This window comes from Hordeum vulgare, chromosome 4H (assembly GCF_904849725.1).
Source record: "Hordeum vulgare subsp. vulgare chromosome 4H, MorexV3_pseudomolecules_assembly, whole genome shotgun sequence".
NCBI lineage: Eukaryota > Viridiplantae > Streptophyta > Magnoliopsida > Poales > Poaceae > Hordeum > Hordeum vulgare.
The window spans coordinates 4,847,048-4,919,136 of NC_058521.1; the positions used below are offsets into that span (position 1 = coordinate 4,847,048).

Sequence of the window (72,089 nt, forward strand, 5' to 3'; positions counted from 1 at the left end):
TATACCAAGTATGTTGTAACTTTTTCCAAGAAAATTATCATGTGAAATTATACACCTGCACTCACCTTTGAGCTGCCAAGGCCGTGGAATTAGTTGTAATATAAGCTTGGGCATCAGCAGACAACAGCTACACATCGTTCTCACCATGTTCTAACTACTGGGTGTGATATACCTTGGATGAAATCTACAGGAGTATATGTACATGAATGTCAATCTGCAGGAGCTCCAGTAAACAAATTAAAATCTACAGGAGCTCAAGTTCACATATATCAAATCTGTAAAAGGATGAATTGTGCCTCCCAGTCTCATGTTTTTGTATGTCATAGATATTACAAAATCAAATAAAATTAGTTACTGCAAATTCAAATCAGCAAGAGGATTTTTTTTTTGCCCGGTCCATCTTCTCCCCGAGCGCTAAAAATCATGTTGGATGGTGGAAAACATTGCCAGGAGAAGTATTAAAACTCAGAGACGTTTTTTAGCTCCATGAAGCTACTGTTCAACTCCTAAATGACACCCACTTTCAGAAGTAGTGTTATTGCAATACTTTGCAGTGCTTTTTCCTGGCCTGGCTCGTAACTCAAGGTGGAAATGGACAGTATATATGGCTGGAGTAGCAGCTCCATGGTTCTACCAAAGATTCATGATCAAATTTTATTCTTACCAACAACTATTTAAATTAACATCCTATCTTACATAGGAGGAAAAGCATGATTTTGAAAGCAAAAGAGAACATAACCAGAAACTCACCACATGAAGAAGACTCGTAATCATCTTCTTTCTTCAGAAATCTTTCATGTGCTTCCTCTGCTTTGCCAGATGCCTCACTCAACGCAGCAGTGAGATCCTCCACTGCCCTTCTCTCTTTCTCCTCTCTGTCCCTGGTATCATTCAACTCATTAATGAGCTTGATTTTCTCCTCGGTCAGGATTACAATGTTTGCATTAGCAGTCTTCTCATTGTTTAAAGCCTCCGAGGCCACTTCTTCGGCAGCTTCAAGCTTGTTTTTCAGAACATCTATTGTTGTCTGCAGCCCAAACAACTCTTGCTGAGAGGCGTCCAGGTGGTCGCTGGATTCGTTGATTTCTGTTGAAAGCCTTGCCACCTCAATTTCCAATGTTGTTGTCTTTCCTTTCAGCACTTCCATCTCAGATTCTCTGTCCTGTAAAATAGACAGGGTCTTGTCCAGTTCTTCTTCCATGGAGATAAGAGTGTCGCTTTTAGCCTTCTCAGAGAGAGTAGCCTCCTCCAATTCCATTTCAAGTGACCCAGCTTTGTTCTTCCATTCCTCAAACTGCTGATGGACTTCTGACTCGGCCTTCTTTGCATCAGCCAACTGTGCTTTAAGCTCCTCGGTCAGTTTTTCCATGTCGGCCAACCTCTCCTCAAGAACCTTTGCCTCCTCTAGTTTGCCTTTGAGAACTGAAATCTCGGATTCCAAATTCTTAACAAACGCCTCGGTTTCACGGTTTTTACTCTCCTCAGCCTCAGCGCTGGAATCAAGCAATCCTTTCAAGCGGATGACCTCGCCGGAGAGGATCTCCACCTTGTCCGCATTGACCTCCGCGATCTTCATGGCATCGTCTGCGTGGCCAAGCGCAGCCTTCTTGGCCTCGTTGGCCATCGAAAGCTCACGCCTGAACCTCTCGAGCTCCTCGGTGGTGGTGACCAGCGTCTCCAAATCCGCGGCGTGATGGCTTCGCACGCTCTCGACCTCCCTCTGCCACTCCTCGTCCCTCTTCTGGGACTCGTCGATGCCGGCCTGCTGGAGCTCGTCGGCGCGGAACTTCTCGATCTCGGTGGCCTCCCCGGCCCACCTTTTGGCCATGAGCGCGTCCTGGAGCTTCTCGTGTATCTCGTCGACGACCCGCTTGGCCTCGTTGAGCTCGCCGACGAGGCGGTCCTTCTCGCCGACGACGAAGGAGAGCTGGTCCTTGGCCTTCTTGAGGTCCTCGTGCGCGGACTCGAGCCGCAACTGCAGCTCGATCTCCCACCGCAGCTGCTTCTGCTGCAGACAATTCGATTCGCACATCAAATTTTTTTCAAGGGAACGCGGGTCGCTTTCACGGCTTCACCCTCTGCCGACAAGCGTAAAGTTTGTGCTGGAGTGAGACTCACGTCGGGGGGAGGCGTGCCGATCTTGGGCACTCGGCGCTCGGCGACGGGCTTGGCGTCGGCGGATCTCGGGGAGGCGCGATCGAAGGAGCGGCGCGGCCGGGCCGCCGCCGCGCCCGGCGGTGAGTTGGGCTCGGACCTGAATGGCCCGCCCGTGTTGCGCGAGCGCGGAGTGGACGGCATGCCCCGCCAGTGCCGGCGCCGGCGGTGGTTGTGCCCCTCCTGGTGCCGCCGGGGGTGGAGGGGCGGTGGCCGGAGGAGGGCGTGGAGGGGCGGTGGCCGGAGGAGGGCGTGCTGGGCCTGGTCCGGCTGCTGACGGGCGACTCATTCGGCCCAGATCTGCAAACAAGAGCACATCGCCATCGGTTAAAACGCCGAGCTTTGCTCCGTGTCGAACCGCGAAATGCAGGAGCGAATCCGAGCGCGTAAAGAAACCACAAGCAAGATCAATCACGGTTGTCGAGGCGCCATTGGCAGAGGAAAGTTGGAAGCTGTGAGAAGGAGAGGCGAAATTAAAGTGGATCAAGAAGCAGTTCCGCATGAGCCGACGGGAATTGTCGGTTGCCCTCGCCCGCGCCGCCGCGGCGAAACGGCGGAGGCCAGCGCGGAGGGGGCGAAGTGGAGGGAGATCTGCTGCCGCGACACAGGGGCTCGGCGACCGGGACGGGGGACGCGACGGGAACGGGATCCTCGCTGCGGAGCATCCTCCTGCGCCCGCACACCGCCCTCGTCGTCGCCGGCGACAAGGCCCCGCCCCGAGCTCCATCTCCTCCTCTCCCGTCAGCCCTGCGGTTGAGGACGGGAATGGATAAGCCTTGGGGGCGCTACGTAAAAACGAAACGTTTTTTAACTTACTCAGGGACTGCGGGTTGAATGCTCGAAAACGGAGGGACTTTTTCGCAAAAAAACCATGACGGACGACAGAAGCGGTACACGCTTTATTAGTAGGGATAGATATAAAAATACTAGCAAAAGGGCTCGTGCGTTGCAACGCGAGGAAAAACCACCATCTTCAATGACGATGACCACATTATGTTCTTATCTCATCGCAAGAAAATATTTCTTTTTTTAATTTTATTCACAATTCACAAGTTGAAACAATGTTCATATTTTTTTAAAAATATCATGGTTGTCAAAAAACTTGGTAACTCAAAGAATTATTATGAATTTCAAGAAACATTTTCTAAAGCATAGCAAAGGGACCCGTGCGTTGCAAGGGGAGAAAAAAACCATCATCTTCAATCGCGATGACCACATTATGTTCATATCTCATCACATGATTTCAAAAATTTGTTCACAAATGCAAGAAAATATTTCTTGTTTTAATATTATTCACAATTCACAAGTTGAAACGACATTCATATTTTTTTTTAAATATCATGGTTGTCAAAAAACTTGATAATTCAAACAATTATCCTGAATTTTAAGAAATATTTTTAAGATATACTATAATATTCTGATCCAGCCTGGCAATTAATTCAAAATTCACTCACGTATATAATCTGAAAGACTTATAAGCATTACTGTTTAAATGCATATATTCGGTCATTCGTGAACATTTTTACAAATTTGGGAACATTTTTAAAATCAAGAACATTTTTTACTATTTATAAACTTTTTAAAAAAATTCCAAACAATATTTTATATTAAGAACTGTTTTCAAGTATTTTCTTGTGAATTGGCGAATAATTCATTTTTTGAATTACCAAAAAAAATATTACATTAAAGAAATTTCGCAAAAATGATGGACTTTTTTGATTCACGAATGTTTTCTCCAAAATTACGATTTTTTTAAATATGTAAACATTTTTACAAAAAACCCGAACAATTTTTGAATTTGCAAACATTTTATGTTTTATCAAATATTTATGTAAATATAATTTTTTAAATTTCGAAAGTTTATTTTTGATTTATTTGAATTATAAAAAATAAAAAGGTACAGATAAATAATAGTAACTAAAAACTAAGAAAATAGGCCCCCTCCCATGGGCTGGCCCAAATGCGCGTGCTATGTATTTTCCAGCGAGGCAAGCGTAGTATAGCTGGTCCCTATGATTGGGCCGGTCCATGCGAGGATTCCCTGCAAAACGTTTTTTATAACTTATAGGTGGCATTGGTGGGTAATATTGGAGAATTTTGAAGATAATTTTAATGACGTACCACAGAAGCAATAGGTGTTTTATTAGTAGGGATAGATATATTAGGGGAGATAAATCCCAAGCAGCTTCCAAACTTGCACTGCAAATCAGGGGTGGACCTACGTTGATGGTTATGGGGGCACTTGCCCCCACTTGATTTTTACGTTCACTAATACCTGATCCGAAGTACAGGTTGTGTGCCCCCACTTGTTATCGTACATTGCCCCCACTAGGCCCAGCTTCACCTTCACGTGTATTTTAAAAGCCCATGTATTCTAGCTAGCAGCCAACAAAATAAAAGAATCGTTGGCTTGCTCTCCCTGCCCGCTTTTGTAACTTTGCTTTAGGCCGTGAAGCCGTGTTACTTCTTAAGGGGTGTTTGTTTCCAGGGACTTTTTGATGTAGGACTAAAAAAAGTCTCAAAAAATCTCATGTGAAACAAACGGGAGGGACTTTTAGGGACTAAAAGAGGGTATTTTGGACTATTTGGAGAAGTCCCTATGGGAGGGTTTTTTTTGGGACTTTTTAACACCTTTTCCAACAATGTCCCTACTTTTAGCATGTCATTTAATAACTAGTACTACATTACTAAGGATAATATGGTCTTTTTACATGTCATTTAATGATCTCTAGTCCCTATTTAGTCCCTGGAAACAAGCGGACAGGGACTAGGGACTTTTAAGTTGGGACTGAAAAAAGTCTCAGAACTTATGAAACAAATAGGACCTTAGCCTGCCTAGTGGGACGGTTCAGGGTCCATCTACGAGTACACTATACTAGACGGATCGAAAATTCCTGATCTTCCTGCTTGCACGGAGCCGCCGCAGACTCTCTCTCACCTCGCTGCTGGAAATCGCCTCTCTGCCGTTGTCTTCCCTAATCCTTCTAGCAATTGTACAATGACGCTGCAGTATAGCTTCATCACCAGACTTAATTCTACAATTCCCTCATTCTAATTGACTTCAAGGTAAGCAAGCAGGCGGTGTTAATCTAGGTTTTGTTTTTCAGATTTCTTTTTGTCCGTCTGGAATTCCTAAGTTAGAAGCCGGAGTATTCCCAATGTTTCATCAAGTTATGTATATAGTTTACCTATTTGAATTATTGGGCCAGTTCCAATACTTTTTTGGGACATAAAAGTTTTAATATCCAACTTCCAATTTGTTACTCCTTTCGCTTCATAATAAGTGTCGTAGTTTTAGTTTAATTAAGGAAAAATGGCTAGTCGGATTGAGACACTCCAATCCAATTTTGATAATCACGTCTCATCTTGATGATATGTGATAATATGACAATTCATTTAAGGTTTCAGTTTTGGGCACTTAAATTGCAGGGCAGGTAATGCAAATATTTTATAAAAATTTAATAACTTCCAAGATGCGTGAACTGGTAGATTTGGACAAGCTTCCTAAGGATCAATCTATAAGGAAGAGGATTGTAGATTACAAGCCAAATCAGCATGACGATATACAGAGAAAATACTTGATGCGGGTCTTCATTGGGCTCGCCCAAAAAATATTGGCGATCTGGCTGAACTAATGGTGCGTACAAAGAAGCATATTTCGTATTCCTTGGTCTATCGCCTTATCAAGCTAGCACTAACTCTGTCCGCTGCCTCTGCAACCCCGTTGAGAGGTGATTCTCACCTATAAAGAGTATGACGAATGCTTTACCCAAGAATTTTATGAACATATATTTATTTACTTTGTAGAAAAAGGATTGCAGAACAAAATTCCTAATGAAGCAATAGTTAAACAGTTTCACGTGGAGCAAGACCGTCGTGGGATGAAACGTAAGGTAATGTGCTAAAGCTCTTATTCTTGATTAATATTGACCTTTCTTAGTCTTTTCATTCTCTGTTAATTTAGTAACACCTTTTTTCCTTCAAGGTCGTATCTTAGATTGATAGAACAATTTACCAATGATCTAATTTCGCAAATTGGGAATAAGATATTGTCATATTGATTTAATTCATTTTGTCTCAAAGGTTAGTTTTCTTTCATTTTTTTGTCAACTTGCTTATCATGTGAAAAAATATGTGATTATGCCCGTGTTTTAGTTCAGGTGGATGCCTTTGCCTTGTTGCTTAGTAAATATGGCCATAATTAATTGCCCCCTCTTAAAAAAAATCTGGGTCCGCCCCTGCTGCAAATCAATTAGAGGGCAAACGACTTTTACCCAGGTGTAATCTATGAATTATTCGACCCAATCCTCTCCACAATCAAAGGGCTCAGGGGCGAAATTGGGCCTAGGGCATCTGGGGCTATAGCCCTAGGCGTGGCCAAACTAGTGCCATTATATCGAGTAAGAAACTTTTAGATTTTCACATTAATGAGGCCCAACCCCAGGCGTGAATACCCAGCCCAAGGCCTCTTCGGCAACCCAACTAACTACCTTAGCACAAAATCACACCCACGTTTGGCGAAATCACTAGTTAACGAATACATCTTCCATCGATTACTCCCACATTCACAGCTTGTGATAAGTGATGTACTGCATGCGTGTCACTTCTCGCAACCTGGGAGTTTTTTCTTTTTTCGTAGATCCGTATTTTCAATACATTTTATCTCATAAACCGTGCGTTCAAATCTCGAACCGTTTTCACCGTTGGCTTTCTCGCGTCGAGATCTTCAAAACTAGATCCAGGGTTGATAGGTTTTGATGAACCTTTTTTTCATGAAAAAACCGGAAGAAAAAAACGAACAAAAAAAACGTGCCTTACGCGATAGAAAAAAAAACAGAAAACACGGTTTTTTTTCCTTTCCAAGAGGCACGGGTCGTGCCTCTCGCAAAGGCAAAAACTGCCTCTCGCGGAAGCAAAACCGTATCTCTCACGGAAAAAAGAGAGTAGAAAATGTGTTTTTTTTTCTTTTCGGGAGAGGCACGTGCCTCTCGTAAAGGCAAAACCATGCCTTTTGCGAAAACAAAATCGTGCCTCTCGCAAAAAAAAAACAGAAAACGTGTTTTTCCCTTTCGGGGTCGTGCCTCTTGCGAAGGCAAAACCGTGACTCTTGTAAAAAAACAGAAAACGTATTTTTTTCCTTTCTGAAAGGCACGGATATGCCTCTCGTAGAGGCAAAACCGTGCCTTTCGTGAAAGCAAAATCGTGCCTCTCGCAAACAAATGAAAACTCGTTTTTTTTTTCTTTCCGAGATTTCTTTCCGAGAGGCACGGTCGTGCTTCTCGCGAAGGCAAAACCGTGCCTCTTTGCTGAAGCTAAACCGTGCCTCTCGAAAGAAAAACAGAAAACGAGTTTTTTCGCGTAAAAAAAAAAGAAAACGCGTTTTTTCACAAAAAAAATGACCAAAAGTTACGAAAGACCGGTGAAACACCATAACACCAAAAAAATTCAGAAAAAAACCACTCAGAAAAGATGAAAACGCGTGCGAAAATATAAAAAAAACAAAATCCGAAGGGAATGCTCAGAGCGCGACATGTGGCGGCGGCTGGAAATGCGCCAAGTGGCGGCGCGCGGGAGCGATCGCTGAAGGCTCACAAGGGAGCGCTCGCTAAATAGTTGCTCCCCACGTTTGGCCGTTGCCTTCAAAAAAGAACCCTTTGTCGTTGGTCGGTTGTGATTCCAAAGGTATCGATCACGAGACGTTTCGATCGACCATCGAAAAATCCATTTATCATATGCATGTCGATCAATAGATCCCTCGTTGACTCGTTGGCTCGTTTCATGCGCTGCCCCACGCCCGATCCACACATGTGCTTGGCCTCATCGCCTCGTGGCAAAATTTCGTGTTTTGACCTTTTTACGTAAATTCAGTCGAATCTGACCCTGGCTGGACTTTTATTTTGGATCTTACCCTTTTTCTACCACCGGAGCTCCTGGCGGTAGGTATAACAACCTACCGCCAAGGCCTCTCGCGGTAGGGTTGCACGCCTATCGTAAAAAGATTTCTAAGTTGCAGATCTAGTACGCGTGAGTGCCTATCGTCGGACCCCTTAACGGTAGGTTCACATGCGCTACCGCCAGCCTCTCCGGTGGTAGTCTATTTTCCTACCGTCATGGGCCTTGGCGGTAGGTTGTTATACCCTACCGCCATAACAACCTACCGCCAAGGTCTCCTACAGTAGCAAAAGGGTTAGATCCGGATTTTTTTTTCAACCGGAGTCAAACCCGGCTCAACTTACGTAAAAAGGTCAAAACAGTGAAATTTGCCTTCCCTCGTCACAGCAAGCCCCATCTCCAATTCCGGCAACCACTTGGTCCGCTCCGTCTCCACAACCGGCTAGAGGTATTTAAAGTTTGTTGTATCATCTTTTTTTTCTATTGGCGATTTGATCTAGGGTTCTAAATCTAGATGTTAAATTGTATTATTACTTTAGTCAATTTTATTTCAACTATTTGTTTAGAGGAAAAATGATAGAAATCCTAGATAAGGAGGACACACACACATTGAATTTCTATTGAAGCAACTTTCGGCTAGCCTACAATTAGCAGGAGCCGGAGCTAGTGATGCAAAAAAAAAAAACCTTGTATGAAGCTTAATTCAGATGTCATTAATCCTCACCCCGGTCTCAGAAACCCAAATGAGGAAACGCAAGGGCTATTACCTTGTGCACTTGGTGGTAATGGTATATTAAGTTTCTGTTTTTTTGGTAAAATTTATAAAAACAATTGACTTGGTCTATGTCCATTCTCTTGATTTTAAATACACAATTTTGTGTTTGCAACTCCGTGTCCTTCTACTATTGCTAGTGAAGAGAAGATGGCCTCAAAATAAGCATTTTTTTCATTAATTTGGTACCAATGTTTGCAATTATGCACTTTGTTAAACTATTTGTTTTATTTAATTTCCTCTCATGGTAACAATGAATTCATCTTTCATTTTTAATGTTAATTTGTGTCATATTTCTAACACACACTCGTATGTTCGTTACTTCACGTTATTTGTAGTCACTTAGTTTTAGCTCGAGGTGTTGAGAAATCCTGGCTCCGTCTCTGGAGGCGCTTCAGAGCTTGCTCCCCCGACATTACTGCTTAATCCACATGGGGATGTGGATCTGGCGGAAGGCACGACGGCGGCGGAGTCAACACGATGGCAGCGCAGCGGCGCGGTGCTGTAGCTGTAGTGGCTCGAGCTCATAGTTCAGACAAGTCGATCTGACATGTCTCAGTGCGGCCCTACACGTCACAACGGTCAAAGGAGGACCTATTACGACGCGGCCCCACTAGTCAGAGTTAACGGTCAAAGCATTGACCCGACGGCATCCTTCGTTGTGACCATTTTTTAAGATTTCAGACAAGAGAGTGGGGAAAAGTGAGTAAACGTTAAGAGCGTGGGAATGAATGAGTACTACTAAGGAACCAGGGGCGCAAATGTAAAAACCCTAAAAAAATCATCATTGTTTGAATATATGCTCAGCATTTTTTATATACCCATTTAACATTTTTCAAAGGCTTGATTAACATTTTTCAAATGCTTGTTCAACATTTTTTCAAATGCTTGATTAAATTTTTTAATATACAAGATTGAGTTTTTTGTATCATTTTTTCATAAATGTCAAAAATTTATATATACACATTTAAGATTTTTTTAATGTTTGATTAACATTTTTCAAATACTTGTTCAAAATAATTTAACATGCTTGATAAACATTTTTATATACATGTTAAAAAAAATTAATGCATGGTTAACATTTTCTAAAATGCTTGATTTTAAATTTTAAAATAATTTCTTAAAAAAATCAAAAAATTGATTAACATTTTTCAAGGAGAATTTTAATATTTTTCTAGTACATGGTCAATATTTTTCCTATACAAATTTGATATTTTTCAAATATACGTTGTGTCATTTTTTGAATACATAGTCACCATATCTTTGATACATATTTAACATTTTCTAAATACAAGTTTAACATTTTTCGAACACTTGTTCAATATTGTTTCTAAATTCATGGATTAACATCTTATAAATACATCAATCCCATATCCGGTCCATTGAAGATTATCTTAAAATGCACGTAGATTCAAGGCTCTTAGTTATCCGTGTAGTAGTGAACTGTTTTTCTTTCTAGTTAGGGTTATGTTTATCAGCCATCAAGGGTTTACCTTCTCTCCCCCGACCGGTCCAATGTTTTTCAAATATACTAAATAAAACCTACAAGGAACAGTGCACACATAGATGTTCGTGGTCTACCATAGAACTTTTCTTTTAGGTTGCGTTTTCTAGGGCAAGCATCAAGCTTTATTACGAAACAGTCTGGGCTAAATCACACATTACAGATTCAGCTACACAAGCTGGAAAATAATTATTGTCTAACACAAGAACTTCTCCACCAGGGAGCGATAAACCTAGTTGAGCTAGGCAATTAATGGATCGATCAGCTAGCAAACCATCACCTTAAAAACATCAACGTGGAATTGGACGAACCTGCTGTATCTACTATGCTATGAGTCTCCCAGGTCCCTCTGTATTTTCGACGACGGGGTACTAGGCGTCAATATATACAGGTCGCAACACACATATACAACCCCAGCCAGGAAACATGCCTATGGTCCCCGCGACCGACGCAACCAAGCCGAGCTTGGCCTCAGGATAGTAGATCCCGTATAGCAAGAGGCCGGATGAGATGACGAGTAACGCGATACCAACGGAGAGCAGCATGCACATGCACGCGAACCCGATGCCCTCGCCCGGCTCCGGCGCTACGTCGTCGTCGACCTTGCTGCGACCAGGATTCTCGACGTCGGCCATCGACCTCCTCCTTTTCTTTTGCTAGGCTGACTCTCGAATTCTCGATCGATCTAGTCGGCAGCAGAGGCGTAGACGATGAGGTGCGATCGTCGAAAATGAGAAGACCAGGACCTCGTCCTAGGGTTCCTTATATACTCGCATGCATGCGAAGGGTAGATATATATCCCTAACCGATTTAAAACCGATACTGTTGGGATTACTTGGGAACACGCAACTGGGAACGTTAACGTGGAAGAAAAGGCGGGAGCCGTTACGGAAATCACGCGAGATCGCCGCTTGCCTGCTCTTCTACGTGCTACTCCCGTCCCGCAAAGCTCTTTTAACCGATGTTTTTTTTCAAAAGTACGACGAATTCTGTAGCAAATTCGAATACCGTATGTCAAAATCAAAAAAAATCAAAAATAACACCCCGTTGGCCTCTGGTGAGCCGAAGGCCGAAGAGCCCCTGGATAAGGACGACCCCCCGGGACCTTCTTCCGATTTGTACTTATCCGCCGACGGCGACGACGATGACCGAGGTGCAAGCACCTATGATTTCTTGGAGACAGTTCTTGTGACTCCACCACCACCATCGACACAGGAGACACTGACACTGATGGACGAGGTGGTCTATGGTCGTGGTCATCGTGAGACTCGTCCAGCGCCTCAGCGCTTATCGCCTTCCGGTCCTCGTTCGAGGAAGCCCAAGATTCGTCGCCGTCGCCAGGAGTGATATAGTTATCTATGTATGAGACATGACTATCTAATTATGTATGAGACATATGTCTATTTTATGTATGGGACATATTCATATTCTATTTCGGTGGTAAATTGGTTTAGAGGGATAACACTTGTACTACAAACTAAATGCATCCAACTGAATTAAACAGTACAACTGAATTAAACGTTACAACTTAATTAAACAGGCTAAAGAAAGTGGCGGCAGTGTATGGAGGGAAAGAAAATGGCAGGATAGTAGGACGGAAAAATAACATGGGGGATAGTAGGGCGAGTCAGTATGATCACTATGGCAGATGGCTGAAAACAACAGCTAGCTCATGTTCACACTCTTTGAAGGTTATGAACACCAAATTGTTGACTTCAATAGAAGATGCCAGAAGAAAATTACTGAAACCTTCCTTCTTCAACATCATTCTACCACCCGAGCCAATAAAGTAGGAACAAGGAATGCTTACGGATATATCATCATCTTCAGAATCCAAAGTAATTTCAAGAGTTAAAGAACCAGTCCTAGGAATTGACACAAATTCCTTCAAACTTCTCACAACCATGCTAGGAATAACCTAACAAAAAACATCAAAGGTATACGATATTCAGCTTACAAATTTAAAATTGTATGCTAGAACAAAGAACAAATAAATAAAAAATACCCGAAACCAAAGCTCACCATATGTTGAGAAATAACATTCATGGAATCCATCCTATGAACAAAAGGAGTACACAATATGTAGTTGTCATCAAAGAGTTGTCGTGACATGACATACATTTGATGATAATTCAGAGTGACACCACGACTATAAAAACAAATGTCAACAAGCTCCCTCTGAGTTTCACTCAGATCCTCAAGAGCTACAAAAAATAATTTCACAAACTGAGCAGAACAACAAAACGTATAAGCTGAAACAAAACTGAAAATCAGTCCAACAAATAACTTACCAACACAGGGTAAAGGGAACAACATAACACCATCCCGATGAAAATCGACACCAATCATAGTTCCATAGTGCTCAAGCCTAATAGTCATCATGTTATGATGACGGAGGCCATAACCATTCACAAGTTCTCCCACGAAGAACCATGGAATTTACTACTCATTCGACCATCTCTAAACAAAACATGGTATAAGTTACCCTCACTCTTGTGAAGAGCAAGATCAATATCTATGTCAACCCTCTGAATAGCTAAATCTCTGCACTCCTCAATGTACCGAGTAAGATGTGATCTAGCACTGCATGGAACATACTACAACAAGAATGGAAGCAAACATCATAATCATATAAACAAAGGTATTTGAATACATTCAAAAACCAAAACAACATCAACCATGTGCCACAGTCAGATAAACAAGATATAGAATCTTACAACACGCCTTGAACATCGACGATTCAGCACAACAGTAATACAGACACACCGAAATCAAAGGAAAGGGACACCTGGAGCTCGACAAAATGGGCAAACCATTTACCTGCAAACTAACAGTGACCAATAAGAACCGAATCGAGAACCGAGTTGAAAGTTGACATTTGATTGAGTTGGAAGCAAAAAAAACGCCTATGAAGAGAGCCCTGGTCTATTGTTTACGCGGGTTGGATACGAAAATGGGTGGACGAGCGAAGAGATCGGCGCGGGGGTGGAAGCACCAGAGAGCAACGGGAGTGGGAGGTGGAGCTGGGGAGCCTGTAGGACGGGGAGGGCGAAAATAGTTGTCAGAGGAGAAAGGAAGGAGGGGGGCCTTATCCAGGTGCCCATCGGCCGCCTGGAGGCCGACCAGGCTTCTTTGGCCACGCAGAGGCCCACAGGCCACCATTCGGCCTGCCAGAGCCCGACGTGCCTCTCTTCGGCCCGCGGGTGGCCGACGGGGTGTTATTTTTGTTTTTTTCAATTTGTACATACAGTTTTCGAATTTGGTATAAAATGTGTGAGTCTTTTGAAAAAAAATCCATTTTACCGGTTCCCATAGCTACCGGAACCAGCTAGCCAATGAGCACATGACACCACATCAAGCATTCATATACGAAGGTGTGTTCCACTTCTTTCTACTAGTAAGTTGCACGTGCAATGCACGTTTCAATCAAACTGTGTCAAACTCATGCAGGTACAAAATTTTGAATTCATACTCTTGGATGACCCCTTCTCTATAAGCAGAAGAAGTGGAAACCCTGATGCCATGTGAAGTTCAAGCGGACCATAAAGAAACTATATACTAGATGAACAAATTCTTCATTTGCAAAAAGAAAAGAAGAATGAACAACTTTTCCACAGATAATATTGGGTGTACCGTATGTAGTCTACTTAACAGTAAAAATGGAATCAAATATCCGATAAAGATGACAGAATGTTTATTTTCTTGGGGGAACATCAAAGGAAAATACAAACATTTCCAAATGAACATGGTGCCAATCAGTCCTCGGTACTACACTACTATTATCTCCCTTGTGTGATCCAACAGTTTAGAAGAAAGTTGATTGGCATTTTGTCCCGTCAGAGTTAGCTCACACGTAACAAAATGTTGTGTGCAATAGCACATTCGGTGAAAATATAATACTTGCACAGAGCTCCAGTTTTATATTCAGTGGAAAAAAATTGCCCTACAGAAAATTACCAAAGCAAAAGGTGTGGCTTCCACTATTACTCTAGTATATTTCCAACCTAAATCTTAAGGGAAGGAGTCTGACGTTCAGTAGAATATGGCCGGTAAAAAACACTCCACATACAACTACGTAAAATTTATCCAATTAAGCTGCTTTTCGAACATGCCACTGAACAAAAACAAAGCTAGGTGTCGATATATTTTGGTTCTTGTCCTGATGCATCTGTCCTTGTTCAAATTGCAACACAAATTTCTACAAGGAGCATAATAATATGAACAAGGGACATCACCAACAATTATTTCACAAAGGAGATGTGCAGAAAGATTGTCAAGGAAGTGGTCAGTGCTCGTACAGCTATCTTAGCATGATCAAGTTACATGCATAGGTTTATCATAAGATGATTTAAGTCCACTAATAATTTGGAAATGGGTCCTTACAATAAAGAACCAAACAACATCCACTTTAGTTTAGATGCTGAGATTGTTTACGAATTCCAAAGAAACGATAGACCCATGGAAGTAGAGAAAGCTTTAGAGCAATGGTAGTAGAAGTAAATTGTATCCTTCAATGAAAAAAAATTAATAAAACAGATTAACACATATTAGGACTACTACAATACAAGTGGCTCCTCATGTAGACTGATACATCTCAAACGTATTTATAATTTTGATGGTTTCACGCTGTTATCTTGTCAACTTTGGATGTTTTGTTTACCTTTTATATCTTTTTTGGTACTAACTTATTAAATCAGTGCCAAGCGCCAGTTCCTGTTTTTCTGTGTTTTTGACTCTTTTCAGATCTGATTTTGGAACGGAGTCCAAACGGAATAATTCTTTCGCCATGATTTTTATGGAAGATATCAAAAATACCGGAAGAAAAAGATACCGGAGGGGGGTCACGAGGGCGCCACAAGCCCTGTCGCCCCCCCCCCAGGTCGCGCCAATCAAGCTTGTGGGCCCCTCGGGGGCCCACTTGATGCAACTCCACCGCCATTACGGTCCTATAAATTCAGAAACCTCCACAAAGAAACAAAGATCGGGAGTTCCGCCGCCGCAAGTTCCTGTTTCCGCGAGATCTCATCTGGAGACCCTTACCGGTGCCCTGTCGGAGGGGACTTTGGAGTTGAAGGCCTCTTCATCAACATCATCGCTCCTCCAATGACTCGTGAGTAGTTCACTTCAGACCTACGGGTCCGTAGTTAGTAGCTAGATGGCTTCTTCTCTCTCTTGGATCTTCAATACAAAGTTCTCCATGATCTTCATGGAGATCTATCCGATGTAATCCTCTTTGGCGGTGTGTTTATCGAGATCCAATGAATTGTGGATTTCTGATCAGATTATCTATGATATATATTTCAGTCTTTGCTGATTTCTAATTTGCATGATTTGATATCCTTGTAAGTCTTTTCGAGTCTTGGGTTTTGTTTGGCCAACTAGATCTATGATTCTTGCAATGGAAGAAGTGCTTGGTTTTGAGTTCTTACCGTGTGGTGACCTTTCCCAATGACAGTACGGGCAGCAAGGCACACATCGTGTAGTTGCCATCAAGGATAATAAGGTGGGCTTTGTCGTAGATATGAGATTGTCCATCTACATCATGTCATTTTTCTTAAGGCGTTACTCTGTTCTTTTGGCCTTAATACACTAGATGCATGGTGGATAGCGATCGACGTGTGGAGTAATAGTAGTAGATGCAGAAAATATCGGTCTACTTGTTTTGGACGTGATGCATATAGATATAATCATTGTCATAGATATCGTCACGACTTTGCGCGGTTCTATCAATTGCTCGACAGTAATTAGTTCACCCACCATCTACTTGCTTTCATGAGAGAAGCCATTAGTAAACACTACGGCTTCCGGGTCTATTCACGCCCATCGTTAATGTAATACTGCAGATTTTTCAGGTTTATACGATATAGAGTCACACGTCGTGCTCGAGGCCCACTGGTAGAAAAAGAGGCTTCCGTCCAGCCCCATAAGTCGCGAAACTGTAGGAACCGCGACTAATGAATTCTTTAGTCGCGGTTCGGAAGACGAACCGCGACCAAAGGCCTGGGCCCAGGGCGCTCGGTGGCCAGCTGGTGCACGTGAGGGGCTTTAGTCGCGGTTGGCCAGGCCAACCGCGACTAAAGCTCATCCCCTATATATACCAGTTCAGCACACTCACTTAGCCATTTGGTGCCACTTCTCTTCACAAGCTTCACAAGGGGGTGTAGGTTTGCTTTTGGTTCCTCTTATGCACACAAGGTGTTTGATGAAATGCCCCAAGAGCGTGAAACAAACATGATATGAAGTGTTGGAGCCACACTTGAGGTTCCTCATTTATTTTTTCCTCCTCGATCGCGGTTAGCAACTTGAACCTTTCATGCATGTGTGTCATTGATAAAATATGCATGTGTGTTGTTCATTGTTTAATTTCTACTGTTTATAGCTAGTTAGTTTAACAAATGCATGATGGTTAATTATATATTTTATATTATAATAATGCAGATGAATCGGCAATGGATGTACGGTAACCGACTCTCCCGCGAGTTCACTACGGGTTTGAAAGATTTCCTCGTAGTGGCTAATGCGAACAAGGAGAAGGGTTTTGTTATCTGTCCATGTGTTGACTGTAAGAATCAGAAGGGTTACTCTTCCTCAAGAGAAGTTCACCTGCACCTGCTTCGGCACGGTTTCATGCCAAGCTATAATTGTTGGACCAAGCATGGAGAAAGAGGGGTTATAATGGAAGAAGATGAAGAAGGGGATGATTTCAGCGATGAAAGCTATCTTGCTCATTTCGGTGATACTTTCATGGAGGATGCTGAAGGTGAAGGGGAAGGTGAAGGTGAAGAAGAGGCACGTGATGAGACCGTTGATGATCTTGGTCGGACCATTGCTGATGCACGGAGACGCTGCGAAACTGAAAAGGAGAGGGAGAATTTGGATCGCATGTTAGAGGATCACCGAAAGTCGTTGTACCCCGGATGCGATGATGGTCTGAAAAAGCTGGGCTGCACACTGGATTTGCTGAAATGGAAGGCACAGGCAGGTGTAGCTGACTCGGCATTTGAAAACTTGCTGAAAATGTTGAAGAATATGTTTCCAAAGAATAACGAGTTGCCCGCCAGTACGTACGAAGCAAAGAAGGTTGTCTGCCCTCTAGGTTTACAGGTTCTGAAGATACATGCATGCATCAACGACTGCATCCTCTACCGCGGTGAATACGAGAATTTGAATGAATGCCCGGTATGCACTGCATTGCGTTATAAGATCAGAGGCGATGACCCTGGTGACGATGTTGAGGGCGAGAAACCCAGGAAGAGGGTTCCCGCCAAGGTGATGTGGTATGCTCCTATAATACCACGGTTGAAACGTCTGTTCAGGAACAAAGAGCATGCCAAGTTGTTGCGATGGCACAAAGAGGACCGTAAGTCGGACGGGGAGTTGAGACACACCGCAGATGGAACGCAATGGAGAAAGATCGACAGAGAGTTCAAAGATTTTGCAGCTGACGCAAGGAACATAAGATTTGGTCTAAGTACAGATGGCATGAATCCTTTTGGCGAGCAGAGCTCCAGCCATAGCACCTGGCCCGTGACTCTATGCATCTACAACCTTCCTCCTTGGTTGTGCATGAAGCGGAAGTTCATTATGATGCCAGTGCTCATCCAAGGTCCGAAGCAACCCGGCAACGACATCGATGTGTACCTAAGGCCATTAGTTGATGAACTTTTACAGCTGTGGGGCAGACCTGGTGTCCGTGTGTGGGATGAGCACAAAGAAGAGGAATTTGACCTACGAGCGTTGCTTTTCGTAACCATCAACGATTGGCCTGCTCTTAGTAACCTTTCGGGACTGTCAAATAAGGGATACAATGCATGCACGCACTGCTTACATGAGACTGAAAGTGTACATTTGCCAAATTGTAAGAAGAACGTGTACCTTGGGCATCGTCGATTTCTTCCGAAAATTCATCCAGTAAGAAAGAAAGGCAAGCATTACAACGACAAGGCAGATCACCGGCCGAAGCCTGCGGAACGCACTGGTGCTGAGGTATTTGATATGGTCAAGGATTTGAAAGTCATCTTTGGAAAGGGTCCTGGCGGACAATCAGTTCCGAAGGGAGCTGACGGGCACGCAGCCATGTGGAAGAAGAAATCTATATTCTGGGAGCTAGAATATTGGAAAGTCCTAGAAGTCCGCTCTGCAATCGACGTGATGCACGTTATGAAGAATATTTGCGTGAACCTCCTAAGCTTCTTGGGCGTGTATGGGAAGACAAATGATACAAAGGAAGCACGGCAGGACCAGCAACGTTTGAAAGACCCTGATGACCGGCATCCGGAATGGTTTCAAGGTCGTGCCAGCTACGCTCTGACCAAAGAAGAGAAGGTCATCTTTTTTGAATGCCTGAGCAGTATGAAGGTCCTGTCTGGATTCTCGTCCAATATAAAGGGAATAATAAACATGGCGGAGAAAAAGTTTCAAAACCTGAAGTCTCACGACTGCCACGTGATTATGACGCAATTGCTTCCGATTGCTTTGAGGGGGCTCCTGCCGGAAAATGTTCGAGTAGCCATTGTGAAGCTATGTGCATTCCTCAATGCAATCTCTCAGAAGGTAATCAATCCAGAAGTTCTACCACAGTTACAGAACGATGTGATCCAATGTCTTGTCAGTTTCGAGTTGGTGTTCCCGCCATCCTTCTTCAATATTATGACGCACCTCTTGGTTCACCTAGTCGAAGAGATTTTCATTCTCGGTCCTGTATTTCTACACAATATGTTCCCCTTCGAGAGGTTCATGGGAGTATTAAAGAAATATGTTCGTAACCGTGCTAGGCCAGAAGGAAGCATCGCCAAGGGCTATGGAAATGAGGAGGTAATTGAGTTTTGTGTTGACTTTGTTCCTGACCTTAAGCCGATTGGTCTTCCTCGATCGCGGCACGAGGGGAGACTAAGTGGAAAAGGCACGATCGGAAGGAAATCAACGATATGTATGGACGACCATTCTCTGACTGAAGCACACCATACTGTACTGACCAATTCCAGCTTGGTGGCTCCGTACTTTGAGAAACACAAGAATATTTTACGCTCGGACAACCCGGGGAAGCCTGAATCCTGGATTAGGAAGGCCCATATGGAGACTTTCGGCAGTTGGTTGAGAAAACATTTAATGAATGACAATGATGTTGTAGATCAGCTGTACATGTTGGCCAAGACACCATCTTCGACTATAACGACTTTCCAAGGGTACGAGATAAATGGGAATACATTTTACACGATCGCCCAAGATAAAAAGAGCACCAACCAAAACAGTGGTGTCCGCTTTGATGCAGCAACCGAGAATGGGCAAAAGGTCACATATTATGGTTACATAGAGGAGATATGGGAACTTGACTATGGACCCTCCTTTAAGGTCCCTTTGTTCCGGTGCAAATGGTTCAAGCTAACAGGAGGTGGGGTAAAGGTGGACCAGCAATACGGAATGACAATGGTGGATTTCAACAATCTTGGTTACCTTGACGAACCATTCGTCCTAGCGAAAGATGTCGCTCAGGTTTTCTATGTGAAGGACATGAGTAGCAAACCGAGGAAACGGAAAGATAAGAAAACGATCAGTACATCATGCGATGATCCAAAGCGCCACATTGTTCTTTCAGGGAAAAGAAACATCGTGGGAGTGGAGGACAAGACAGACATGTCAGAAGATTATAATATGTTTGCTGAAATTCCGCCCTTCAAAGTGAACACCGACCCAAGCATTAAGTTAAATGATGAGGATGCTCCATGGATACGGCACAATCGTAAGCAAGCACGGACACAAGGGAAGAAATGATGTGTAATAATTTATTGTACCAAACTTTGTTGAATGGATCATGTGAATTATATTACCCGTGATGTGTTTGGTGTCCATTTTCGAATGATTCGAGATACCACTGATGATACATGAAATTTGGAGTGATTTAGTCATACTCCTGCCTAGGCGTATAATATGCATACTCGTAGTCTTCATAGCCGCCGCCGTTGTACTGTCGTCGCCTTCTAAGTTGCCGTCGTCGTCGTCGCTGCTGTCGTCGCTGTCGTCGGGCGGCGCTCGTGGCTCGAACTGAGTGTAGCGCAGGCGGGGGATATCGCCGGCCGTGATGTAGTCCATGACGCTCTGCAGAGTCCGGCCGTACCACCATAGCCGACGGCCGGCCTCGTGGAAGTTCCCAGGAGGCAGACCGTCCTCCTCATACCTGGCGAGCGCCCTCTCACGCCGATTGATGAAGAAGGCGTCCCAAGTATGCTGGTTATCGGGATGCCAGCGGGGATTCATCCGCTGCTCCGGCGTGAGGTCGAGGTAGTAGTGGTTCGTGATGGCCGCCCGGCGCGCAGTACCCTGAGGGACGGGAGGGACCGGCACGCCGCCGGCGCTTAGGTTCCAGCCGGTGGGGACGCGGTAGCCCGGTGGACAAGGGTAGTTCGAGGCGCAAAGCTCCTCCACCTGCTGGTAGGTTAGAGTGGGTGCGGTGGAAGCCATGAGAGAGTGATGAGAGATTGTAGAGATGTGATAATGCTGGCCAAGCCGGGCTACATATATGTAGTGAGAAATGGCGGGAAAAATGGGAGCGGGAAGACAGGAGGCGGGAAGAAAGTGGCGGGAAGAAAGAGGCGGGAAGACAGGGAAGAAATGGCGGGAAGAAGAGGAATCCAGAGCTGGTCATCTAACCTTTAGTCCCGGCTGGTTGGTGCAACCGGGACTAAATGTGGTTTTTGTGTCATCTAAGAAAACTGTCGGTGGGATAAGGACGTTTGGGTAAGCTTTAGTCCCGGCTCGAGGGTGCAACCGTGATTAAAGCTGTCGGCAGGATAAGGACGCGTGGGTAGCGCACGACGCCCTTGTCGGAGGAACAAGACAAAGCAGAAGCGGCGCCGTGCCTATAAATTATATTAAATTGAATTAGTTTTATTTTTTTTAATTTTTTGATATATTATTTGTATTTTTAAGATTTTGAATTGAATTAGTTTTATTTTTCTGAATTTTTTGATATATTATTTGTATTTTTAACATTTTGAATTGAATTAGTTTTATTTTTCTTAATTTTTTGATATATTATTTGTATTTTTAGAATTTTGAATTGAATTAGTTTTATTTTTCTGAATTTTTTGATATATTTTTTGTGTTTTTAACATATTGAATTGAATTAGTTTTATTTTTCTGAATTTTTTGATATATTATTTGTATTTTTAATATTTTGAAAAAGAAAAGTATTTTGAAAAATACCTTTAGTCGCGGTTGGCCTCGTTGCGCGCGGGAACGCAAAAACCCGCCAAAAAACCCTTTAGTCGCGGTTGGTCTGGCCAACCGCGACTAAAGGTTACCCTTTAGTCGCGGGTCGCCTCCCCAACCGCGACTAAAGGGGGGGCTATAAATACAAGGGCCCGAACCGTCGCCTCCATTTCTCGTCTTCTCCGATCTCTGCCGCGCCGAAGGCCTGCCGCCGTCGCCCTCGCCCTCGACGCCGCCCGCCGTCGCCCTCGCCCTCGACGCCGCCACCTCTCGCCCACGTACGGCGCCGCCGGCCGCTATCACCGGCCTCCCTCGCCCACCGCGCGCGCGCCGCCTCGCTCGCCCGCCCTCAACGCCGCCGGCCGGCCGGTACTGCCGCGCGCGCACGCGCGCGCCTCTCTCAGTTCTTAGAATTTGTAAAAACTACGGAAAAAAGTTTGTAAAAACTACTTGTAAAGGTTTTGCATTTTTTGTAGCTTTCAAATGGTATATTATTTGCCCCATTGTGATAAAATTTGTAAAAACTACGGAAAAAAATTCTTATACATTTTAAAACTGACTTAAAACCGTACGGAATTAAAAAAACAAACAACATATAAAATTTTCGTATTTTTTCAACCTTTCCAATGCTATATCATTTGCTCCATTACAACAAACCATTGAGAAATTAACATCTATATTATTTGCGTCGATCTGGCTAGCCATTTTCAAATAAGCTTTCCAACCTTTTAAACCGTTCACAGTTGGAAGAAACTTTTTGTATGAAAAACTGTGCATTTCCATAACGCCTCCCTCTCCGTGACGCCGTCGTCTGCCGCCCCGTCTCGCGCTCTACCGCGACACCCTCTCCCACCCCTTCCTCGCCCCCTCCTTTTGCCACCGCCCTTTCGCCACCGCCACCGCCACCGCCCCCCTTCTTCACTTAATTAATTTGTTTTTACTACATGTTTTCAGGACTGACATAATGGCGGACGATAGAGCTGACACGATTATGGACAACTATGATCCGGACGGTGAAGCACATATGTTCGGCATCATAAACGGCGATATTCTATATGTGCCGACCGGACAAGAAGAAGATGATATCTCTTCTTATCTGAACCTTGACGGTGAAGATGAAGGGCGCCGTCAGCAAGATGATGCCGAACAAACGTCGATAAACGACGATCTTCAAATGGAAGTAGCAACCACCTCCGGCGCCGAGGTATATATATACATTGAGCCTCTGGTGATACAAACTAACTAATTTGAATAAATATGTGTGTACTAACGCGCGCGACTCTCTTTCTTATTTTAGCCCTCGGCCGGATCGTCGAAACAATCGAGTACGTCGTCAAAGCGTGGCGCAACCAAGACGATGAAACAAGGAGAAACATGCACCATCGAGGTTGTCGACAGTGCAACCGGCAGGCCGCTGGAGCCCCGCAAGAACGCCACCAAGTTTGTCAGCCAATGCGGAGCCGTTGTTAGAGACAACGTCTCGATCACCGTCCAGGAGTGGAATAAGCCAAAGAAGGCACGAATTGTTGGTTTCACTTTTGTCGATAAGAGAACAAAAAAAGATTGCTTCAAGAAGCTTATGGAACATTTCGTTCTACCTCCGGAATACAACAAATTCGATGAGGAGGGTAACAAGATTGAGGAAAACAAGGAGAGGAGGAGGCTAGTCAAACAATTCGCTCTTCATAAGATGGCCGACGCATTCCGGAAATTCAAGCAAAATCTAGCCCATGACTTTGTCAAGCAGAACAAGACTCCGGATTTCAAAGGACAATATGAGAAACTGAAACATGATTGGCCAGAATTTGTGAAGCAAAAGAAATCGGAGCAGTTCATTCAAATATCGAAAAAAAATAAGGAAAATGCGGCTAAGAAGGAGTACAATCATATTATGGGGCCAGGAGGGTATCGCATTTGGGTGCCTAGGTTGGAGAAGATGGAGAACGAGCTGAGGGCGCGAGGAATCCGTCCAGGTACGGAGGGATGGGACCCAAGGGCCAAAAGCTGGTGGTACAGGCATGGGGGAACGCTGAACCCGGAGACAGGGGAGTGTGTTTACCGGGGCAAATTAATTAAACCCACCCAAGCCCTTATTGACGCAATGAGGGATGCTCAAGAGGGGAAGATCAAGTTCAACAGAGAGAACGACGCGCTGACAAAAGCCCTCGGGAATCCTGAACACGGAGGACGTGTACGAGGCATGGGGCACATTCCGTGGAAAATAGGGTTCCCCCAGAACGATGACCCGTACGGTTACAGAAGCCGTAAGAGAAAGATGGATCGGGAAGCAGATGTTGTGGCGCGGTTGGCATCGGAAATGGATGTGATGAAGAAAACCGTGAGTGTACTATTAGTCGAAAGAGATGTAGCTCGGGCGCAGCATGAAGATCATCCAACGGATCTCGGAAGCCAGCAGCGGAGAAGCAGCGTGGCTTCCACGGAGGCCCCACCGGCTGGTGCAGATGCACCGACAATCGAAATTGCTGCACCGGAGCCTCTGGTGGTCGAAATTACTGCACCGGAGCCTCTGGTGGTCGAAATTACTGCACCGGAGCCTCCTCGCTACCCCGTGGACGATATAAAGGAGATGAAAGAATGTCATCTGTATTATCCTATCGGGAACATGTCCATGAAGGTAGCCATCGGCAGTGCTTTACCATGTTTACCTGGAGCACTCCACCACAACAACCCCATTCAAGATGGCCATGCTCGTGTCACGGTGGAGGACATAGTCCAAGGGTTTGAGGACCTGGAGATTGACATTGCTACACCTGAAGGGGAGAAAAGACTTGGAGATGTCAAGCGCCATTTCATTCTATGGCAAAAGAAGTTTATCAAGTTTCCAGGCGAGGCGCCAAGGACAACAAGTCCACCCCCCTACGGTGGTGGTGGTGGCGGTGGCGGTGGTGGTGGTGGTGGTGGTGGTGGTGGCGGTTCACCTACACCTCCGTCACGTCAGCCGACGCCCCCCAGTCCACAACGTCCGGCGGGTGATCAGACGCCGCCCCCCAGTCCTCGTCCGGCGGGTGATCAGACGCCGCCCCCCAATCCACCTCCGGCAAAGAAGCAGAAGCAGTCCTGGATTATTAACCCGGACCCTTATGTACCTAAGACCACAAAGGTACCGGAGCCATCACTGAAGCCTCTCCCCACAAGGCCTTGGGAACGTAGTGCCAAGGAAACTGCCGCGGTCGCGGCTGCTGATCATGAGAAATGGAAGGCGGACTGCAAGAAGAAAAGAGAGCCCGAGCCCAAGCCAGTATTTTCTGATGAGCAAAAGAAGTGGGCTAAGTCATTTTTGAGCACACCGTCCCAAGCCGCGAAGAATCTGCCTGACGACTATGCACGTGAACTTCGTAGGCAGGCACTCATGTTGAAGGAGAAGAAAGAGCGGGCGGAGAACCAGGAGAACAAAGCCTTGGAGGAGGCCGAGAAACGGAATTAGAAAGTAAAAAAAGCGGGAAACGAGTTGCCCAGCTCGGGGAACAAAGTAAACAATCGATTGCCCCGCTTATAGTGAAAGTCGCCGGTCCGGATGACCCCGATATCATAGCAGCTGCGGCAGCACATGGATTGACTGTAACGAGTGCCAGAGAACAAGCGGCCAACTTAGGTATTACTCTTCGTGAACTGTTAGGCCTTGATGAGGCGCCAGTGAAGCAGGTAGTAATTACATATGTGAAGAATGGGCCTCTCATCGAGCCTGCGCAGGAAGAGGATCTACCTCCACAAATGAAAGGTCTGCTGAAATGGTACAAGGGTTACATAAAAAATAAAAACGCCAAAGAATATATTTATGCGGAAGTTAGATATGAGCATCACTTCAAACATTACTATGTACAAATTCATCTGAGTGAATTGTTCCAGCTTTTCAATCTGCGCGAGCTCGACAAATCTATCATCAGTTGCTACGTTCTGTAAGTGATTTATTTCTACCCCATCTCGTTCATATTGCCTGCACTATATATATGTCCTAACTATATTGTTGTGTCCGTTATTATACATGCAGAATGAAGATTAAGGAATGCAGAGTAAGGAACATCCATGATGTTGGGTTCATTGACCCACACATCGTTAATGGATATGTGTTGGAGCATCACCCCGCCGACATGGAGGCAGACCTGTGGCAGTTTCTTACAAAGCAGGAACTCAAAAGTGATATTCTATTTCCTTACCATTTTGGGTGAGTGTTTCTGTCTTGAGCACATTCTCTTTTGTTTACTCCATGCATGGTATGTGGCCGGCTAATCGATGAGTTATGCATGACGTACTGTGCATGTATCGTGTCCGCAGGTTCCACTGGATTCTGCTAGTAATTAAAGTTGACATCTCAGAATGTCTCGTCCACGACTCTCTGAATATGGATCCAAAGCTTTGGGGCGGCATGAGAAGAATGATGCAGAAGTAATTATTTTCATTCATTTGCGCTCTATATCGATCGGCCTATTTCGTTCATTTCCTAATATCAAGTAACTAATAACTCTCTTGTTCATTTAATTTTCTTTGCCTCGTAGGGTTTGGAGACGGTTCGTAGATACAAAGGTCGGTGAATTCAAAAAAGAGCTAGAATTCAAAAGGTCAAAGGCTAAGAATGGTGGGGATATTCAGCCAGCGGGGACCAATCTATGTGGATACTATGTCTGTGAGATGATCCGGAGATACACCTCTGAGCGGGTTCCGAGTGATACCAATGCTCAGAGGAATAACCTCCGGATGATGCTTAGTCCAGAAGCTCGCTTCCGACCACTTCAAGAGGAACTAGCTGGATGGTTCAGGAGGGAAGTCCTCCATCCTAAAGGAGAACACCATTACGAGGACGTAGAACTTTATATGCATTAAATTATGTATGGAAACTTGTTCAAAATTGTATATGGTCATCCGATGATATTGAATATATATTGTATATTCCTCTTGAATTCTTTTTGGTTCTAATTTCAAATTTGTTTGAAATTGTACGTTCATATGCATGTATGTAGTACCGTAGAATATGTGAAACTCCTTCAAAATTAAAATAAAGCACAAAAGAAATAAAACAATACAAATTAAACAGAAAACAGGTTTAGGGGGGCTACCTAAACCTGCGGCGGCCTTTAGTCGCGGTTGGCCAGAAGAACCGCGACTAAAGGTCCTCCGCCCCGACGGCCGCCTGGCGCCCACGTGGACGGGCCTTTAGTTGCGGTTCTTAAACAACCGCGACTAAGGGGGGGCCTTTAGTCGCGCCTATTTGGTCGCGGTTGCGCAACCGCGACTAATGGCAGTTGCGAACCGCGACCAAAGGCCCTTTTTTCACCAGTGGACGTACTAAAATCAAATGGGCCACTCATTTCATGATTAAAGGATTGTGTGGAGAAGAACAGAAAACGAATTAAGATTCATGCGAAGAACTTTGATGCCTACCCAGGACACTGACTACAAACGAACTGATGGTGGCACATTGTTTTGCTTGGTTTGCGATCCCAATCAATCACCTCGATTACCCTGGAGTCCCTGTCATTTTTCCATCCGTGATGAAAATGGAGAGCCTTGCAAAAACACTCCATTGGAGGCGCCGCTCGCCATCACATACATTCGGTCCTGGGTCCTAACGAAAGCACATGTGTAAAATTTCTTAATTTCCACTATGCTGGTACATGCTTAACTCAGGTTAAATCGGTTGTGTGCTAGTGTATACCTACCTTCTACTTTCGTAGCTTGAGCTTCATTTGGCATTTCTCAATCACTCCGATAGTGATACACACGCACACACAAGTAATTACATCTACAAAAGGTTACTTCGAATTTTTACAAACAGGCTCATGTATGGTATGATAATAATTAATAAGGGATGAAGGGGTCCATCCCAGTCGAATCCGAGGGGGCAGAAAATTATAATTTGAAAGGTTTCTAAATATAAGCTTCTTTATAAGAGTTCTTTTCGAACTACATATTGTCTAACCTACCTATCATCCCTTTCCATTAATTTTTTAACGAAAATGTCTGCGATACAAGTTCAAGTAGCCAATAACTGAAAAGAAAAGGAGGAAGAAAGGGGAAGCGAGCTGGGGCATCAGCGGGAAACCCGCCGTAGATGCTCACCCCAGAGGCATCTACCACGGGACAAAACCCCACCAAGACCACGTTCATCACGGTACATGAGGCATAAAGTCCATAAGGTTACCTGTAAAATGCAGTTCCATTCATTTTACTCCATATGTGGTTCGCACTAATAAAATCTGTAAGCAAAGGCTTGTATTTAAGACGGAGACAGTAAGGGCATGTTTGGTTTCAATAAGTCAGGTGACTTAAAACCAGTGACTTACAAGTCACGCCTGTTTGATTGTCATCTGACTTTGAAGTCACCTGTCGCGCTTGACACCACCACCACCACCGCAACGAGCCCCTCACCTCCCTGGACGAGGAGGCATGCGGGCGCTGGATGAGGTTCCTCGGCCACCTGCACCTCGGCCCGCACCTCGACCGCGTCCAGTCGTGGCCACCACATGCTTGCCGCTGCGTCGACGGGGAGGGGCCTCCTGGGACTGCAGAACGTGTTGGTACTCCGCCAGGGCAGGAAACGGTGGGGACTAGTTGCCGACCTGGGAGCCGTCACCAAAGAAGACGTCTTCCTTGTCAGCGCCTTGGGAATCTTCGAAAAGGTTGAGCTGCAACCTCGAGTTCCTACCGGACATGATGGAGACCGGGCGGCGAGCGAAGGAGGCGAGCGGATCCGGGAGGCGGCGTACTGGATCTCGAAGGCGGCGTGCTGGATCGGAAGGATTGCGGCCGGGGCGAGCTCGTGATGGAGGGCGGCGGCGGCGAGGGTTGGGGTGCGCGGTGGGACCGAGCTCGGGATGAGTCACGGGTGGGCGTCCAGTGTGGACGTGAAGCCGAAAAGGTGGTGGGACCCACGCAAAAGTGGGTGACTTATAAGTTTTAAGTTGGGGTGAAGCAACTTATGACTTATAAGTTGGGATGACTTATAAGTTGGGTCTGTTTGAAAAAATAAGTCACTTTTCAACTTATAAGTTGGTGACTTATTTGAAACGAGGCCATAAGACTTTTGTAATTCTTTGTAGGTATAGCCTAACTGGACGCACACAGTGCATTGCCTTTGAAAATGATTATTTTTTCCACCTCGGGAAAGAAACTCCAATGATCAAATGGAAGGGGGGGGGGGAGGAAAGCATGCAAGTCAAAAAAAAAAATCAAATCAAATGCCCCAAGAAGAGTTGAGGGTGCTGGTGTGAGGCCAAAGAAGAGCAGTTTGTGTGCGCAGTGGACCGTGACGCCGGGCGGCTGCATGCGGCGGTGGGCCCCTGGGCCGATCCGGACCGAACCGAACCAACCGGCGACGCGCGGCCCCGGCCGGAAGGAAGGAACCGAAAGCCAACGGAGCGGCCGTTTCCCCGCGCGTGACGACGACCGGTCGACACGCCACCATACCAGAGCCCCCCAAAAGAGCCGCTCCGGGATGAATGCAAGGCGCAAACAAACCGAGCCCACGCCGACCCGACGCGTGCGACGGCACGTCGCCGTCGCCCCCATCGCCCACCTCCTCTCCGCTACTGGATGAGCTCCTGGAGTGGTCTGGTGCGGCCCGACTCCCAATCCCAAGGCTCGGCCGACTAAGCCATGACCGGCGGCACGGCAGGAGACGGAGACGCGGGCCGACGGATGGATAGGCAGGGGACCTGACTAGTGGCGGACGTCGGCGCTACATGGCTGGCACGGCTCCTCTCCTCCTCCAGGTTTAGGTTTGGATCATGATCATCGGTTGGTGCCAAACATCAGATCCGCCACAAGTGCAGCCAGCAGCCGTGTGTGCGTACGTGCCCGTAGCACGCACATCGCTGCCAGCTCTGCTCCGTCCAGTAACTTCTACTATACCGTTGAGTGCACGTTAATTAAGCTGCTTTATTACATTATGTTAGTACATATACTTACCACAAAAGAATAGTAACCTTTACTCATAGGGCTATTAAGTCCTCTCCAAGCTTGAGACAGGCCGGTGAGATGGCCTGATCAATTGAAGGCACACAAAGGTACGTAGCGATCAAATCATAGGGCGGCCTAGCACAAGGGTGGGCTCGTCTCCCTTTCTTACAAAAAGAAAATAAGAAATCATTTTTATACGTGGGAAACCATTTCTTATATAAAAAATTGCTGCGCCCTTTCTTATAATTCCAGTATCGAGTGGAGAGGGAGATAATTGCACCGGCGGCCCCGGAACGAATGTACGTGTACATTAGTCACACAACAAGTTCAAAAGTACTCAGTCGTTACCCGTGACCAGGTGAAATGAGCACCCAACAAGATCACAACCGGTGCACGTGAGAACGATTTGATGGTCGGCGTAATGCCAAAGGTTCTATTTTCACGACACGGTTGCTATTTTAGCTATGAACAACAAGCATAATTAACGATGATGTCGGTGGCTGAAGATGCAAAGCACTATTCTTTTATGTTTTATCAATGTATTCATACAACATCATTCCGGAGACTTTAAAGTGTTGAAATGCCCACTCGATGAAGTTATCTATTTATTCTTTTGTGCTTGCCTCCGTCTTTATGCTTGATTATGCTTCGATGCCCGTCTTTCTTCTCCATGTTATTACACTCTTCGTTTCCGAGCCATACCCTCAAAAAAATATCCAATTCATGTTATTTTTATTCGCGCACATTAGAAGTAGTTCAAAGAAATGAAAACAACCAAATAAATAAAGTTGATATCACCCTAGTTGCATCACATCTTTTGTCCCGCTCGCTGTCGCTTGGGCACGTCGTCCGTCAAAGCCCGCACAACGGCCGGAACAAGGAGATCATGGTCAGGGGCGGCCCACTCTGGAGTCTTGGAGGAAGGCTCTGAGATGGCGAAGGAGATCGTGTTCGAGTTTCGCATCACGCGATGCTCGACGACGACGTTGGTGAAATTAGTTGTGGCCGGTGGGATCTATTGCAACGATCTTTAACGACGACTTGGTCTGGTTAGGTCACCGGAGAAGAGGGCGTCGACGCATGCACATTCCTTGACGACGCCGAGCTTGACACCCTACCTACACCTGTCGTGCAACGACATGGATGATTTCTTTCACGTTCTTTTTAGGGAGACTACCTGTTTGGTTTGAGGCGGCGAGACATCGACGTTCTACCATTATAGGAATAATGGTCTCCCCTTCCTTTTCATGTTCAGTCGGTAAACTCATCTCCTGAGAAAGGTGTACGTAATCATGTCCTCGAGAGGTATTCCACACCCCGACCGATGTAGGTTGTCGGTGGATCTGTTTGGATTCTTCCGGCACTCGTGGTTTTCGAAGCATTTACATACCATTATCGACGTTTCCTTCTTTAGGCGGTGATTTGCTTCACAGATCGCGGCCGCCAACCTCTTCTACACTGCATCAATGATTTTCTGGCCGCTACTTTCACAAGCTCTTGGCTTTACAAAAGTTTGCTCCGCCAAGACCGCAATCCCATGGCGCTCCGTCGAGACATGTGGGTGAAAGAAGACTTCGACACTCCCGGTAATTTGATTGTAATTTATCCTTTTATGTGGTCGTGTTTGTAAGAAGAGGTGATACTTATCAGATGATGTTAGGCATTTTCGTAAAAAAAAAAAGAAAAAAATTAACGTCGCCAAGATCTACTGACCCGTTCTTCTATATCTTAAACTTGAATATGTATTGTTGCGGGGGTGATACATCCTAAAGGTATTTAGTAGAAAGAGGGTGTGGGAGGCATTATGTGCCAAAATTTTGGGTTTCGTTTGCCCACTAGTTAATAGGCCAGTAGTGATTAATCGGTATGACAACTCATTAATCGGTCTAACTGGCCAATTAATCGGCATGACAAGTTAACACGATGAATAGGCGTTATTCGATTTGGTCACCCTAAGAGTAGCGATTAACTGACAAGTTAACTGGTTAATCGGACGAATTTTTGAACAGTGGATGCAGGTTGGCTTTGCAGTTTAGCCGCGACCTTGGAGGGAACCCCATAGAACCATATGACGAAGCGTGATGGTCTTCGTGCGGCTCGATGGAGAGGAGCTTATACGCCGTCTTGATGGTAAATGGTAGTCCGCCATGAAGGAACCTTTCGTCGTCCTCCATCGACGGCATGAAATCCTGCAAAAACAACAACAACAACAACAACAACAACAACAACAACAACAACAACAACAACAACAACAACAACAACAGAGAAATCATTTCTTGCGAGGCCACCGAAGAAAGGCGGTTCCGCAGGTTAGAAACTAAACCGCCACAAAGAATACAGGCCACACGGACGTGTTGCTGGGTAGAGTGGGTGAATAAGTTGGGGAAGGCGATGGCTAGGGGGCAATAAGAGAACCAAGTGTCTAGCGAGAAATATGTTTGACATCCATTATTGGTTAAAACAAAGGAGATTTGTTGTAGGATTGGCAAATGGATGGTTATAGTTTTACAAAGAATGGAGGCGTGGGTTGTGTAGCTTTCATGGTACGATCTTTCCAGATATGTGATGTTTATTCCATATTTTGACTAACATACAATTATTTGAACTAACATGTTAATAAAGTGGCAATTCATTTTTGTAAGGTTTAGTATTTCTGGTTTCCAGAAAGAAAAAAGGTATTTTCCTGTAAGAAAAAACACAGGACCGTAGGAAATTGGTTGTACCGCCTGCGTGAGCCACGGCAAAAGGAACAAAGCTCACACGAACACCGTTTCCACAGCCGAACCGCGTCCAGCGGTCACGCCGACACGGACACGTCGCGGGGCGGCACGTAGCACAGCCCCGGACCCGGATGGCCGGAGCACCGGCACAAGAGAAGCGCAAACGAACGAGCACCGGTGGCCTCCACGTAGCACACACACGTTCCCACTATACTCCGCCCGTTGGCACGCACACTCCTTCAACTCCTCTTTACTTAACTCGCAAGGACCAGACCCAAATCCCCCCTCCCCGACTCCTCTCCGTCACGCCCACGAACTCCCGCCGCAGATCGCTCCCAGCCTCCCGCTCCCCTCGCCACCACCGTGCTCGCTCAGCCCACCACCGCCATGCCGTCCTAGCGCGCCACCCCGCCGCCCGATTTACCGCCCGCTGCCCCCTTCTTTTATGGAGGCCCCGCGCAGCCGCCGCACTCGCAATGCCGCCGTCCCCACCGCCTGCTTCCTCCTCCTCCTCCTCACCCTCCTCACCCTCTCCGCCCGCCACCAAGACTCCACCGCCGTCCCCCTCCGTCGCGCCGTGCACCGGGCGGCCTTCTCATCCCCTTTCTATGCCTCCAAGCCGCGGGGGGACTGCCAGGAGCTGCAGTCGCTCCAGGGCGCGGAGGCCCGGTGCGCGTACCTCCAGTCGCACACCCCCTGCGCGCCCGCGGGGTACGTCGACTACCTCCGCCTCTTCTACTGCGGCTTCGCCGGCGCGGGGCACCCGGCGCTGGGCTACGCGGCGTCCCTGCTCTGGCTGGTGGTCCTCTTCTACCTGCTGGGCGACACCGCGTCCGAGTACTTCTGCGCCTCGCTCGAGGGCCTCTCCGCCGCGCTGCGCCTGCCCCCCGCCGTCGCCGGCGTCACGCTGCTCTCCCTCGGCAACGGCGCGCCCGACGTCTTCGCCAGCGTCGTCTCCTTCGCGGCCGGCGACGGCGGGGACGGCGGCGGGGTCGGCCTCAACAGCGCCCTCGGCGGCGCCCTCTTCGTCTCCACCGTCGTCGCCGGCGTCGTCGCGCTCGCCGCCGGGTCGCGCGGCGGTGGGGGAGGGGCCGTCGTGGAGATGCGCGGGTTCGTGCGCGACCTCTGCTTCCTCTTCTTCGCGCTCTGCTACCTCGTGTGCGTGCTCGTGAGCGGCACCGTCAACGTCTGGGTGGCCGCGTCCTTCGTCTCCATCTACGTCGCCTACGTCGCCCTCGTCTGGACCTCCCAGTGCTGCGCCGAGCCCGGCAAGCCACCGCACCCCGACCTCGCGGCGCCGCTCCTCCTCGACGACGACGACGACGTCCCTCCCCTGCCGTCCTACTCCTCCAAGACCGCGCCAGGCTCCAAGACAACAGCCTGCCTGCATTACCTCGCGTGCGCGCTCCGCATGCCGCTCTACCTCCCGCGGCGCCTGACCATCCCGGACATCGCCGCGCACCGCTGGTCCCGGCCCTGCGCCGTGGCCTCCGCCGCGCTGGCGCCGGTCCTCCTCGCCACGACATGGACCTCGCACAGCACGGCGACGACCACCTCCTCGCGCCACCAACACACCACCGACGGCCACGCGATCCTCCTCGCGGGCGCCGTCCTCGGCCTCCTGTTGTCCGGCCTCGCCGCGGCGACCACGGACACCACATCCCCACCGCGCGGGCGCCGGCGCCGCGTGCCATGGCTCGCCGCAGGGTTCCTGATGAGCGTGCTCTGGGCGTACACCCTTGCGCGCGAGCTGGTGGCGCTCCTGGTGGCGATCGGGTACATGGTGGGCGTGAAGGCGAGCGTGCTGGGCGTGACGGTGCTGGCGTGGGGGGACTCGCTGGGCGACCTGGTCTCCAACGTGGCCATGGCGACGCACGGCGGCCCCGGCGGCGCGCAGACGGCCGTCTCGGCCTGCTACGCCGGCCCGCTGTTCAACACGGTGGTGGGGCTGGGCCTGTCGCTCACGCTGGCGGCCGGCGCGCAGTACCCGACGCCGTTCACGCTCCCGGCGGACGCCGCGGTGTACGAGACGGTGGGGTTCCTGTGCGCCGGGCTGGCGTGGGCGCTGGTGGTGGTGCCGGCGAGGGGCATGCGGCTGGACCGGGTGTACGGGGTGGGGCTCGTCGTCATCTACCTCGCCTTCTTCGGGGTCCGCGTGCTCGACAGCCTCGGCCTCTGGTTCGGGTAGTAGCCATCGCTCTGCTCTGCTCCCGTCAATGGCGCCCACTGATGTACGTAGATGAGATGCATGCTTGTACAGTCAGCCGTAGCACAGCAGCAGTATAGCTGGTAAGTAAGTGCTATAGGATTAGTGGTGTAAATTTTCATTGTTTAGGTTGGGGTTGGCATGAATCAAGATGATTTTGCGTCCACGGTACACCGAGAAAGGAACGGATGGACACAAGTCGATCTGGATTAATTGCTCGGCCGGAGTTGGCTGGACGTTGCAATCGAGTGAGTGGGCTCCGGTACCACGTTTCGGTTGCTGCCGCCGTCGATGATCATCCGAGCTCGACGGACGACGACGGTTCCCTCCCAGGATGTCGTCGTCGTCAGGAAAACATGGCGGCCGTTTTGCTCGGCGGCTTCTTCTGTTGATAGTAATATACAACAAATTTGCCTCGTCATCCAACCGTCCCTAGGATGGATTTGCCGGCGCCGACATACAAAATCTATCTCTCTATCTGGAGCATAGGACAAGAGCACGGGTCTTGATCCCGGGGTTGCCCGATCCCCGTCGATTCTAAATATCCTGGTTGCCCGATCCACCGGGTCTTGATCTGGAGCAGTTAGTAGTATAACATGTTTGGTTTCATTAGACAAAACTAATCAAGCATTGCTTTCCCTTGTTGATGCTTGCTGGTGTTGGAGCAGCAGTACCACCGCTGTACCGTGCTAGTTATGGCATACATGCACATATCCGGCTTGACAGGCACGAGTCGTTGGTCCTACTCACTACCCTGTGCACATGCCTGCTTTCGGTCCCCTTTGTTTATGCCCGGCCCGCCACGCGCTTATGAGCAAGGCTTTGCTTCGTGGACGCGTTAGCATAGGGCCTTGCTTTGCTCCATCTCACGATTCTTTGTGTGCGTGCTACTACAAGACCAGCGGTCGGCTGGAAATGGTTCCTTGTGCTTTCTTTTCCTTGCCTCGCGGACCAGCTATGGTTGACCGTGTATTACACCATCTACAATCGCACCCTTCTAAATCGATCAACCGGATCTCTTTAAATGTGTCTCAAACGTTCGGACACACCCTTGATATTCAGTCTAAATATAACGCGGATATGGAAAGCCAAAACGTGCCCATTATGTCGGCCTGACGACGGGGCCCGTGCGGATTCGTCGGGAACCCGATGGTCCGATGGGCGCCTCGACCCGCCGCCGGCTCGCTGCGGCGTGAACGCCGCTTGACATCCCTCTGCCCAAGCACATGTACATTCTCCCTTCCGTCGTCGCCACCCAAACCCGTCAGCCATGCCTCCACGTCGCCGTCACTACAATCCAACACCGTCCCTGGCTCCTTGAGCAGGTTTGGAACCGGCGGGCCGTTGAGCTCCGTTGAGTTGACGTTCCCCCTAAGGAGACGACGGTACACGGTCAGTCTCTCATTTTCTTCCCCGGTCCCCCACCGCTGGCAATTTTGCACGTCACCATCCCGCAGCAAGAATAAAAATGAGGAAATCTCGTGATGAATGTTGATAGATAACTTTTACGCGCTCAGAAGAAAAGAAAAGACGACGTAATTTATTTGGAGTCACACGCGTGGTGGAGGACAGGAGCAGAACGGCGATCCCTAACCATCCAAAACACTCCTAGTCCTAATACTAGTAGTATACTAGGAACAACTGGGTGGTTGGCCCGTAGTTACCACACCGTGCATGACCACGACGACAACGACTAAACGAAGAAACCGCTGTGTGCGTTTGAGCGTTTCATGCCTTCCTACGCTAGCAAACCAATTTATGGTTGGATGGTTAGAGGGATACCATGCATCAGGGTTCAGGTGTTGACGCTTATATTAGTTCTCAAGTTATTTTAGGCTTCCGACGATACATTTTCAGTGTCGGAGACGTTTCCTACAAAGACGAGCTGTCTACAGTAACTTCGTAAGTCTTAAGATGACTTGCGGATTTAGTGTTTCGAAGGTGCTCGTAACTGTATCAAGAAAAAAAACTCACTACGGTGAATGGACAACGACGCAACGTTCTGCCTCTCTTGGGTGCTTCACACCGGATAGAGCGAGTAGTACATGGGTGATGTGAGCGTTGCCGGAACAGCAAAGCGAGGCCAAGATGATCACGGTGGTTCCTCCAGGTCTCAAGTGCGCCGCTCTCTCTCTCTCTCTCTCTCTTTCCGGTTTGGGCGGTGAGCCCGTGACATCGATCGTGTAGCCTCCTCCGCTTTGCATCACCTGCTTGGCCTTCTCTTTGTTGGCCTCTTCTTATTATTATTGTGGTCGCTTTCTCCCCGTTACCACCGTTATTGAGTCATCGAGGAACAAGTTGTGAAGGTACGGGTAAGAGTAATTAAGCTTGACAAACTGAGTTAAATTAGCATCACTCAAGCACCAGTGGTCTAGTGGTAGAATAGTACCCTGCCACGGTACAGACCCGGGTTCGATTCCCGGCTGGTGCACAGCCCTTTTTTTTTCTCACCGTTGCTTTACATTATTTTATTGCTGTAGTGTAGACCAACTTGGCTTATCTTTTTCCTCTGTGCTGTATGTTTTCTCACCTCGTTTCTTTCACTTCACACGTACTAAAATTTGTTTTGAGAAGCAGAGTAATGAGTGCTAACTTCAAGCCTAGGATGTGTTGAAAAATAAGAAACTGCAAGCCTAAAAACCACCTGCGACCAGACGAATGATGCCGGGCCATTCTGCTGCGACTGCAAGACAATCCCGTGAAAGTACGGCCTGCAGAGCCCAGTCCCCGCGACCAGGTTCCCAGGCCCACCCACCCGGTCTTGGCATCCTGCTCTCAACGTGAACCACGCCCGCGACTGACTCCGACTAGACAAAGGTCGCTGGCGCCCAGGGACCTCGCTACCTCTACCTCTAGCTAGGCTAGGTGGTTGCGTGCTCAGCCTCAGAGTCGGAAACCATCATCGTGCCGCTCGACGGCTGCTCTATCTACTCCAACGTTTTCATGCCGCGCGGGCCGGAGTCGACTCGCCGGCGACAGGAGGGACGCATATGCAGATGCCGATGCAGCAAGCCAGTACTGACTCCGGCAAGACCGTCCGTCGGTGTCACTGACTGATCACCCGCGGCAACGACACAAAGTGCCACCGGACCGATCCCGTCCTGCTCCGGCAATCATGTGAGGCTCCCGTGACTTTTTTTTTCCCACCTTTGAATTCAACATCGTATCCGCTCCCTGGTGTTTCCATTTCGACAGCTGTTTTCGAGGCTACCGGTGGCATGCAATACAAGCTGGGCTACGGGCATACGGTGGTTCAGGTCTAGTCTCTCTTTTTTTTTTCCTTCATTGAAAATGATCACATCTTGTAAAGGTCAATTAACCGTAAATGCAAAACGTCTCAAACATAATAAAGTTTACATCGAGGTTCATGACATAATAAAATTTACATCGAGGTTCATGGGCCGGTGAACGACCGTTGCCGCGGTGAGAACGAGTCGTTGACGTGCCGCTGCCATGGCTGGAGCCCGGGATACATGGGATTCTGCGGCTACCGGGCTGCGTGTATTTCGGGATGCATCGGATTCTGCCGCTACCGGGCTGCGCGTCGGTCATCGGTCAAGCCAGGGACGCTTGGTGCTGGCCGGTGGGTTAACTGTGGATGTGGTGCGGGGCGTCGGATCTGAGCAGACGTGGTCGGTTCTGCCTCATGCGGTATTGGTATCTGTGGCAGACGTGGTAGGTTCTGCCTCTGGGCTCTGGTGGTGGGTGGTGGTTCAGGCGGGCGGTGGCTCTTGCGTGTTGGTTCGAGGGGAAGACTCCTTTTGGCTGCTCGGGGTGAAAGCCCTACTGTGGCCTTGGTCGTAGGCGCCGCCGACGATGCGTGTGGCCGTCGCACACCTTCTTGGAGGCGCCTTCGTTTGAGGACCCAAGACCTCCTCTCTTGCACTCCGGGGGGAAACCCATGTTCCAGGTTCCTGGAACGGACGATGGCGGTGCTCCGATCTTGCATTCCTTCTTGGAGGCTTCGTTTTTGAGTGGTCTTAGCTTGCATTTGCCATCGGCTCGGGTGGTGCGCGGTCTCGAGGCCGACGTGGATGACGAAAGAACGGTTCCAGACGTCGTCTTCATGAAGGGGCATCGGCATTGGTCACATGGGTGACAATGTCGTTGGCCAGCCTGGTGCGTGGCCTCAGGGTCGGCGTGGATGTCGGAGCGGTGACTCCGAATTTGGTTGTGTGGTGTCAGCTTTGGTTGCTCGGGTGATGAAGTTGGTGGCTAGTTTGGTGTGCGGCCTCGGGGACGGCGTGTGCGGTCATCATCTGTACGTCGGCGGCCTCGGGGGTCGGCGTGGATGTCGGAGCGGCGACTCCGAATTTGATTGTGTGGCGTCAGCTTTGGTTGCTCGGGTGATGAAGCTCGCGGCTAGCTTGGTGCGCGGCCTCGGGGACGACATGTGCGGTCATCATTTGTACGTGGCGGCCTCGGGGTCGGCGTGTGCAGTTATCGTGTGGACGTCGGAGCGGCGGCTTCGGATATAGATGTAGGGTGCCGGCTTAGGTTGCTTGGGCATCAGGGCAAGCGGCCCGCTTGGTGCACAACCTCGGGGTCGGCATGGATGTCGGAGTGGCGGCTCGCTTGGTGCACAGCCTCGGGGTCGGCATGGATATCGGAGTGGCGGCTCGCTTGGTGAACAGCCTCGGGGTCGGCATGGATGTCGGAGTGGCGGCTCGCTTGGTGCACAGCCTCGGGGTCGGCATGGATGTCGGAGCGGCGGCTTTCTAGGGTGTCGGTTGCGGGTTGTTTGCATGACGGAGCCGGCGGCTCGCCTGGTGCACGACCTTTGGGGTAGGCGTGGGTTGTTGGTGCCCTCTTTTTTTTGTAACGGTTTTCGCTCGGGCTTTCCTTAAATATAACCGGGCAACTTCCTTTTACTTTTTAACAGGACGGATCCTAAAGAACTCCGTTTAAAAGAAGGTTCACGAACTATCGTTTATGATAGCCAGAAAGTCTTTGTGCATATTGTCCGAAGGACGAACGTCCTGGAGCCACACTCGTCGTCACCATTGAACCGATGCATTTGCGTAGCACTGTCCCTTCGGGGTCATCCGATAAAATACGATTCGCTGTAGGGTCACGACAACTATACCGGTCGAGAAAAGATCGCTCATATGAAATGTTCTCATGATTTCTTTTTTTTTCAGGAATTTATAAATTGTTCATGAATTTGGGGAAAAAATCCGTTAACATGAACATGAAAAGGTTCACCAGGTTGAAAAGAAGGTTTACTATTTCAAGATATGTTCATGAATTAAAGGAAAGCACATGTATTTGAAAACGAAGTTTCAATAGAATGTTTACAAATTCAAAAATAATAATTCTATGAAAAAAATTCATAAAAAATGATTTAAAAAATATTCATAAAAAATGAAATCAAAATATAAAATTGTTTGGTTGAAGTTTCAAAAAGTTGACGGAAAATGCTTTCCTTTGCTAGATCTGATTCTTTGTATCTGTGCATATATCACATCTGGGATGAAGCGAGCATAGCATCGAGTGCAATCCTCCTCGGATGAAAAAGGAAGATGATACACCGGCCATCCATCCATCCATCCATAGCATCCTCGCCGTGGGAGGGAGGGAGGGAGGTCGACGTCACTAGTGGAAAAAGGGCCTTTGGTCGCGGTTCGCAACTGCCATTAGTCGCGGTTGCGCAACCGTGACCAAATAGGCGCGACTAAAGGCCCCCCCCCTTAGTCGCGGTTGCTTAAGAACAGCAACTAAAGGCCCGTCCACGTGGGCGCCAGGCGGCCGTCGGGACGGAGGACCTTTAGTCGCGGTTCTTATGGACAACCGCGACTAAAGGCCGCCGCAGGTTTAGGGTTTTAGCCCCCCCCCCCCCCCCCCAAACCTGTTTTCTGTTTAATTTGTATTGTTTTATTTCTTTTGTGCTTTATTTTAATTTTGAAGGAGTTTCACATATTCTACGGTACTACATACATGCATATGAATGTACAATTTCAAACAAATTTGAAATTAGAACCAAAAAGAATTCAAGAGGAATATACAATATATATTCAATATCATCGGATGACCATATACAATTTTGAACAAGTTTCCATACATAATTTAATGCATATAAAGTTCTACGTCCTCGTAATGGTGTTCTCCTTTAGGATGGAGGACTTCCCTCCTGAACCATCCAGCTAGTTCCTCTTGAAGTGGTCGGAAGCGAGCTTCTGGACTAAGCATCACCCGGAGGTTATTCCTCTGAGCATTGGTATCACTCGGAACCCGCTCAGAGGTGTATCTCCGGATCATCTCACAGACATAGTATCCACATAGATTGGTCCCCGCTGGCTGAATATCCCCACCATTCTTAGCCTTTGACCTTTTGAATTCTAGCTCTTTTTTGAATTCACCGACCTTTGTATCTACGAACCGTCTCCAAACCCTACGAGGCAAAGAAAATTAAATGAACAAGAGAGTTATTAGTTACTTGATATTAGGAAATGAACGAAATAGGCCGATCGATATAGAGCGCAAATGAATGAAAATAATTACTTCTGCAGCATTCTTCTCATGCCGCCCCAAAGCTTTGGATCCATATTCAGAGAGTCGTGGACGAGACATTCTGAGGTGTCAACTTTAATTACTAGCAGAATCCAGTGGAACCTGCGGACACGATACATGCACAGTACGTCATGCATAACTCATCGATTAGCCGGCCACATACCATGCATGGAGTAAACAAAAGAGAATGTGCTCAAGACAGAAACACTCACCCAAAATGGTAAGGAAATAGAATATCACTTTTGAGTTCCTGCTTTGTAAGAAACTGCCACAGGTCTGCCTCCATGTCGGCGGGGTGATGCTCCAACACATATCCATTAACGATGTGTGGGTCAATGAACCCAACATCATGGATGTTCCTTACTCTGCATTCCTTAATCTTCATTCTGCATGTATAATAGCAGACACAACAATATAGTTACGACATATATATAGTGCAGGCAATATGAACAAGATGGGGTAGAAATAAATCACTTACATAACGTAGCAACTGATGATAGATTTGTCGAGCTCGCGCAGATTGAAAAGCTGGAACAATTCACTCAGATGAATTTGTACATAGTAATGTTTGAAGTGATGCTCATATCTAACTTCCGCATAAATATATTCTTTGGCGTTTTTATTTTTTATGTAACCCTTGTACCATTTCAGCAGACCTTTCATTTGTGGAGGTAGATCCTCTTCCTGCGCAGGCTCGACGAGAGGCCCATTCTTCACATATGTAATTACTACCTCCTTCACTGGCGCCTCACAAGGCCTAACAGTTCACGAAGAGTAATACCTAAGTTGGCCGCTTGTTCTCTGGCACTCGTTACAGTCAATCCATGTGCTGCCGCAGCTGCTATGATATCGGGGTCATCCGGACCAGCGGCTTTCACTATAAGCGGGGCAATCGATTGTTTACTTTGTTCCCCGAGCTGGGCAACTCGTTTCCCGCTTTTTTTACTTTCTAATTCCGTTTTCTCGGCCTCCTCCAAGGCTTTGTTCTCCTGGTTCTCCGCCCGCTCTTTCTTCTCCTTCAACATGAATGCCTGCCTACGAAGTTCACGTGCATAGTCGTCAGGCAGATTCTTCGCGGCTTGGGACGGTGTGCTCAAAAATGACTTAGCCCACTTCTTTTGCTCATCAGAAAATACTGGCTTGGGCTCGGGCTCTCTTTTCTTCTTGTAGTCCGCCTTCCATTTCTCATGATCAGCAGCCGCCCTCGCGGCAGTTTCCTCGGCACTACGTTCCCAAGGCCTTGTGGGGAGAGGCTTCAGTGATGGCTCCGGTACCTTTGTGGTCTTAGGTACATAAGGGTCCGGGTTAATAATCCAGGACTGCTTCTGCTTCTTTGCCGGAGGTGGATTGGGGGGCGGCGTCTGATCACCCGCCGGACGAGGACTGGGGGGCGGCGTCTGATCACCCGCCGGACGTTGTGGACTGGGGGGCGTCGGCTGACGTGACGGAGGTGTAGGTGAACCGCCACCACCACCACCACCACCACCACCGCCACCGCCACCACCACCACCGTAGGGGGGTGGACTTGTTGTCCTTGGCGCCTCGCCTGGAAACTTGATAAACTTCTTTTGCCATAGAATGAAATGGCGCTTGACATCTCCAAGTCTTTTCTCCCCTTCAGGTGTAGCAATGTCAATCTCCAGGTCCTCAAACCCTTGGACTATGTCCTCCACCGTGACACGAGCATAGCCATCTTGAATGGGGTTGTTGTGGTGGAGTGCTCCAGGTAAATATGGTAAAGCACTGCCGATGGCTACCTTCATGGACATGTTCCCGATAGGATAATACAGATGACATTGTTTCATCTCCTTTATATCGTCCACGGGGTAGCGAGGAGGCTCCGGTGCAGTAATTTCGACCACCAAAGGCTCCGGTGCAGTAATTTCGATCGTCGGTGCATCTGCACCAGCCGGTGGGCCCTCCGTGGAAGCCACGCTGCTTCTCCGCTGCTGGCTTCCGAGATCCGCTGGATGATCTTCATGCTGCACCCGAGCTGCATCTCTTTCGGCTACTAGTACACTCATGGTTTTCTTCATCACATCCATTTCCGATGCCAACCGCGCCACAACATCTGCTTCCCGATCCATCTTTCTCTTACGGCTTCTGTAACCGTACGGGTCATCGTTCTGGGGGAACCCTATTTTCCACGGAATGTGCCCCATGCCTCGTACACGTCCTCCGTGTTCAGGATTCCTGAGGGCTTTTGTCAGCGCGTCGTTCTCTCTGTTGAACTTGATCTTCCCCTCGTGAGCATCCCTCATTGCGTCAATAAGGGCTTGGGTGGGTTTAATTAATTTGCCCCGGTAAACACACTCCCCTGTCTCCGGGTTCAGCGTTCCCCCATGCCCGTACCACCAGCTTTTGGCCCTTGGGTCCCATCCCTCCGTACCTGGACGGATTCCTCGCGCCCTCAGCTCGTTCTCCATCTTCTCCAACCTAGGCACCCAAATGCGATACCCTCCTGGCCCCATAATATGATTGTACTCCTTCTTAGCCGCATTTTCCTTATTTTTTTTCGATATTTGAATGAACTGCTCCGATTTCTTTTGCTTCACAAATTCTGGCCAATCATGTTTCAGTTTCTCATATTGTCCTTTGAAATCCGGAGTCTTGTTCTGCTTGACAAAGTCATGGGCTAGATTTTGCTTGAATTTCCGGAATGCGTCGGCCATCTTATGAAGAGCGAACTGTTTGACTAGCCTCCTCCTCTCCTTGTTTTCCTCAATCTTGTTACCCTCCTCATCGAATTTGTTGTATTCCGGAGGTAGAACGAAATGTTCCATAAGCTTCTTGAAGCAATCTTTTTTTGTTCTCTTATCGACAAAAGTGAAACCAGCAATTCGTGCCTTCTTTGGCTTATTCCACTCCTGGGCGGTGATCGAGACGTTGTCTCTAACAACGGCTCCGCATTGGCTGACAAACTTGGTGGCGCTCTTGCGGGGCTCCAGCGGCCTGCCGGTTGCACTGTCGACAACCTCGATGGTGCATGTTTCTCCTTGTTTCATCGTCTTGGTTGCGCCACGCTTTGACGACGTACTCGATTGTTTCGACGATCCGGCCGAGGGCTAAAATAAGAAAGAGAGTCGCGCGCGTTAGTACACACATATTTATTCAAATCAGTTAGTTTGTATCACCATAGGCTCAATGTATATATATACCTCGGCGCCGGAGGTGGTTGCTACTTCCATTTGAAGATCGTCGTTTATCGACGTTTGTTCGGCATCATCTTGCTGACGGCGCCCTTCATCTTCACCGTCAAGGTTCAGATAAGAAGAGATATCATCTTCTTGATCTTGTCCGGTCGGCACATATAGAATATCGCCGTTTATGATGCCGAACATATGTGCTTCACCGTCCGGATCATAGTTGTCCATAATCGGGTCAGCTCTATCGTCCGCCATTATGTCAGTCCTGAAAACATGTAGTAAAAACAAATTAATTAAGTGAAGAAGGGGGGCGGTGGCGGTGGCGGTGGCGAAAGGGCGGTGGCAAAAGGAGGGGGCGAGGAAGGGGTGGGAGAGGGTGTCGCGGTAGAGCGCGAGACGGGGCGGCAGACGACTACTTGGCCTCCCTTGTCCTATTTTTCTGGCTCCGCCACTGACCCTATCTCTAGGAATGTCTGCTTCCACTAACACACACGAGCATCAATGTTAAGTTTAGAACTTAAATTCTGATGGGTTAGGATATCACTGTATTCCTAACAAAGCTCCAAACTTGCAAGGTAAACATCTTATATTTGTGAACAGAGGGATTGTTTCACTTGTTGCAAATATGGTATAAACTTAACCGAACACGAGAGCTCGTACACACGTTATATATAACAAAAAGATCTCAAGTATCCGGCCTTCATCGTCGTGAGACATATAACCATCACTATATATAAAAAAGACCCGGATTTCTATAGTACTTCCTCCGTTTCTAAATACAAGTCATTTTAAAGGTTTCATTAAAAAACTACATATGGATGTGCATAGACATACTTTAGAACGTAGATTCACTCATTTTGCTTCGTATATACTCATCTAATGAAATCTATAAAAAAAAACTTATATTTAGGAATGGAGGGAGTAATAGTAAGTGATCAAGTATCCAACTTTTAAAGGAAAACTATTATTGACGGTGCAAGATTCATAGTGCAATTCTTCAATCCTTCTCGTGTTGCACTTGCACATAGGTTAACCGGGGCATAATTCTAACTTATATTGACAACGGATGATGGGCTCCCGGGGCATGCATGTGAATCGGACAAGAGACGGCCGGCGGCGTTGAGGGCGGGCGAGGGAGGCCGGTGATAGCGGCCGGCGGCGCCGTACGTGGGCGAGACGGGGCGGCGTCGAGGGCGAGGGGCGACGGCGGGCGACGGCGGGCGGCGTCGAGGGCGAGGGCTACGGCGGGCGGCGAGGGCGGCGTCGAGGGCGAGGGCGACGGCGGGCGGCGAGGGCGACGACGGGCGGCGTCGAGGGCGAGGGCGACGGCGGCAGGCCTTCGGCGCGGCAGAGATCGGAGAAGACGAGATGGAGTCGACGGTTCGGGCGTTGTATTTATAGCCCCCCACCTTTAGTCGCGGTTGGGGAGGCGACCCGCGACTAAAGGGTACCTTTAGTCGCGGGTCGCCTCCCCAACCGCGACTAAAGGGTTTTTGGCGGGTTTTTCGTTCCCGCGCGCAACGACCTTTAGTCGCGGTTGGCCAGGCGACCGGCGACTAAAGGGTAACCTTTAGTCGCGGTTGGCCAGGCCAACCGCGACTAAAGGTATTTTTCAGAATACTTTTCTTTTTCAAGATCTTAAAAATACAAATAATATATCAAAAAATTCAGAAAAATAAAACTAATTCAATTCAATATGTTAAAAACACAAAAATTATATCAAAAAATTCAGAAAAATAAAACTAATTCAATTCAAAATGTTAAAAATACAAATAATATATCAAAAAATTAAGAAAAATAAAACTAATTCAATTCAAAATGTTAAAAATACAAATAATATATCAAAAAATTCAGAAAAATAAAACTAATTCAATTCAAAATCTTAAAAATACAAATAATATATCAAAAAATTAAGAAAAATAAAACTAATAATAATATATCAAATAATATATCAATTCACATGATCCATTTAACAAAGTTTGGTACAATAAATTATTACACATCATTTCTTCCCTTGTGTCCCTGCTTGCTTACGATTGTGCCGTATCCATGGAGCATCCTCATCATTTAACTTAATGCTTGGGTCGGTGTTCACTTTGAAGGGCGGAATTTCAGCAAACATATTATAATCTTCTGACATGTCTGTCTTGTCCTCCACTCCCACGATGTTTTTTTCCCTGAAAGAACAATGTGGCGCTTTGGATCATCGCATGATGTACTGATCGTTTTCTTATCTTTCCGTTTCCTCGGTTTGCTACTCATGTCCTTCACATAGAAAACCTGAGCGACATCTTTCGCTAGGACGAATGGTTCGTCAAGGTAACCAAGATTGTTGAAATCCACCATTGTCATTCCGTATTGCTGGTCCACCTTTACCCCACCTCCTGTTAGCTTGAACCATTTGCACCGGAACAAAGGGACCTTAAAGGAGGGTCCATAGTCAAGTTCCCATATCTCCTCTATGTAACCATAATATGTGACCTTTTGCCCATTCTCGGTTGCTGCATCAAAGCGGACACCACTGTTTTGGTTGGTGCTCTTTTTATCTTGGGCGATCGTGTAAAATGTATTCCCATTTATGTCGTACCCTTGGAAAGTCGTTATAGTCGAAGATGGTGTCTTGGCCAACATGTACAGCTGATCTACAACATCATTGTCATTCATTAAATGTTTTCTCAACCAACTGCCGAAAGTCTCCATGTGGGTCTTCCTAATCCAGGATTCAGGCTTCCCCGGGTTGTCCGAGCGTAAAATATTCTTGTGTTTCTCAAAGTACGGAGCCACCAAGCTGGAATTGTTCAGTACAGTGTGGTGTGCTTCAGTCAGAGAATGGCCGTCCATACATATCGTTGATTTCCTTCCGATCGTGCCTTTTCCACTTAGTCTCCCCTCGTGCCGCGATCGAGGAAGACCAATCGGCTTAAGGTCAGGAACAAAGTCAACACAAAACTCAATTACCTCCTCATTTCCATAGCCCTTGGCGATGCTTCCTTCTGGCCTAGCACGGTTACGAACATATTTCTTTAATACTCCCATGAACCTCTCGAAGGGGAACATATTGTGTAGAAATACAGGACCGAGAATGAAAATCTCTTCGACTAGGTGAACCAAGAGGTGCGTCATAATATTGAAGAAGGATGGCGGGAACACCAACTCGAAACTGACAAGACATTGGATCACATCGTTCTGTAACTGTGGTAGAACTTCTGGATTGATTACCTTCTGAGAGATTGCATTGAAGAATGTACATAGCTTCACAATGGCTACTCGAACATTTTCCGGCAGGAGCCCCCTCAAAGCAATCGGAAGCAATTGCGTCATAATCACGTGGCAGTCGTGAGACTTCAGGTTTTGGAACTTTTTCTCCGCCATGTTTATTATTCCCTTTATATTGGACGAGAATCCAGACGGGACCTTCATACTGCTCAGGCATTCAAAAAAGATGACCTTCTCTTCTTTGGTCAGAGCGTAGCTGGCACGACCTTGAAACCATTCCGGATGCCGGTCATCAGGGTCTTTCAAACGTTGCTGGTCCTGCCGTGCTTCCTTTGTATCATTTGTCTTCCCATACACGCCCAAGAAGCTTAGGAGGTTCACGCAAATATTCTTCGTAACGTGCATCACGTCGATTGCAGAGCGGACTTCTAGGACTTTCCAATATTCTAGCTCCCAGAATATAGATTTCTTCTTCCACATGGCTGCGTGCCCGTCAGCTCCCTTCGGAACTGATTGTCCGCCAGGACCCTTTCCAAAGATGACTTTCAAATCCTTGACCATATCAAATACCTCAGCACCAGTGCGTTCCGCAGGCTTCGGCCGGTGATCTGCCTTGCCGTTGTAATGCTTGCCTTTCTTTCTTACTGGATGAATTTTCGGAAGAAATCGACGATGCCCAAGGTACACGTTCTTCTTACAATTTGGCAAATGTACACTTTCAGTCTCATGTAAGCAGTGCGTGCATGCATTGTATCCCTTATTTGACAGTCCCGAAAGGTTACTAAGAGCAGGCCAATCGTTGATGGTTACGAAAAGCAACGCTCGTAGGTCAAATTCCTCTTCTTTGTGCTCATCCCACACACGGACACCAGGTCTGCCCCACAGCTGTAAAAGTTCATCAACTAATGGCCTTAGGTACACATCGATGTCGTTGCCGGGTTGCTTCGGACCTTGGATGAGCACTGGCATCATAATGAACTTCCGCTTCATGCACAACCAAGGAGGAAGGTTGTAGATGCATAGAGTCACGGGCCAGGTGCTATGGCTGGAGCTCTGCTCGCCAAAAGGATTCATGCCATCTGTACTTAGACCAAATCTTATGTTCCTTGCGTCAGCTGCAAAATCTTTGAACTCTCTGTCGATCTTTCTCCATTGCGTTCCATCTGCGGTGTGTCTCAACTCCCCGTCCGACTTACGGTCCTCTTTGTGCCATCGCAATAACTTGGCATGCTCTTTGTTCCTGAACAGACGTTTCAATCGTGGTATTATAGGAGCATACCACATCACCTTGGCGGGAACCCTCTTCCTGGGTTTCTCGCCCTCAACATCGTCACCAGGGTCATCGCCTCTGATCTTATAACGCAATGCAGTGCATACCGGGCATTCATTCAAATTCTCGTATTCACCGCGGTAGAGGATGCAGTCGTTGATGCATGCATGTATCTTCAGAACCTCTAAACCTAGAGGGCAGACAACCTTCTTTGCTTCGTACGTACTGACGGGCAACTTGTTATTCTTTGGAAACATATTCTTCAACATTTTCAGCAAGTTTTCAAATGCCGAGTCAGCTACACCTGCCTGTGCCTTCCATTTCAGCAAATCCAGTGTGCAGCCCAGCTTTTTCAGACCATCATCGCATCCGGGGTACAACGACTTTCTGTGATCCTCTAACATGCGATCCAAATTCTCCCTCTCCTTTTCAGTTTCGCAGCGTCTCCGTGCATCAGCAATGGTCCGACCAAGATCATCAACGGTCTCATCACGTGCCTCTTCTTCACCTTCACCTTCCCCTTCACCTTCCCCTTCACCTTCCCCTTCACCTTCAGCATCCTCCATGAAAGTATCACCGAAATGAGCAAGATAGCTTTCATCGATGAAATCATCCCCTTCTTCATCTTCTTCCATTATAACCCCTCTTTCTCCATGCTTGGTCCAACAATTATAGCTTGGCATGAAACCGTGTCGAAGCAGGTGCAGGTGAACTTCTCTTGAGGAAGAGTAACCCTTCTGATTCTTACTGTCAACACATGGACAAATAACAAAACCCTTCTGCTTGTTCGCATTAGCCACTACGAGGAAATCTTTCAAACCCGTAGTGAACTCGCGGGAGAGTCGGTTACCGTACATCCATTGCCGATTCATCTGCATTATTATAATATAAAATATATAATTAACCATCATGTATTTGTTAAACTAACTAGCTATAAACAATAGAAATTAAACAATGAACAACACACATGCATATTTTATCAATGACACACATGCATGAAAGGTTCAAGTTGCTAACCGCGATCGAGGAGGAAAAAATAAATGAGGAAAGTGTGGCTCCAACACTTCATATCATGTTTGTTTCACGCTCTTGGGGCATTTCATCAAACACCTTGTGTGCATAAGAGGAACCAAAAGCAAACCTACACCCCTTGTGAAGCTTGTGAAGAGAAGTGGCACCCAATGGCTAAGTGAGTGTGCTGAACTGGTATATATAGGGGATGAGATTTAGTCGCGGTTGGCGTGGCCAACCGCGACTAAAGACCTTTAGTCGCGGTTGGCCTGGCCAACCGCGACTAAAGCCCCTCACGTGCACCAGCTGGCCACCGAGCGCCCTGGGCCCAGGACTTTGGTCGCGGTTCGTATTCCGAACCGCGACTAAAGCCCCTCACGTGCACCAGCTGGCCACCGAGCGCCCTGGGCCCAGGACTTTGGTCGCGGTTCGTATTCCGAACCGCGACTAAAGAATTCATTAGTCGCGGTTCCTACAGTTTCACGACTTATGGGGCTGGACGGAAGCCTCTTTTTCTACCAGTGCGTTGAGCTGATCCTGCCCCCAAAGGAGAGGAGACGACGGGACACGGCAATTTGCACGGTCGGTCTCTCCTTTTCCTTCCCCTCTACCCTTGGGCAGTTTGCACGTCGCCGTCCCTCAGGCCGTCCGTCACACGGTCACGATGAATGAATGTACATGTAGTAGTAGCTTTCACGCGCTCGGGAGAAAAGAAAAGACGGCGCAATCACGTCGGGGATCGCTGGCAATCCACAGCACTCCTGGTACGTCCTAGACTAACATAGCCACGGCAAGGACCACGACGGCGTTCAAGCCACCCCTACAGTTACAGTTACAGTTACAGTTACAGTGGAGAAGGACAAGGACACAAACGCCGTGCTTTTCTTGGGCACCGGATACGGATAGAAGAAGAGCAGTGCAGTGCTAGTGCATGAATGAATGATGTGAGTTGACGGTTGCCGGAACAGCAAAGCGAGGCCAAGACGACCACGGTGGTTCCTCGCCGTTTTCCGGCATGAGTCGTGTAGCTTCCGCTTCTAATATCAGCGAGTGACTCCTACTACGTAGGAGTACTGTATTGTTCAACCTGGACAGTGCAAACGCGCAAATTTGAACGGATTTAAATGGATACACATCACCGTCCGATATGAATATACGCCGATCCAGTAGGTGCGGCCGCCGGATCAGCGAAAATAAGACAGAGATAAAGGTCTAGTGTAGGTGCCGTGCCATTTCGCAGCACAGTAGTACAACGGTCGCTGGCAGCCATGCATGGACCTCGCTAGCACTAGCTCTATCACTAGCTCTAGCTCTAGCTCTAGCTCTAGACAGGTGGTTGGGTGCTCGGAGTCGGAAATCATCGTGCCGCTCGACTGCTCCATCAAACGTTTCCGAGGTGCCTCACAATAATTTGCTGTTGGCTGTTTTTGATATAGCCAACCACTCGTTTTCAAGGTATTTTCGAGGTGCCTCGCCAACGGCAGGAGGAAAACAACCGAACACAGAATGCATATGTATGGTCCTCTCTCGCGCGCGCGCGTTGATGCGGCTGGCATGGACGACCTCTTTTTTTTTTTTTTATTGATAACACATCACTTTATAGATTATGGCATAATGTCATGGACGACCTCTTGTTCACGACAAGGAAGCCACCCAGCGGTTGGGCATCACACCTACACTTGCTTGCCCGCACGGCCCGCCAGCCACGGCTAGGCGCAAGCAGCCACGGCGTGCATAATGAAAGCAACTTTGACGCGTCGATCCGAACTTATGATGTTTTTTTAATATTTTATCTGTTTTGATCCGTTCGACGGACATCCGCATACGATTTTATAATTGAATCGACGCTTGCGTTCAGCGTGGTCAACGCCTCATTTTTAGGCGACGTGAGTTAACATTTCGAAAAATATGAAGATCAATAATAAAACATTAAGACCGGCCTGCAAGACCGATGATAGCGACAATAAACATAAAATTAAATATACTAAAAACGAGAATGCGCGTTGTCCTAGGCATCCTCCCCGTCGTTGTCGGGGCCCGTGACGTCGACAAGCGTCGGCACGGGGCTAGCCCACGGGAAGGCCGTCTCCCACACGGTTGGGACGCCGTTGCGCAGCACGTCGTTCCTCCTCCTCGGCATGTGAGCGATGTTGGCTTACTGTTCAAATATTGGTCTTCAGAAGAAAAGAAACGACCCTCTGGATTTTGGTTCATTACACAATTCAGAAATTCAGTAAATGTTAGAGATTTGAAGAGACGTCATAAACTTTTAAAATTAATGTGATTTTTTTTCACAAATTTGAAATTTAACAGCTTATGCATGAATTTGATTATTTTTAATACAATTTTTTTTCCTCAATTCGAAAAATGTTTGCTATTTGAAAAAGATGCCCATGACTTTTTAAAATGTTGGTGAATTTGAAAATTCATTCAAGGATGCATTTTTTTGCTACTTTCAAAATATAAGACTGATTTTTTAAGAACAAATAAAATCATAAAATTGAAATAAAATATCATGTGAAAACCAATAGCTTATAAAGAAGAAAAAAAAGTTGAAATAAAAGCTGGAAGGATCCTAAAGCCGGGACTGGGAACTTACTTACATGGCCCAGCCTATATGCTGGCAGCTGTGCGCTGCTGGAAGTGGAATATCCTATTTGTCACTCTATGTGAAGCAGTGCCGAGGCTTAATATGGATGGCGATGGAAGTGATTTTAAATGGCAGGTCCATTTATTAGGTTACAGCGTCCCTGTTTTGGGAACCTTCCACCCGTTTTTCTCGTTTTGGAACACTTTAGGATGTTCCCTGAAATGTTTTTTTCTTCTCGAGTTTTCTTTTTTTTATCTTTATTCTTTTTTTAATTTTTGTTTCGGTTTCAAAAAATATTTTGGATTTTCAAGAAATGTTTTTTATTTTAGAAAAATGTTCTTTGTTTTGGAAAAACGTTATTTATTTTAGAAAAAAATATATTTTCAGAAATCGTCCTTGGTTTCAAAATTTGTTCTTAAGATTCACATTTGTTCTGGTTCTTAAATTTGTTCTTAAGATTCAAAAAGTGTTCGTGCTCCCAAATTTGTTTGGAATTTTTCAAAAATGTTTTTTATTTCAAAATTTTCTTTTCAAGATTCGAAAATTGTCCATGTTTTTAAAAATTGTTCACGCTTCCAAATTTGTTTTGGATTTTTCAACATTGGTCTTGGTTTCAAAATTAGTTCTCAAGACTCAAAAAATGTCCGTGTTTTAATTTTTTTTTCACTCTTTCAAATTTGTTTTGGGTATTTCAAAGTTGTTCTGGGATTCAAAATTTAGTTCTAAAAGATTCAAAACAAAGTCCGTGCTCTAAAATATTGTTCGCGCTTCCAAACTTGTTCATGATTTTTTAAAATTGTTCTCAGTTTCAAAATTTGTTCTCAAGATTCGAAAGATGTTCGTGCTTTAAAAATTTGATCGCACTTTCAAATTTGTTCAGGATTTTTACTTTTTATTTTTCAAGGTTACTTTTATCTTTTTTTAAATTAAGTTCATGTTCAAAATTTGTTCTCGCTTTTAGAAAATATTATAAAATTCAAAAAATGTTGTTCTTCGAAATTTGCTCAGAAATTCAAAAAATGCTCTAGATTTTCAAAAACAAATTAATGAATGCTTTTATTCAAAATTCTGATGAATTTTTAAAAAGTGTTCCGGCATTAAAATATGTTTCCGTTTTTCAAAATTGTACGCAAATTGCAAAAAATGCTCATGTTTTTTTGAATGTTCATAAAATGTACACAAGTTTAAAAAATGTTAGTGTTTAAATTTTATACAGTAGTTTCAACATTTGTTTGCGGCACCAAATTTTGTTTTGAAATTCAAAAAAAGTAGCAATTTCAAGAAATATTCATGATTTTCAAAAAGAAGCTCCTGCTTTTTGAAAATGTATAGTGTTTAAAAAAATTCTTCAAAATTTTGAATTTTTTTCTGTTACGTAGAACATTTCTTTTTTAGAAAAAAAATGATTCCAAATTCCTAAAATGATTCGGATTTGCGCCGCATGTTGGTTGTTTACTTGTTGACGCTATCGTATTCTCAGTTACGATTGCTAGCTCAATTGTTAGTAGCAGTTCGTGTTTAGCACACATCTTGTGTTCGAATCCCCGTGACGTCAATGTTTCCTGCACTGCAGTGCCCCTTCGATGCCGGTCCCGATATTCATGGGCTGGTCCATTCGCTGAGTCACTTGTGCGAAACGACAGCTCTTTGCTGCAATGAGCGGCGTATTCTTCTCCTCTCATCGGAAAATCTTATATGGCGCGTTCGCCCTCCTAGCATTTGTAGGGCCCCATGCTGGTCTGGGGACGAAAAAATCGGCATATTATAAATTATTTGGAAAAAGATGGTGATTTGAGAAAAGTTTTTCATTTCGAAAGAGAATCTCATAAACCTGAAAAAAATTCATTGATTTTCAATAACAAAGTTTATTGATTTTGAAATAAGTTCATCAAATTGGAAAACAGTCCAAAGATTTTGAAAATAAAAAAATACATTTTACAAATATTCATCGAATTTGAGAAAGGTTCATTAATTTTGATAAAAAGTCCTATGATTTTTAAAATGTTCATCAATTTTGATAACTTTGTAAAATTTGCCTATAATCGACGCGTGCACGCTAAATAGGAAAAGCCCCTCTCATCTCCCTACTTGAAGTCTTTTCTTTCATTTTTTCGCTCGTTCGAGAGGTAGTAGGTCTCGCCTCTCACACGGCACTACTGGGACGGTCCAATTAAATAGATGTCGGGTGAACATTATTTTTGATGGTTTTATTTTCGTGGTGTGCTACACCTTCTCCGACCAATCTTTTTAAAAGATCGGCCCACCAACAGATCTAACATCAATTGACGTGTCCATTATTGCAACAAAGGTCTTGTTACAGTTTTTCAACAAATATTTACTTCATTGTTTTTTTAATGATTTTCTTTATTTTATTGACTTTTTTGAACACATGTCTAATTCTTTCACATATTCAGATGTTTCGCATTCATTTGTAATATTGTATATAAAACATATAAGTTTTCTAAATACGTGATTAAGTTTTTTGAACATGAAATATCAAATTTATTTCATAGACATTGTATTTTTTGCAGTACATCTATTTTTGAAACAGCATTATTATTTTTCAAATGCATGATTAATATTTTTCAAATACATGTTGCTGAACTTTTCCGAATACGTGTCAAAGATTTTTAATGAATCAGTTTTTTAATGATAAGAAACATTTATGTAGACTGAGTGACATTCTTTAGATTGTATAAACAGTTTTTAACATCTCACAAACATGGTTTCATTCATTTTTTTTTAATGGTACAAACCATTAATATGGAGTCTACATCATTTAAATGGTACGTTCCATTTATTAAATTACAAGAACCTTTTTAGATATTGTACAGTGTTTAAACAAAATGTCACATATATTTTTTGGAATACGTGAGCATTTTTAAAACGTCACATAGAACATTTTTGAATGGTAGATACATGTCCTAAAAGTTGAGCCAACATTGTTTACACTACATAAACATTTTTACATTTACAATGATCACTTTTAATATATTAACTAAATTTAAGTTAGTTTTTGATAATGTAAATAAAAGTTCAAAAATAAAAAGAACATCTGCAAAAGTAAACATGGTGAACTAACAAGGCTAATTGATCAGCCTAGTAAAGGTTGCCTAAAGGCGAGCAAAGTTATTGCCGCTCCCGTACAACCCCATCTACTCTGATTCTACGCTAGAGCTATGCGTTCCTATACCCAGCCGTGGATAATCCGGCCCGACCGGCCCTGTCTGAAATAGCCCGACCCGACCTGGTCTTGCCCACGGGACGGGGCTGGGCCCAAGTTTTGAGCCCAAATAACACGATGGGTGGGGCTTGTGCTTCACATATATGTGTTTTAGGAAAGAGGCCACGCGTGCTTTTTCAATGACGGGCTAGGCTTGGTCTTGAATTCTAGGCCCATAGGCCGGGCCTAGGTTTTTTGTTGCGGGCTTTTTTTAGGCCTGTACCTAAGCCCGGCCAGAGTTATGGCCAGGTATACGTGTCCATGGAGTGATTTCTCATTTCTATTACAGCTCGCCTACACCGCGTCGGTATTCAACAACTTGGCGTCATAGTGCTTTCCCCATTGCATCCGAGTGAGCAACATCCGTGCCATATGTTGCCATCTCGTGCCGCCACTAGCGATGCGAGGTTTTATAAGACCAGTCACAGTGAAGAGTAACTTACACTAGTAACATACATGCTATTTCGGAATATGTTACTACGTCCGTAGTGGATAGTAACATATGTATAGTATCATGCACAACTTTATTTATTACGTTATAGACTTATTTTATTTTGATATGTGTGATGTTACTCATTGAATAAGTAACTAGCTAAGTTACCCTTGAAGTTACTCCCACTCTGGCCAATCTAAGACTCCTCGGTTCTGAGGTTCGGAGGGCTCGAGCATTTCGGAAAAAACTCCACCGCAAGCGATCTCGACATGGTGGAAAGCTCTAATAGACACTCCATCATTCCTTTTCATAGCTACAACAAGACAATACCATCTAAATTGAACGATACACGAGCCAAGGAAAGAGACAAACGGGTTCAATGGGGCATCTACCCGTAGGAGTGCTGAGATTGGGCTATGCTTGGTATAGATAAACCCCATTGTATCCTCGTCGGTAGCAGCTATGCCATTTGTTGCCGCATGGTGCCACCGCAAGGTTTTAGAATAACGCGAGATGAGGGCCATCATATATAGTCGTGGCAGAGGGGGCACGTCATTCCATAGACTATCAGACAAAATCTCGTCTTGTACGAAATTAAAATACGCCACGTATCATTTTTTTTGTTATGGTTGTTGCTACGTCACACACTTAAACCGGATGAATAGGCCCGTCCTTGCATCTGGTTTTGCAAAAACTACACTATTTGATGAACACCCAACACAAAGCGTTCTAGTACCCCTGCCTGCCTGCTGACCTGCCCACCCAACCCAAGTCCAACCACCGATTGGGCGAGAACACAGACCAAGTGGTAAACCGATATCAGATTGAGATGCTGATTTTAATTAGGAGGGAAGGAAGGAAGGGATCAAGATCAAGATGAAGACGAAGATCAAGACAGCAAGTCGACGTGATTCACGCGCCCTAGCTAGCTTGAAAGCAACAGATGCCATGCCCCCATTTAATTTTCATTTCAGATTCCCGGCCGTGAATGAGCCTCTTTTCTCTCTTGCTTGCTGAAACATCGAATCATCTCAGCCGGACGATATTTTTTCAAAAAGTTATTCCCCTCGTTTTCTAAATATAAGTATTTGTAAAGATTATACTACAAACAACATACAAATGTAAATAAACATATTTAAAAATATAGATTCACTCATCATGTTTTATATATAGTCCGTAATGAAATGTTTTAAAAAAAATTATATTTAAAAACGAAGAGAATAGTAGTACGTTGCTTTTACACCAGGGTCTTGTATTGCGTTTTTGTTCCACTATGTTTTTCTTTATGCGCAAAAAAAAAACCTCAAATCTATTGAATAAGGATTTCGTACCATTGTATATATAAAACAATCATCATCAACATTTCGATATGGACACACGCCACCACAACACACGTACATACACAAGCCAAGATACATAACTGTTGAGGGCAACAACACCATCCCTAACACTACAAGAGCAACCGTAAACACGTCACCGCGAAGTGATTTAGCCGCATACAACGAACCGTGGGCTTCAAGGCGGCACCTTCTGCAAACACCGAAGCACCACCATCGCCCTATCCGAAGATCAAAGTTTCAAGTGGAGCACCACGACGGGCAATGAGACCCACGACGACGTCTTGAAGAAGGAAACAAGCTTCACCTTCATATTCAGCCGGCAATAGTTTGACCAACGATGACTTTTCTTATTAGCGGACAAGTAAATACTCCCATTAATTACTGTCGCACCCGCCATGCGCATCGCACGTGGAGAGCTTCCCAATGTCTTCGGGTCGTGGCACACGGCTCGAACTGCTCGCCCCCGCGAGTCGATACGGCAGCCCTCCTCGTTGAGCAGCGTGAGCCGCCGCGACGCGTCCCGGTAGATCACCTTGCCTAATCGGTATTGAGGCAACCCCGCCACCGTGAGATCAGGGACGAACCATGCCGGCCACCGCTTATCCTGCGAGGGTCGTCGTGTCGCTCCATCACTATATTTTCTCGTCGGTATCTATATTTGCCTGCGCAATAACCTGCTCCTATTTCTCACCTTACTAATAAAACCTTTTATGTGAATCATTCCTGCACCGAAATAGGTAGAGCAAACTAAAATGTGTATGGTCCTATGATATAGTCATCGTTCCCTAGCTAGTCCCTGCCCGATGGAGGACTAGTTAGTTGCGTTTGGCACCAGCAAGTCAGCAACAGATCAGCCCGTGATCAAGGACCATTCGCTAGCTCGCCATGTTTGTTTGTTGCATTTGGCTCCGTCGGAGATGATCAACGCCATCGCCATGTCTACACGCTGACCAGCTTATTGTGCACCTAGATCGGCCGGTGTGGCTGTGTGAGCGAGGTGTCGACACGTTCGTTTCCTGGGGTAGCGTGGGACGTTGACGGCGACGGCGACGAAAGCAACACATAAACGCATGGAGTGCACGGACACACACACACACGGCGTTCACGCTCGTTCGTTCGTTCTGATGGTCGCGTCATGTCGTTTTTGGAGGTTGATGGGTAGAGACGAGTAATGTTACATCTACAAAGGTTTATTTAAAAATGTTATTTATAAACTGATATGTAGGATTATGATTGATAATTGAAGGATGGACAACGCCTCCTTTTCAAAAAAAAAATTGAAGGATGAGGGTCTCATCTTCATTGAAAATCAGGGAGGCAGAAGAATTAATTTGAAAGGTTAAGTAAACTTTTGTAAGTCTTTGTAAGCATTATTGGATAGAGACCAGCAACATTGTGCGTCAAACGTGACATCTTCAAGACACAATGTCAATAATTAAACAAAAGGTAATTATTCAGTTCATTCATAAAAAAAGCCAAATAAAAATTGAGCCAAATAAAATACATGCATACTACTTCCTTCGTTCTTAAATATAAGACCTTATAAAGATTTTACTATAGATTACATACGGAGCAAAATGAATGAATCTACACTTTAAAATATGTCTATATACATCCGTATGTAGTTCATAGTGCAATCTCTACAAGGTCTTATATTTAGAAACGGAGGGAGTACTCAAAAAGCATGAGATGAGACTCATGAGTCAAGACAATACGATTGGCCTGACTATAACATATTCAATCAACGAAGACCACATCCACACAATCGTGCGTCACAAATAAATCCCAACAAAAACTAACGACATTGGACATGATCAAGAATATAGAATAGTCATACCAAGGCTGAGGCATGATCTGCATCATTGGAGTCATGAGAATAGAGTAGTCATAACAACGCTCACGCATGATCTGCATCTTTGAAGCCATGAGAATGGAGTAGTCACAACAACGCTCATCGAAGGCTCATAGAGCACGACGATATATTCGTCCATCGAGATGGACAACACAAGGGACGAGCAAGAGAATGACGTGCACATCGCCAGTCTTTCTTACTGTATAGACTGTAGAGAATGGCGTTTTGGAGGCCGTTATTTTTGAAAAATTCAAATTCAAATTTTTATGATTCAAAAAATTCTGAAAAAAAATATGCATGTATGTAAGGATGTAACCGACATGTGTGTAAAATTTCAGGTCAAAATACTTTAAAACGTGATCTGTACAAAAAAGACAAATTCATGGTCTGAAATGATGAATAGTAACATGTGTTAAACAACCTCGGATTTGTTTTTTTTGCACAGCCTCATTTCAACGTATTTTGTTCTGAAAATTTACACATTTGTGTATTATACCTTCATCTATCTATGTATTTTTTTCAGAATTTTTTAAAACATTAAAATATAGATTTTTACTGAATTTGAAGTTTGAATTTAAAGACCTCGAGTGAGCTGGGAGCCAAAAGCAATATTGGATAGACTGTATATCTATATAAAGCCATGGAATCCCGTGGTCTGTGGCCTCGTGTGATCGTACTACTACAGTAGACGCCTCTGCACAATCTTAACACACACGTGACTAACGTAAATACAAACGAAAAGAATATCTACAACTACAAGCGTGTAACCTCTAGCTAGCTGTTGTCATTAATTGCTTCCAATTACTAACTAGCACCGCATCAATCAGATTCAGTTTCAGATTCGGACTCAGAGCGCGGTCACCATGGCCGCAACAAGAACCAAGGCCATCGTCAAGGTTAATGCTGCCGGCCCGCGCCGGCGCCCCGCCGCCGCGGAGGTGTTCTCGAGCTGTATGGTGAAGTTGCATGTGCCGGTGGAGGGGTCCTGCCGCGTGCGCACGGCGAGCCCGTCGAAGCCGCACGCCTCCTCGCCCTGGTCCTGCATCTGGAAGTAGGTGTTGAATGCGTAGGAGGCGTTGCCGGCGGCGTCCATGCCGTTGCACGTCGACCCGTAGCTGAGCGAGGTGCAGTCGGCGTTGGTGCAGGCGTAGCCGACGTTGTCGCCGAGCCTGCTCATGTTCTCCGGCGGCGAGTTGGTGTTGAGGACGCACCACGCCCGCGGGAGGTAGTCCACGCCCCTGGCCCCCGTCAGCGCCGTGTTCCGGCCCTGCCCCGTCGGGTCCATGGCGTACTTGGGCTGGCCGTCGTAGCGCATCACGCCCCAGTGGCGCTCGAAGTTGCCCGGCGCGATGCTCTTCACGTCCTCGTCGATCAGGCTGAAGAGGTAGATCTCCATGTACTGGTTGGGCCGCAGTGGCGTGCCGGCGTTGCCCGCCAGCTTGCGGAACAGCCCCGCGTAGAAGCGCTGCGCGTAGGCGGCCGTGGCGTGCTTCTCGCCGTCGGTCGGCCAACCCACCTCGCCGACGACCACGGGCAGGCCGCCCACGCCGGCCTTGGCGAGCGCCGACACCAGGGTGTCGAAGTTGGCGTCGAACACGTTGGTGTACTGGATGCTGCCGTCGACCACGGGGCTGCTGGCACCGTCGAAGAAGGCGAAGTCGAGCGGGAAGTCGTCGTTGCCGTAGAGGCTGAGGTAGGGGTAGATGTTGACGGTGAAGGGCGCGCCGCTCTGGTTCAGGAACTGCACGATCTCCGTCATCAGGCCGGCGATCTCCGGCCGGAACCGCCCGGCCGACGGCACCGAGTTGTCCTTTGGGGACTCGTACACGTCGGCGTTCAACGGCACGGTGGCCTTGACGGTGTCGCCGACGCCGGCCTCGTCGAGCGCCTGCTGGATGTTGCGCAGGGCCGGGAACGTGACGTTCAGAAACGTGCCATTCAGGGACGACAGAAACGGCTCATTCCCGACGGCAACGTATCTGCAGGAAAGGGAATGCATTGTTAATTATTTTGGTAACATGGTTATCAAAACAAATTTGTTTCAATGATGTTATTATAAGCCAGATGGTTTTTTTTTCCAGATAAAATCATTGTTATTAACTTAAAATGTAGCATCCAACACCAACAACAGAAAATAAGTTTCAGTTTGGTCGGCTAATTCCACCTGCAAACTAATTTTCAGGCATGATGCAGGGCCAGGACAAATCGCATGATGTATGAAGATTCTTCTCCAACTGATCACCATTATGGAAGCAAAAAAAAAAAAAAAAAAAACCCTGCACTAAACAGTTTGTGCCCATGTTGTAGAATATCTTTATCTTAGCAGAAGGGCCACTGGAATCAGATCAAGTGCCCTGCTTTAGCAATAAGATAACTAATCCCTTTTAGGCGACAAGAATTCAGTGGGATGATCGATCCTCGAGGGTTCACTAGTGCGCACGCATGACAGATCGTTTTCAGAAATTTCTATCCAAGAACAACTTAGCAGATAAGTGCCGAAAGTTAGATTCTTCAGACATCAACTGGACAGGACAAATGCAAATATGCGATGGGTATGTGTAGGTAGCTTTATGTTGCAATAAGCTGATGCATGCCACTTTGCTGACAAAAAGCCTCCAATGAATGAATCAGCGAATTGGATATCCACATCATCCTATACCTATGGTAAGTAGTTTAGGCACCCACTGTGAATTACTCCCTCCGTTTCTAAATACTATAAGTCTTTTAAGCGATTTCACTAGATGTCTACATACGAAGCAAAATAATTAAATGTACACTCTAAAATATGTCTATATACATCCGTATGTAGTCCATTAGTGAAATCTCTATGAAGACTTATATTTAGGAACGGAGGGAGTAGTATCAAACAAGATAATGGTTTTGGACCGCATGCTTCACGCTCAAGTTTTTGGAACAGGAAAAGTAAAGCGAGATCTAGAATCAGGACATAAATAGTACTATCATTGTACACAAATCGAGAAGGTTGGTAAATTTCGTAAACTCATATAGTATTATGTACTCCTACATTTAAAGGAAGAAGAATAATGTAAACGTCACGATCAGAAATAATGCAAGCTGCAATTATAACACGATGACAGGTTGAAGCATCGATGAACAGCACTGGAAACACAAAATAAGCAGAGAGTTCATCCGAGATTTCTGAATCGAAGAGCAAGCGAGAAGAGGGTGGTCATATGGTGATGGATGGAGGGGTGGAGTGGAGGAGTACTGACCGGATGTTGACGCCGCCGTCGAAGTTGTAGGCGCTGACGTTCTTGTGCACCCACTCCCTGGCGGTGTCGTAGTCGGTCATCATGTCGAGCATGTTGTTGGGGATGGCCACCATGACCTCGATGCCGGAGCCGGCGAGCGCGCCCAGCGGCTCCGCGTCGGCGTCGAACAGCTTCACCTTCCTGATGCCATTGTCCTGCAGCATCCGCACCACGGTGCTGGGCGGCAGCTGGTGCGACGCCATCGTGCCCCAGTTCACCCCGAGCGCCCAGGCCGCCGGAAGCCCGACGACGGCGAGCAGCAGCAGAAGCAGCAGCGGCCGCGCCACGGCCACGCCCGCCATGATCGATCGAAGCACCAAGGCTAAGCTCTCAGCCACTGAATCACGCACGCACGCACGCACGCAGGCAGGAAGAGTTGACGAATGATCGGAGCAAGCACCAGCTGAGCTGAGCTTTTAGGAGTCGGGACACACACACGGACGGAAGAAGAGTTGAGGAATAAAACGCGGATTTTTGTTCCAGCTGGGGCACCAACGTACGTGTAGGAGGAGGAGAAAGGATGCGATTTGGATGATGGAGATGTGGGAACGATTTGACAATTTTTCTAGTGCGGCAGCTGCTTTTGTGAGGCGGGAAAAGGACGGCCGGTTTTGGATAGAACAGCACATCCGGACGTGCGTGTGATCACTGATGACCCAGCTCGAACCACATAGACATCGGAGGTCGGCCGGTGATGGTGAAGCCAAAGGCAGCTCTACAAAGTTTCGGTCGGTCAGACGGATACGAACGTCCGCTTTCGTGTTTGAGTCGACGCATGTGACCAACGCTGGTCCGACTCATTCTGACGGCGTGAGAAAAAAAAAAACGCTCGTCCTCCTCGCTCTCCGGATGCACCACCCTCCTCGCGGACGACGAACGGGGGCGTTGGCACGGTGCGATCGACTTCGCGATCGCCGGTCGCCTCGCCTCCTAAAGCTCGAAGGCGAGCCATCGAGCCCAGTTGGGCGAGTCAGTAGCATCCGCCGACGCCGCACCTCCTCCACGTGCGCCCTAGCCGACCGCGGCGCCGCCGACGTTGGGATCCTCTCCGGATCCAGGTGCCAGTCGTGCGGCAGGGTGGCGTCAGGGTACGGCAGAGGCACGCGGTGCTGTCAGTGCCACTCCACCTGGTGCACTGGCACGTCGACGCGCTGCCTTGGCCGGCGAGCTAGCGCCAGCAGAAGCGGGAGGAACTCTGACGGAAAAGGAATGGCGGGGGACTTGCCCTTGGCCTTGCTGCTGCCGGCACCGGAGAAGAGCCCCATCTGGCACGGTTTGGGTGGCCAGGGTTTGCCGGCGACGGGGGAGCGAGTGTGGCTAGATGAGGACCGGGGTGGCTGGAAGCGGATGAGGACGGCCCCGCCGCACGGTCGGCTTAAAAAGGACGACCGTCGTTGCTGACGCGTGGGCTTGAGGTCATAAATTAAGCTGACCAGGTAGGTCGCGGGTAGTTGGACGACCGCCAGATGGGGACGCGGCGGATAACGAGAAGGCGCGCGTTGTGTCCGTTCCGCGTCCGCGCCGACGCATTTGGGCCGCAAATGCATCGGCACAGACGAAAAGCGGACTCTATTTGGGTTTGGGTCGGCGCGTTGGGCCTCCTCTTTTGTTCGCACCGACCCAAACGGACGGTAGCGGACGAAATGAGTCGCCTAATTGGAGTTGCTCTTACTTCAACGCAGACACCACTGAACATTGACAAGTAAGCAGCAAGTATACAATCCATACAACGCTACATAAAAGATGAGCATTGTTGGCGTTCTGGGAATGGGGGTACCCAGACCTGCCTGTCTACGGCCCAGGGTTGGACCACTTCATCAAGCAAACCAACGGGCCCGACATCACTCAAGGCAAGGCCCTCGTGAGGGGCCAAGTCTCACGAGGAGGAACGGCATTGAGACCCGCAGGGGGATTCCTCAGGACCCTTCCGGAGCGGTGGATATTCCAAGGCAGGCCCAGCCTCAGGAGTCAAGGATGTCGCAGAAGAAGGACATGCGAGCAGCGGACAGTAGGACGGAGCAGATTCCCCTTTGGTGCAAAGGGGGCAAGGACAAACGCAGGTTCCCAAGACATCTTCTAAAGGTTTCCATTCTGGTGCAACAAGACTCTGGCCGTCCATCAGCAGAAGATTCGTCATCCCCGAGCGAGCCCCTGCAGCGCTGGAACCTACTTTGCAAGCGAAGACCACTTTTGAACAGGGGAAGCACGTTCCATTGCCCCCCTTCGAAGCCGTTGTGGGATCCCTTCCAGCCGAAACGATAAAGGAAGAGGACCGGGGCCGCCACTATAAATAGAGGATAGGTTGCTTCGTAGAAGGGGATCCGATCCGAACCGGCCGGTCCCGAACCATTCATTCACCCATCTTCACACCACTAAGGCCGCCTAGCCTCAGGAGGTCGAAGAACACTGTACTAGTTCATCCACCAGCCCCCACGAGAGCCAATCCACCAAAGGAGGAGTAGTGTTTTACGCTTCGCAGCGGCCCGAATCTGCATATATTGTTGTGTTTTGTGTTTCCCTCACCATCGAGTGAGTTCTTGTCGTTCCCATTGAGTAGCATGTTAGGTGAGGTTAGGCCGTGAGAGATCTTCGTACACGCCCCAGGGTTCGAATCTTTAGGGTTTTGCGGAGCCCGAAATCCGACAAGCATCACACGCGGTTCATCGGATCAATATTTTATCGTCGGATAAAAGAAGTATAATTCAGTGGAATTCAATGGCGGACAATGCAAATCCACAGTACAAACTACTTTAAACATAGTTATGATATAAACAAGACGAGAAAGGGCGTAGCAAATCACCATTTCCTCGTCGGCCCCTTCTCGTTCTAGTCACCGATGCGGCTATCCCCTCCTTCGTGTAGGCGTCGACGTGCGGTGGTGCGTCGTCGTCGGAGATGGAGGTGGAGCCACTCGTCAAATGGAGTCCGATCTGTAGCTTCGGCCCGATAGCCTGCGGAGCAGGCGTCCTGCTCCTTGGCATGGCGGGCCGCCTTCCCCTTCGTCGCCGCTTCCTTGCTTGCCTCGCACTCCGACAACTCGATGGCGAGTCAGAGTGCTTTGGCATTCTTACGAGCATTCGTTTCCGTCGTCATGAGAGGGTCGCGGAGGACCAACGCGAGGAGCGCGGTATCGTGATCGACCGACGTCGTCGCGCGTGATCGGCATGCGGTCAACGACTCCCCCGCTGTCGCCCTCTCCCTTGCCCAGGGCGGGCTGCTCGTGCCTCGGACTCAGGCATCCTCGTGCGTGCCGGCGTCTGCGCGTGCACGAGGACCCAACGGTTGTCAGGTACAACTTTCGGAACAGAGGGAGGTTGTCGACGTACCTGAACAACAGGAGCGGAGCGGCCAGAGCTGGGCGTCGAGCATGACGGGCCGACGACATCCCCGTCGCCGCGTCGGCACACGACGATTGCTGAGGAAGAAGATTTGTCGATGTCGATGCCGCCTTGGTCGAGCAACGACCGCGTCAAAGCGGTGCAGAGGGCGACCTCCTCCACATCGATGGTTGAGGCGTCGGATTCTTCACCGAAGCCACCGTTGCTTCCGTCACCAGCCTTCGGATCGGAGGGGAGGGGATCGGAAGTGTAGTAGACGGGCACGACGGTGAAGTGGAGTTCTAATTAACCAGTGTCTATGGTTTTTCGGATGAGGATATTTATGGAGTTTGGGTGGGTGAGGCTGGGCCGAGCAGACTTGGCAGACGCGCTTAAACGAGCTGAATTTGTGTTGGATACGAAAGGTATCGGTCAACCCAAGCATTTAAGACCCGATTAAGGCACCCATGTAGATCGTTTTTCCTCTTATCTTCTTTAGAGCAGCATAACAAACATCACTCTGCTTCGCAACAGTTTTGACAGTTGGAACAGGAAGAGTATCTGGGAAGCATCAAGCATGCATGTTGCGGCCGGAGTGCAACCTACTTGAACATGAACCCTCTTTATGTAAAGAACACTCACACCCGAACCCAAGCAAAATTCCCTTCTCCCCCATACGACCCTGTAATAGGATCGGATTCCACTGTCGACAGATAACGGAACAAAAATGTAAAAAAAGCATTCTCGTGCAAAACCAACAGCAAAAGAAACGTCTAAGCGTAACATGTACTTCCATTGTTCCTAAACGTAAGTCCTTTTACAGATTTCATCAGAGACTACATACAGATATGACATATTTTAGAGTATAGATTCATTTATTTTATTTTGTATATATTATGTAATGAGTTTTTTTAAAGCTTAGGCCCTGATTGGATTGTCGTGTTTCGTTCAAATACACCTGTAAAAATTACAGGCCTCGGTTGGTCGTTTCGTTTCTGGATGTAATTTGTTAAGCGGCCGGTAAGATACAAGCGTAAAGTAAACGCCTTTGTATTTAATTACAACCATTCCAAACGCGGCCTTATATTTTGGGGGCTGCTACGTGTCCACCGGCGGATGTTTAGTAAACATCTGCCACCTCAACAGTCGTCCGATCTACACGCACAACCGTCTGATCTCCGCGATCCGCGCGCAGGCTCCTGCCGACAACCAGTGATTCCTGAAACGACGATCGAGTTGCAGAAACATTCCCTTTGTTGCAAAAAGTAAACTTTAAACCCATTAATTCATGAAACAAAGGTTGAGTTTCAGAAACAATCGCTTCGTTGCAGATTTTTTTTTCCTTCGTCTTTCTGTAACAGGGGCCGTGTTGCAGAAATAATTCCTGGAACAACGAACGAGTTGCAGCAACAATTTCTTCAACTCTTGAAACAACAGCCGCGTTGCAGAAACAACGACCATGTTACAGAAAACTGGAGAGGGGATGAATGGCTGCAAGGTTAGAGGAGCGGAAGAGGAAGCAGAGGGGAAGAGACGCGAAGTGGCAGCTACGAAGCGAGGGTTGACCCAGGGCGAGGCGGGGCGAGCCGGCGCAGCGGCCGACGGCCGTGGGGGCGCTATTGCATGAGCATGTCGTTCCCTGCCAGTATGTGTACGACATCGATGGCCACCATTCGGGCCCAGCCAGTCTAGTCGTTCCGTCATGATTGGGTAGGCCACCGTCGGCGGAGTTACCTTTTACTTGGTCTGCAGCATATCACTTGTTGTGGTTTGGTTTCTGAAACATGTGACCAGTTGCGGAAATGGGAGTAGCTATAAAAACGCATTTGTCGACAGGGTTCCAAGAGATAAGGATGTAAGACATATGTGCGTGGCAAACACGGAACGCGGCAGATGTAAAAAAGAAAATCGATGGGTTGAACACCAGCTTTTTCCTTATATTTTTGTGTACTTGTCAACCGTGCTCAATCGTCCAAGGACGTGACGGTTGTCAATCCTTAAGATCGATCTGTGGCTGGGCACATCATCCTCGTGGCGCGCGCCAGAAGCATCGATCCACCGATGGTGTTTTTCGCCTGGTTTGACCACACACGACAGCCAGATCACGAGCTTTGGTAGCGTCCCTCCCACTACGACTCTGCCGAGGCCGAGAGGACAGCCGAAAACCGAAGACACGTAGGAGACCCAGTACCCATGTCGCTGTTTATAGCCTATGCAGCGCGTCGGCCAGAAAATAAAGAAGAAGAACTTTCTAGGGAAAATCCGTCCGGCCGAGATGATTCGATGTGGAAGCAAGCAAGAAAACAAGAGGCAAAAAAGAAAGAAGGAAAAGAGGCTGATGACGGCCGCCAATCCGAAATGAAAAATGGGGGGTGGCATCCCTTGTGTTTCGTGAGTGGGACGAATCACGTCGACTTGCTGCCTTGATCTTGATCTTGATCTTGATCCCTTCCTTCCTTCCCTCCCTGATTAAAATCAGCCAGCATTCTGAACCTGGTATCATCGGTCGTGGGGGTTTGCAACTTGGTCCGTGTTTTGCCAAATCGGTGGTTGGACCTGGACGGGCAGGTCGGCAGGGGTCGCTGTGTGCACGAACGCAGCTTCTCCTCTCCTCACCCCCCGTGTTCTAGTTCTAGAAGACTAGGACGTTTTGTGTTGGGCTCTCACCAAAGAGTGCATTTCTTGCAAAACCAAATGTGAGAACCCATTATTCATCCGATTTAACCATACGACGTAGCAACAACTACAAAGACAATGGTGCTCTGTGCCGTATTTTTAATTTGTCAAGGCCTAATGTTCGATGGAATGACGTCGTCCGCTGCCAAGGCTATATATGGTGGTCCCCACCCCCCGCAAGCCGCACATTCTTAGACCCTTTGGCGCAGCGGCAGAACCAGGTGGCAAACAAATGACATGGCTGATGTTGACGGTGATGCGATGTCGAAAGAGTAGTGGCGTCAAACGAAGCGCCGAATCGGGCTCCTACGGGTAGATGCCCCATCCAGATCGTCCGTTTCTTTTCGTGGACTGTGTATCGTCCTATTTGAATCATATTATTCGGTCTAGCTATGAGAAAGAATGTTGGGAGTGTTGAAGTGTTTGTTAGGGCTCTCGACCATGTCAAGATCGTGTGTTTGGAGGTTTCTTCGGAATGCTCGAGCCATGGGATAAACCTCGAAGTTTCGTGTAATACAACTAAGTTGCCAAAAATCCTCTCTTTTTCGGAGAGATCCCTTCCCGAGCCCGAGGCACCCTGTGTCGCCCTCCCCGAGCGAGGCGATCGAGCGGTTCCCCTCTCCTTCCCCTCCCAGCGAGCCGTCGCCGCCCCTCCCCCTCGCCGCTGCCGCCGGGGGGCGCGGCCGGGCGTTGCCCGCGCGGCGCCCCGCAGCTCGGCGATGGCGGCCCCCCTTCTTCCCCCGTCGCTGGATCCCGGCTCGGGCAGGTGGTCATGGCGACGGAGCCCCTCGGCCGGCGGCGCTCCGACGCGGATCTGGACGACGGCGGTGCGGAGGCGCGCCCTGGCATGCGGCGGCCGACGGCGCCCGACTGGCCCAGATCTAGGCCCTTGGGGCCCGATCTGGGTCGGGGCGGGCCTGCTGGGGGCCATAGTGGGTTGTCCTCCGGTGGCTCTGGCGAGCTCCTCGCGACAGGGACGGCAGCTGCTGTGCTGCTGCAGCGTGGCGGCGGAGCTTCACGGGCCCGTTCTGGGCTTGGCTGGACATTTGGTCTGGTGTGCCTCTGCTGCTATGCCCGGTCTGCTACTGCCTAAGCTGGTGGAGGTTGTTCCCTCCCTCGTGGATGCGGTGTTGTCGGTCCTGTTTACGGGTGTCTTGTTTGGATCCGACCGGCCTCGCTTCGTTGGTCGTGGTGAGACGACGGCGGCTTCCTCGTGACTGTGTTGGTGCATGTTGGTGGGCGGCGGGTGTGGTGGAGCCGTAGGTTGGTCCTGGGTGGCGGGTGCGAGGGGTCGGGAGAAATCCCTGTCGGATCTTGCCGGCACCAACGCGGTGACGCCTGCGGGCGCCACCATCCTTCTTGAAGGGCGTCGGGTGACCCTCTCACCTCACCGCCCACTGTGTACCGGGAGAAATCCTAGGATTCCTCCGGGCAACAGCGTCGACATCGTCGCATTCCTTCTTAAAGGTGGTGCTTGGTACACGACAACTCGGTGGCTTTGGAGCGTGGTGGTTATCTTCAGTGGGCACAACGGTCGCGGGGAGTCGTAGCTTTTGTTGATCCTGCTTTGTTGGCATTTTTTTCTTATTTTCTTTTGTATTTTCTTTTAGACGTGCTTGTGCTGTCCGCTCCAGCGGTGTTGGGGATGTTATATCTGGTGGTTGCTATATTCATATAGCGGGGCGAAACCTATTTTGAGAGATGGGATAAGCATCAAAGTCGAGGAGGAACTGGATGTCATATATATATATATATATGATGGACAACCTCTCTCTCTCACTTGGCTAACAAGGTTTCGAAAGTGTGTTTGGATGACCCAAAGCTTGAGACCATATTTTGTGAATTAGAAGCTTCTGTTTGAACATCCAAATCACACAGGTTGAAAAAAATCAAAAGTCGTCTAAAATGCGAAGATAACCCTGTTTCCCCACGTGAAAGAACATCTTATTTCCTGACTGGAATTTGGTGTACAATAAACTTGACTAGAGGATTAATATGGTTATGAAGCATACAAACATCAGGTTTGTCCATGAGGTTGAAAGCAAAGGTGGAAGTCGGCCCCCTTAATTAAAAAAGAGAGAAGAATGACCACACATTCAAATTATGCATCTCATTTTTTCCTTTGATTCACTCTATGGACACACCGAAAGCGCCTTTTGAAGCTCGGCCTTCATGGATGTCGATTTTTAAAAAATCCAAAATTCATGACACTCAAGCGATCAAACACTATAGCGAAACGGAATGTAACAAAGCAATGTAGCGAACTGTTAGAGCTTATCTAACAGAGCCGGTATAATGCCCGATCCATTAAATAATCGTTAAAATACGGGTCCGCGTGGAAAAAGCTGCTCGAGCAGACCTCGTAAACGCGTCAGACATGTAAAAAAAATTGAGGGGCGCGGTAAAATCCCACCTTCAACCCATGAAACGCAGGTTCTCTCCTCGACCCAACGGTGCCCTGTATCGTAGAAAAGCGATTGGCGGGAGGTCATAGAAAAGCGATTGGCGGGAGGGACATTTCAGCCCGCGCGCGTTCCCCACCCCCTCCCGCAACCGCCCTCCATCGTTCCGCCCGTCCGCCGCCGGCTATTCCGGCCATATCCACGAATGGAGTCACGCCGCCGGAGCGCCCCTCAACTGGTTCCACCTAGCCGCTTCACCGGCTCCTCGGATCCGCCGAGTTGAACCGCCCACAGTCGCCGTTGCCGCTCTGAGCCGCCAGTGAGCATTGTGCTTGTGCTTTTCAGATGCGATATGCATTGTTGGTTCATGCGGCGCTCATATTTGTGATTTTTGATGGAATTGGACCCTCGCGCGGTTTTTGCTCGAGGATTCGTCCGATTCAGACGACTCAAATATTGAGGATTCGTCCGATTGGCAAAGGGCTGGATAGTAACAGATTCCATTTTTTCATTGTTTCATTTAATTCATGTGTGATTTGTATTCGAAACAAGTTTTGCAATGAATTATTTAGTTTGCTTCGGCGATTTCAATAATTATTGTAATTTGGATGATTGTTGTATTGTAATATTAACATTCTATCTTATATTAAATTAATAATTCTAAATATGTGGCATATGTGTCAAATTTAAATAAAAACTCATCTGTTTAGCGGGTTGGCGCGGGCTGCAGCCGAGCAGACCGAAATATCAAAACTGTAAAACTGAATATTCGCGTTTTACAGTTCCGATATGCGGGGTCTGCACGGCCATAGGCCGCGCCAGTCTGCAAAACCGTTTTTCCGCGAACTGTAAACGAGCTTTGCGGGCCGGCGATATACGAGGTCTGCTGGAGATGCCCTTATTGTAGTGAATAATTTTGAAAACTGAACAAGATTTGAAAGTTCAAACATATTTTTAAAGTTTCAAACATATTCTTTAAATTTCAAACATATTTTTTGAAAAGTGAAGATTTTCATAACCGAACATTTTCCAAAAATGCAAACGTTTCTTTGTAAATATCATTTTTAAATTCCTTTCTTTTGAATGTGAACAAAATTTGAGTAATTTTTTTGATTTATTTTTTTCTTAAAAAAATACAAACTTTTGAAATTATGTACTCCATCCAATCCAAACGAATGGACGTAGCTTTAGTATAAAGTCGTACTAAACCTTCATCAATTAATTTGGATCGAAGGGAGTACATTTTTGGAAATATGAACAAACTTGATTTTATTTTTATTTTTTTAGAAAAACAAACATTTATTTTTCAAATTGAAACCCTATTTAGTTGTAAAAAAGAAAAGAAAAACCTGCAGAACCAGTTAAGAAAAACAACAACAAAACTATCAGGATCTTTCTAGAAGGTTTTCAAACCAGAAAAAACTGGAATGGGATCTTCTTCAAAACCAAGATCGGTATAAT

The 72,089-nt window shown here is 47.1% G+C and overlaps 2 protein-coding genes, 1 non-coding gene and 2 pseudogenes across 3 annotated transcripts; 3 read left to right on the top strand and 2 right to left on the bottom strand.

The window, feature by feature from the left end:
* Positions 1-209: 209 nt before the first annotated feature.
* Positions 210-10,957, bottom strand: LOC123448367 (annotated as a pseudogene).
* Positions 10,958-32,086: 21,129 nt separating this feature from the next.
* On the top strand, positions 32,087-34,541 carry LOC123450979 (cation/calcium exchanger 1-like). The gene has a single exon (XM_045127989.1). The coding sequence runs from the start codon at positions 32,610-32,612 to the stop codon at positions 34,350-34,352; it is 1,743 nt and encodes a 580-aa protein (XP_044983924.1). The 5' UTR covers positions 32,087-32,609; the 3' UTR covers positions 34,353-34,541.
* A 2,189-nt stretch (positions 34,542-36,730) lies between these two features.
* On the top strand, positions 36,731-36,801 carry TRNAG-GCC. Its single transcript has one exon. It is a non-coding gene; the product is annotated as a tRNA-Gly (tRNA).
* A 1,042-nt stretch (positions 36,802-37,843) lies between these two features.
* On the top strand, positions 37,844-38,573 carry LOC123448370 (annotated as a pseudogene).
* A 20,999-nt stretch (positions 38,574-59,572) lies between these two features.
* LOC123446930 (glucan endo-1,3-beta-glucosidase 8-like) lies at positions 59,573-62,794 on the bottom strand. Its single transcript, XM_045123475.1, has 2 exons — positions 62,195-62,794; positions 59,573-60,940 (listed from the first exon to the last, which is right to left on the bottom strand). The coding sequence occupies exons 1-2, from the start codon at positions 62,533-62,535 to the stop codon at positions 59,809-59,811; spliced, it is 1,473 nt and encodes a 490-aa protein (XP_044979410.1). The 5' UTR covers positions 62,536-62,794; the 3' UTR covers positions 59,573-59,808.
* Between the last annotated feature and the right edge of the window lie 9,295 nt (positions 62,795-72,089).

What these genes read in the sequence shown, in the direction of transcription:
- LOC123450979 (XM_045127989.1), top strand. Translation starts at nt 32,610, where the DNA reads ATGGAGGCCCCGCGCAGCCGCCGCACTCGCAATGCCGCCGTCCCCACC.
- LOC123446930 (XM_045123475.1), bottom strand. Translation starts at nt 62,535, where the DNA reads ATGGCGGGCGTGGCCGTGGCGCGGCCGCTGCTGCTTCTGCTGCTGCTC. An exon ending in GACGGCGGCGTCAACATCCG is followed by an intron (nt 60,941 to 62,194) that starts GTCAGTACTCCT and finishes CCTTTCCTGCAG; the next exon opens with ATACGTTGCCGTCGGGAATG.